This window comes from Rhinatrema bivittatum, chromosome 8, assembly GCF_901001135.1.
Source record: "Rhinatrema bivittatum chromosome 8, aRhiBiv1.1, whole genome shotgun sequence".
Taxonomy (NCBI): Eukaryota; Metazoa; Chordata; class Amphibia; order Gymnophiona; family Rhinatrematidae; genus Rhinatrema; species Rhinatrema bivittatum.
Genome location: NC_042622.1, coordinates 9,565,136 through 9,637,224, shown reverse-complemented (window position 1 = coordinate 9,637,224; position 72,089 = coordinate 9,565,136). Strand labels below are relative to the sequence as shown.

The window sequence follows — 72,089 nt, the reverse complement described above, 5'->3', positions numbered from 1 at the left end:
GTGCTTGGCCAGTGTGACAAGAGGGCAGGTGAAGGCTGAAAGGCACTAACATGCCTTGCTGGTGGTAAGGGTAAGGGTAAGGGTATCTAACCCAGAGGGCCTGGAGTCGTGGAGATGCGGCGTTGCACGGGAGGAGACAGAAGATTTTTTTCCTTTTTCTCCTGCCTTCTCTCTCGTCTTGTTTACTGTGCTCCTTTCTTGCCTGAAGAAAAGAAAAAAGGGGGATTTTTTTCAGGGAGCGCTGGAGGATGGCGGGGGAGTTTTTTCGGGGAGCGCTGGAGGATGGCGGGGGGAGGTTTTTCAGGGAGCGCTGGAGGATGGCGGGGGAGTTTTTTCAGGGAGCGCTGGAGGATGGCGGGGGAGTTTTTTCGGGGAGCGCTGGAGGATGGCGGGGGGAGGTTTTTCAGGGAGCGCTGGAGGATGGGGGGAGGTTTTTCAGGGAGCGCTGGAGGATGGCGGGGGAGGTTTTTCAGGGAGCGCTGGAGGATGGCGGGGGGAGGTTTTTCGGGGAGCGCTGGAGGATGGCGGGGGGAGGTTTTTCAGGGAGCGCTGGAGGATGGCGGGGGAGTTTTTTCAGGGAGCGCTGGAGGATGGCAGGGGAGGGAGCGCTGGAGGATGCGGTTTTCTGCACTGCCATAAGGTTTCACTGCTCTCTGCATAATTTGGGAGGGGGAGAGACTGGGCCTATAGGGAAAGCAGGAATCACAGCCCCAGTGCAGTAAAAAGGGGCAAAAGTGAAATAAGAGATCTCTAGAAAGCAGCACTCGCAGAGTCCCAGGAGTGTAGTGGTTGTGGCAGGGCTTTCCTCCTGTCTCTGGACTTTGCTTCTCTTCCCCTAGGTCAGTGCTTAGAGGAAAGACCGAGAAGCCCTGGGATCAAAGGTCCAGAAGTAAAAGCATGCGGTGCAGCCTATACCGGGGCGCGTGGGAGAGGATCGCAAGGCACAGAAAAATCCGCAGAACTGGACAAGTACTTTGGAAAGGGGACTTGGATGAAATAGTCGGGGAACGAAGTCCTTGAGTGAAAAGCTATTTGGGGGTTTTGGAAAAAGGAAAGGGGTGGGATGCTGGTCAGGAAACGCCTGAGCGTGAAGGACGGGGGAAGAGGAGTGCACTCAGTCACTACAGAGCTGATGTGTGCAGGAGCAGTGCCCGCCTGCTGTGAAGGGGGTGGAGTGGGGAATCTGAAGGAGGAAGGTCAGTGGGTGAAGGAGGGGAGAATGAGGAGGACGAGCAGCACTGCCCGAGCAACGCATGGTGCTGGAAAGCCAAGCTCGCAGGGGGTCCGAGTGTTTTTCCCTGTTAAAGCTGTGCAGGAGCCCCGTCCTCCTTCCATCCCACAGAGGGCGAGAGCTGTGTGGGGTCAGGAGGCCTGGGGTAGGGGGGTCCTGCCACTGCCTGCAAGCTCTGAGCACCAGAGGGAAACTGGAAAGGCTGAAGTCCGCCTGGTTTTAGGGGGATTTGCTGGGTCACCCTCCCAGGGGTGCAGTGGATCAGGTCGTTGCACGAGGCAGGAGCGTGGGGGTTCGGGGGAACGTCCGACCGAACCCGTTGGGGTGAAATTGTTGAGGTTTGTGGTAAGAGAGCCTTGTCCTCAGTGGAGTGGGGAATCAGACGTCGCTGAGGTATGGAAAGGAATCTGGGTCCCCGGGAGAAAACCGAGAAGGACCCGAGAGAATTAGGCCCCAACGTCACCGACTCTAGGGAGAGGTAGAAAGTGAAGAGAGCGGGGCAGAAACCGAAGTCAAGGCTTGCTGGAGGGAGAGAGGAAGAGAGAATGCCCTCAGTCGTACAGGACTCACCTACGGGAGGGTTTATGGGAAGAAGGGAAACAGTGGGGGCACTTAAAGCACTTTCTGGTGGGTTTCACTAACCAGTGAGAGGAGGAGAGTGGAAGGGAAGATGCTGGAGTTTTCAGGTAACCTCCAGGAGGGTGAGCGAGCCCGGCCACAGCTGGAAGAAAGGGCCAGTCAGCTGCCCAGAAGGAGGGAGCTCTTCCACAGCCACAGGACGGCAGAATTACAAGAAAGTCTGCAAGCAGAGACGGCTTCCTGCTGGAAGGAAAGGACACCAGCGAGGAACCCTGCCCTGTCACCTTATCCTCCATTGCTCAGCTACAGATGGGGGGTAGGAAGATACCTACAGTACCTGAGTGTAATCCACTTCAAAGTGGCAAAAAAGCAGAAATAAACTGGTAACAAGGACAGGGCAGAGTCCCAGGAAGCCTGGCATGAGCTGAAAGCAAGGTTTCCCTCAGCACATCGGTAAGCTCTGGAATTCATTGCCAGAGGATGTGGTCACAGCAGTTAGTGTGACTGGGTTTAAAAAAGGTTTGGATAAGTTCCTAGAGGATAAATCCATAAACTGCTATGAAGGTAATTAATGAGCAATAGTAGCTTGAGATCTATCTAATGTTTGGGTAATTGCCAGGTTCTTATGGCCTGGATTGGCCACTGTTGGAAACAGGATGCTGGGCTTGATGGACTCTTGGTCTGACCCGGTATAGCATGTTCTTATGTTCTTATGTTTGAAAAAAAGGAGCAGAATTATAAATCCAAAGTCCAGGAGCTGAAGGTTCAACGGTTATAAGAAAGGGAAGTAATAGAAGACGCCAAGCTATGCCTGGAGAGAAACAGGAGAAAAGTACGAGTCTTAGGATCTGCCAATTGGAAGCAGAGGTGGACAAAGGGGGGTGACTGCCCCAGGTGTCAATCGCAAGGGGGCGTCCTCAGTAAGGCTGCTTTTACCTTTGGGCATAAGCACCCAATGCTCTACCCCCAAATCTCAGCAACAGAGATCAGCCCTCTGCTTCCTGCTCCCACCTCCCAGGCAGCCTGCATGGAACTGGATGAGGTGGATGTGAGCCTGGTGCAGAGGGAGCAGTGCAAAGCAAAGAGGAGCCCTCCCTGATCCAGGCCCTTCTCCTCTCTTGTCCTATCTGCAGGGAACAGGAAGAAGGGAGGGGGGACTGAAGAGGAAAGCAGAATTCAGTTTTCATCTGCATATTGATATTTCCAGTCTGTGATCCCTTCTCCTGTCCGCGGTGCGGGTCTCTCTGTGTTCTCTATGGGGGACGCAGGTGAGGGATTCTGCCCGCGGGGAGGCAGGCTCTGGCTAGGGATCTGCAGAGGTCCAGCTTGTATTTGCAGCTCAGGGCTGGTGCTGTTTGAGTTCGGGGAGTTAATGCTGGGTTGCTATGGCAGGCTTGCTGTCCAGGTCCTGAGTGATGATTCGCAGGGTCTGTGCGTTACTTCACAGAGGGCCTGGTAATGGAGGGACTTTGTGTCACTTTAACTGAAGTGACAACATAATCTGAAAGGGGAAAACCTCCACTTCAGCCCAGCCTGACATTTCCGGGATTACCTTCAGCCAATGTTCTTACAGGTGCACCTGAAGTTATCGGCTCATGTCCAGCTAAATTCTAGCTGCATAACTATTTGTCTGGATAAGTGAGGTGCTGTTTGCTGGAAGATACGTGTGATTTCTGTTTTAAATTTCATGCTAGTGCTAGACATTTTTATTGCAAGATAAAACATTGAAGAGCAAGGGTTATCAGGGGGACGTGAGCTCCACATCCACAGATGAAAGTCTCAGCAATTTTTCATGAAAGTTCAGACCACAGAGCCTCAAGGGCTTAGGGCTAGAAAGTTTACTCACCCTTCCAACCCACAGACTTCAGTCATCCCCCTCCTAACCAAACCATTCACCTCCATGCATCTCAATGGCATGCAATGCAGTTACCTTCACACAAGGAGTGGTCAAGAACAAGCCGTGAGAGAGGCTTGTGCTCTTATAGTACTCAATAAGGTCGTCAAGTCTCTTAAACGTGGATTTGGTGTTCACATGGAATTCTTCTTGGCTGTTCTGAAAGACCTTGTAGTGTTTCACAGATTCTTCATGACGAACTAGAAATTCCAGGGTGTGAATGGAAATCAGAAAATCAATGCCTGTATACCCATTTCTATATCTAATCTCCCACAACACACACATTACAATTTGTCTTTTGTTTCATTTGCCATGTGCCTCCCTGACTAGGGGAAGACTGATCTCTGCCTCTTCCATTACGTAGCATGAAATGTAATCCTTCCAAGCACTGCTAGTACAGAGCATCTTCCCACCAAGGCGCACATCTATTGCACAATGAGAAGACTGATCTCTGCCTCTTCCATTACGTAGCATGAAATGTAATCCTTCCAAGCACTGCTAGTACAGAGCATCTTCCCACCAAGGCGCACATCTATTGCACAATGAGAAGACTGATCTCTGCCTCTTCCATTACGTAGCATGAAATGTAATCCTTCCAAGCACTGCTAGTACAGAGCATCTTCCCAACAAGGCGCACACCTATTGCACGGGGAGATACAAGGAGTGTGAGCTGTCCCTCCAGCTGACACTAGAGGGCGTGCTTTGCACATTACACACTAAAGGATTGCCAATAGCTTCAGACTTCTGTCATTCAATGACAGCTCCTTCTTGAATGGTTTCTCTCTCACCCAAGAGGCAGAAACGAAGGAAGTGATGTCTCATGCGTGTGAGTCAGTAATGTAAGAGATCACCTGGCCTCTTTCACTGTGCTCTCTACACCCATAAAACAAAAGCACGTTTAAACATTCCAGGTGTCAGGACTGGGAGTGAGGTTGAAGGTGGAAAAACTCTGAGGCAGTGGCATCACGTTTCCCTATTCAGTGGTGATTTCTGCCAGGCCACTGACCTGCAACCTTTCTGACCTTCCTTACTCTTCCCCATTGCAGCTGGAGTGGAAGGTGAAGCCCGCTGGTGGCCATGACCTGGTTCTGCCTTTTGTTTCAGAACATTACCACTGTCCCTATTTATCTATTACTGAGCCATGGTCATTGGTGTCCTCTACTGCAGCCACCATCTCAGCACGCTGCAGGGAGAACTCTGGTCTTAGATCCAGTTAAACTGCAGTTACTGCAGTCACTCAGAACAAGCCTACACGGAGAGGTAGCTGTTACTACCCTTAACAGAAGACTCGGGGGTAACCTGGACAGAGCGGCAGCTGTTTATACCCTTAACAGAAGACTCGGGGGTAACCTGGACAGAGTGGCAGCTGTTTATACCCTTAACAGAAGACTTGGGGGGTAACCTGGACAGAGTGGCAGCTGCTTATACCCTTAACAGAAGGTTTGAGGGAAACCTGCATGGAGCGGCAGCTGCTACTTCCATAATAAAAACTTTTAAACATTTTGATGGGTAGACTGGATGGAGCTTTTTGGTCTCTGTCTGCTGTCATTCGCTGTATTGCTATGTTAAGCTTTGGTTTGGTATCGGTAAAGTGCTCCTCATCCTGGCATCGCACCACAGTCCACCTGCTCAGTTCTTGGCTCTGAGTCCTGGATTTCCTAATACCTAAATAATTGTTTTCTCTTAACCCAATCAAATTCCTACTTTGCAGCAGAATTCAAACACTCGGTAGCAGTATCCCAAACCCTGCGGGACATGTTAGAGCTGATGTGGTCAGAAAGGGAACTGAGGCAAGGCTGGTGGCGTGAATAAGTTACCAGTAAGCCCCGTGGCAGGAGGGCCAGCTGACTGGCAGAGCTCAGAGGGATAGGCCTGGACCCCTGGCACACATCAGGCTCTGCTTCCTACCTGAGAGCACATATTTGAATCCCTGCTTCTCGCTGCCTCGCACCAGGAAGGCTCCAGTCCTGTTGGTGGGTGACAGGAGCTTGTTCACAGCTTCTGAGCGGGATAAATTTTCAAAGAACCATCTGGAAAGATATGAACGAGAGTTATAAGAGGACAGGTGCGTGCATAGTGCTCCCCTCCCCCACCCCTGCAGCTTCCAGCACCAAACCCCATCCCTTAGTAGCTTAAAATGCTGGACAGTTTGGCATATTCAACCAAGCAGTCAGCAATCACACGGTTCCTTTGCCGGCTAACTAAATCCAGCCTTGTGACGTGCTATTTCCATGTTGACAAATGAAAGTCACCACAGCAGCGCTGAGCCAGGGATGGCAGTGACACCATTGCCTGGCTAAGTGCCCGTCACCAGTAGCTCCTTGTATGCTGCAGCAGGGTAAGTATCTGAGGACAGCCACCGGCATCCAGATCCAGCCGGTGGAGATTTCTTACAGAACGGAATCAGGGACCTGCATTCGGCTTTAGAGGAATAATAAGAGACTTCTGTCTTCTGCTCTGGTTGTTAGCTCACCTGGATGTCAGGTAGGGAAGTTGTGCCAAGCAGAACTGGGTCTGGCACCCAGTGTACATGGTTACAAATAGATCAAGAGTAGGATAAATACTCTCCACCTTTACAGGTCACGTCGTTTCAGAAATGATCTAGACATGCTGTACAGTTTTAATATTTTGAATTCCGTCTCTCTCCAGAGAGTTGTGGGGAACCATGTGATTGACCGATTGCCCTGAGCCTGGATGCATGATAAATCAAATCAATGTTCCAATAATCCACATTAAAATAGATAATATAAAATGCAACGTAACAGGACTTCCGTGATGCTGCCAGCCTGGTAGGTGCCACAAGGCTGAGATCCCACCAAGTTTTTACTAATAAGTGTGTGGTAGCTCGAGTGGTCAGTGGCTTGGGCACAGCCAGAGGAAACCACCAGTGGACTCTGCCTGTGCTTCAGTGCTCTTTATTTACAGTGAAATTAAACAAACAAAATGGCACCAGCCTTCAGGACGAAATGCAAAGCAAACAATGCAGCAGTCACCTTAATCTCAGGAGCCTGTAGGCAATACACAGTCTTTTATAAGAGTGAAACCCACCTCCCAAGGGAGATGGAGGTTAAAGAGCATGCCGCCATTTAAATGAAGTACGTAACATGAGCCACCAGCCCAGGAAACCCAGAATGAGATTGGGAAGGTGCTTAAATGCCCATTGAATAGATGAAACCGTTTCAGGTACATAACACAGAGAGTATATTACACCCCCTAACACACAACATCCACATGTAGGGGCAACATTAGTCTAATACACTAAATTGTTCAATATTTCCCAGTCTCCAACAACCATATAGCTAGAAAAATCTAAGACTTTATTATTTCATTCTATATGCCAGCGTTTAAATATATAGAAATTACAAAAATGGTTTGAACAATATTCAAAAATACCATCATATATCCCATCATATTACATATATCAAAAAATACAGAGAAACATTTGTCTTATTTTCACAATATTTCCTCCACGCATCTCAATACTCATACATCATACACTCAACACACATTTAAAATCAACATCTAAAATTCCCACTAGACACAAGCACCCATTAACCATATCCCACCCTGTCACACCATATCCCGAATCAAAAAATCCCAACAAGGTCCCTTGTTTCGCCCCACACAGGCTTCTTCAGGGGATATGTTACTACGCCATTCACATAAAACCGCTGAAACAATGTCTTCCACAAGACCGGACCACACCAGTTCAGTCCGTACTTTACATATATAGTTCAACCACCATCTCGTACAATCTGAAAAACTGGAACATACAACGATCATTTAAAAATAATCTCAAAATATTCCTATTAAGCACTGCAATTACCAAATGTATTACAATTTACAACACTGCCCACCACCAGCCCAGTTGCAACTTTTCACATGGGTGAGACTTGGGGAAAAAAGGGGGAGGATAGGATAATAACAACACTTGATTAAGTGAGAACTCAGGAGGTCTCTTCTATCCTATATGGTGATATGTGGGTGCCAACAACCCCAAAATTGCCAAATACTAAATGTTCTGGCTATCTTGTAGAAATGTATATAGTTGTGTGGCCTGAGACTATGAACCTCGAGTAGATGTGTGTGTGCTGTTTGACATCCCATTAGCCATGTAGAAATGTATATAGTTGTGTGGCCTGAGACTATGAACCTCGAGTAGATGTGGGTACTGTTTGACATCCCATTAGCCATGTAGAAATGTATATAGTTGTGTGGCCTGAGACTATGAACCACGAGTAGATGTGTGTGTGCTGTTTGACATCCCATTAGCCATGTAGAAATGTATATAGTTGTGTGGCCTGAGACTATGAACCTCGAGTAGATGTGGGTACTGTTTGACATCCCATTAGCCATGTAGAAATGTATATAGTTGTGTGGCCTGAGACTATGAACCTCGAGTAGATGTGTGTGTGCTGTTTGACATCCCATTAGCCATGTAGAAATGTATATAGTTGTGTGGCCTGAGACTATGAACCTCGAGTAGATGTGTGTGTGCTGTTTGACATCCCATTAGCCATGTAGAAATGTATATAGTTGTGTGGCCTGAGACTATGAACCTCGAGTAGATGTGTGTGTGCTGTTTGACATCCCATTAGCCATGTAGAAATGTATATAGTTGTGTGGCCTGAGACTATGAACCTCGAGTAGATGTGGGTACTGTTTGACATCCCATTAGCCATGTAGAAATGTATATAGTTGTGTGGCCTGAGACTATGAACCTCGAGTAGATGTGTGTGTGCTGTTTGACATCCCATTAGCCATGTAGAAATGTATATAGTTGTGTGGCCTGAGACTATGAACCTCGAGTAGATGTGTGTGTGCTGTTTGACATCCCATTAGCCATGTAGAAATGTATATAGTTGTGTGGCCTGAGACTATGAACCTCGAGTAGATGTGGGTACTGTTTGACATCCCATTAGCCATGTAGAAATGTATATAGTTGTGTGGCCTGAGACTATGAACCTCGAGTAGATGTGTGTGTGCTGTTTGACATCCCATTAGCCATGTAGAAATGTATATAGTTGTGTGGCCTGAGACTATGAACCTCGAGTAGATGTGTGTGTGCTGTTTGACATCCCATTAGCCATGTAGAAATGTATATAGTTGTGTGGCCTGAGACTATGAACCTCGAGTAGATGTGTGTGTGCTGTTTGACATCCCATTAGCCATGTAGAAATGTATATAGTTGTGTGGCCTGAGACTATGAACCTCGAGTAGATGTGTGTGTACTGTTTGACATCCCATTAGCCATGTAGAAATGTATATAGTTGTGTGGCCTGAGACTATGAACCTCGAGTAGATGTGTGTGTACTGTTTGACATCCCATTAGCCATGTAGAAATGTATATACTTGTGTGGCCTGAGACTATGAACCACGAGTAGATGTGTGTGTGCTGTTTGACATCCCATTAGCCATGTAGAAATGTATATAGTTGTGTGGCCTGAGACTATGAACCTCGAGTAGATGTGTGTGTACTGTTTGACATCCCATTAGCCATGTAGAAATGTATATACTTGTGTGGCCTGAGACTATGAACCACGAGTAGATATGTGTGTGCTGTTTGACATCCCATTAGCCATGTAGAAATGTATATACTTGTGTGGCCTGAGACTATGAACCACGAGTAGATATGTGTGTGCTGTTTGACATCCCATTAGCCATGTAGAAATGTATATAGTTGTGTGGCCTGAGACTATGAACCACGAGTAGATGTGTGTGTGCTGTTTGACATCCCATTAGCCATGTAGAAATGTATAGAATTATATAGTCTAATGAACCTGTATATATTGGTACATACCTCCAGCCTTGTTCACAGTCCCATTGTTTCCTGGGGTGAAGGGCGGGAGATCTCACCCACTAACTCCTTCTTCCCCAGGTGGAGGTACCAGGCGCCAAGAACGCGAGGAAGGATGGAGTCTGCCCTAGCGGGGCTCCCAGGAGGTCAGTCCCGGACTCAGGAACGCCCGCAAGGCAAGCGGTCAGGGGAGTGTTACAATAGCAGGGACCAGACTGTCTTCTCTCCATGATCCCTAAGCCTTCTAGGTCCTGAGGTCTTATGCTCTGGTGATTCCCTGCGGTTTCCCCCTTAAGGAGGACCAGGCGGGATAGTTGTGCTTTGTCCTTTAAGGTAGTCTGAGAGAGATGTCTGAAAACTCCCTCAAGCACATGGACGCATGCATGATTTAAAGGTATTTAGTAAGGTATGGTAAATACAAATAAATTGATTTGAATACAGTTGCTTAAGGTTACTGTTATTTTAGCATTATTATAAGACATTTGGGTAGGATCTATCAATTACTACATCATAAATAGAATGGGATCTATAATTCACTTTTTTTCTGGATTACACTTATCTGAGTCCCCTGGACCTAGAGGTAGAACCATTCTCTGAATGTTTATTTTTATATGAAGATGGGTATTGTATACACTCTTGTTACATGAGTGCTCAACAGATGCTCTTCTTTCCCTGTCAGTAGAATGAGTTTTCGGATTATTGTACTGACACTGAATGTGGAAACCATTTCCTCGCCTGCACTATGCTAGGAACACTACAGTCCATATGTCCTCCAGCATAAAACTGAACACAAGAAATCACAATATGGATGGATTGGGCAATTATGACACACTTCCTTCAATGTACATAGCTGGGATACGTATGTTAATAGATAAACAATTTCCCCTAGTGGTCACTCACTTCCTTCAATGTACATAGCCGGGATACGTATGTTAATAGATAAACAATTTCCCCTTGTGGTCACTCACTCTATAGCTGTTATTTCATGTTGTACTTATGATACCTTTTTATTTTGCTTTGGTGAATATTTATGACCCTGATTCCAGCAGTGAGGTATTCTTTACTATTCTTAGAGACAATCTATCAGTCTTGGGCTCTATGAAGTTGATTATAGAGGGGACTGGAACGTCTGGACAGGTCATCTCCTTCCTGGGAAATCTTCCCTCCTACCCTTGAGTATAAAAAACTGGTAAATACTTTTATGTTAAGACATTTGCAGGGATCATAACCATTTGGATCGGGCCTTCACTCATTGTTCCCACAGGCTGCATGGATTATTTTTTCTGTACAGCCACTGTGAGCTCCATATCTTCCAGGATGGACATCCTGTCCTGTAGCCAATCTGATCACCATCCAATATGGCTCTCAGACTTAGCATGATGTCTGAACACTTCACTATTGGGAAATAACCGATTTAAAGGGATGGTAGTTGAAGCTATTTCTGAATATACTGAATTTCATCCGGAAACAGAGTGTAACTCAGCATTGCGATGGGAATCTTTTCCCAGAGGGTGAATTATTGCATACACCAGCCACTTGCATACATATAATTTAATCAATCAGGCTGCTCTGGATTTTAAACAGAAGGTGACTTGTTCTCCTAAGACACTACAAGCCCCGGAAAGAGTCCGAGCTGAATTAAAATCACAAGAAGTTGACAGAAAAGAAAGAGCCCTAAGGTTTACCAGAGTAAAATTATATGAACATGGTCACAAGGCAGATGCATTTTTGTCCACTGCTGTCAACAAAAGGGCTGGTGGTACTATAATTGCTTCTATCAAAGACGGGGTGGGTTGTCTCAAATGCACTTTTTCTGAAACTGAAATGGCTTTTGTGCAGCATTTTGCCACTTTATATGCTGCCTCTGAGGAAGGTGACCACATCGCTATTAGAACCCTCTCCACTTACCACAAACTTCCTTTGTTGACACAGAGAAACTTTCTGTGCCCATTACACTATCTGAAATGCAGGCTGCAGTATCTGCTCTTCCCATTGGTAAATGTCCAGGACCTGATGGTTACCACCTTGACTTTTATAAAACATTTCTGGCAGAGGTTTCCCCTTTTATGATTATTTAATTGAACAGGAAATGTTTACTTCTCTCCTTGCTGATGCAACTATCTCTCTTCTCTACAAAAAAAGGCAAACACCGAGCTGAATGTGCCATTTCTTTGATAAACTCTGAAACGAATATTATTGACAAGATTTTACAACTTTGCATGGTTAAAAGGCAAAGTGAAAGAGGCTATTTTAGATAAAAGAACTTCCTTCAAAAATTAGAAGAAGGATCCATCTGAAGAAAACAGGAAAAACAATAGGTATTGGCATGTTAAATGTAAAACATTAATAAGAGAGGCTAAGACAGGATATGACAAGAAGCTGGCTTTAGAGACAAAAACTCATAAAAATATATCTGAAATAGTAAGCCTGTGAGGGAGTCGGTTGAACCGTTAGATGATCAAGGGGTTAAAGGGGCACTTAACATAATATTGACAACAGAAAAAGACAAAATGGTCCATCCAGTCTGCCTAGCAAGTTTCTTACTGTAGTACAGGTTACCCCCACGTTTCTGTTAAGGGTAGTAACTTCCGCACCATGCAGGTTCCCCCCATGTTACCATTAAGGGTAGTAACTGCCGCTCCGTGCAGGTTACCCCCATGTTTCTGTTAAGGGTAGTAACTGCCTCTCCGTGCAGGTTACCCCCATGTTTCTGTTAAGGGTAGTAACTGCCGCTCCGTGCAGGTTACCCCCATGTTTCTGTTAAGGGTAGTAACTGCCGCTCCGTGCAGGTTACCCCCATGCCTTCTGTTAAGGGCAGTAACTGCTGCTCCGTACAGGTTACCCCCTTTATTTCCATCCACTAGTCTTTAGGGATCCACAGTGTTTATCCCATGTCCTTTTGAATTTATTCATTGTTTTTGCTCTCACCAACTCCTCCGGAAGGGAATTCCAGGCATCCATCACCCTGTCTGCCATGGTCTTATCTTAGGCAAGATAAGGCTTTCAGGGAAAAACTAAATAAATTCTTTGCTTTGGTATTTACTGATGAGGATGTTGGGGGATATCCATTCAGAAACTGTTTACAAGGGTGATGATTCAGATGAACTGAGCCAAATCATAGTAAATCTACAAGAGGTAGTAGGCTAGATTGACAAAATGAAGAGTAGAAAAATGCCCGGATCAGATGGTATACCCTCCAGGGTTCTGAAAGAACTTAACAATGAAATTTCAGATCTATTACTAATAATTTGTAACTTGTCATTAAATCATCCATTGTACCTGAAGACTGGAGGGTGGCCAATGTAACCCCAATATTTAAAAAGGGCTCCAGGGGCGATCCGGGAAACTAGAGACCGGTTAGCCTGACTTCAGTGCCAGGAAAAATCATGGAAACTATTCTAAAGAACAAGATCACAGAACATATAGAAAGACATGGTTTAATGGAACACAACCAGTATGGATTAACCCAAAGTAAGTCTTGCCTCACCAATCTGCTATATTTTTTGAATGAGTTAATAAACCTGTGGATAAAAGTGAGCTAGTAGATTTAGTCTATTTGGATTTTCAGAAGGCGTTTGACAAAGACCCCCATGAGAGGCTTCTAAGAAAACTAAAAACTCATGGTGTAGAAGCAGATGTCTTTTTTGTGAATTGCAAACTGGTTAAAAGACAGGAAACAGAGAGTAGGATTAAATGGTCAATTTTCTCAGTGGAAAAGGGTAAACAGTGGAGTGTCTCAGGGATTTGTACTTGGATTGATGCTTTATTGCTTTTTAATATATGTATACATTTTCTGGAAAGTGGAACAACAAGTGAGGTGATCACATTTGCAGATGATACAAAATTATTCAGAGTAGTTAAATCACAAGGGGATTGTGATAAATTGCAGGAGGACCTTGCAAGACTGGAAGATTGGGAATCCAAATGGCAGATGAAATTTAACATGGACAAGTGCAAGGTGATGCACATAGGGAAAAGTAATCCACATTGTAGTTACATAAAGTTAGGTTCCATATTATGAGTTATCACCCAGGAAAAAGGTCTGGGCATCATAGTAAACAATACATTGAAATCATTGGCTCAGTGTACTACAGCAGTCAAAAAAAATTAGGAAGGGAATGGTGAATAAAACGGAAAATGTCATAATGCCTCTGTATCGCTCCATGGTGAGACCGCACCTTGAATACTGTGTACAATTCTGGTCGCTGCATCTCAAAAAAGATATAATTGTGATGGAGAAGGTACAGAGAAGGGCAACCAAAATGATAAAGGGGAATGGAACAGCTCCCCTATGAGGAAAGACTAAAGAGGTTAGGACTTTTCAGCTTGGAGAAGAGACGACTGAGGGGGGATATGATAGAGGTGTTTAAAATCATGAGAGGTCTAGAACGGGTAGATGTGAATCGGTTATTTATTCTTTCAGTTACCACAATTACTAGGGGACATGCAATTAAGTTAGCAAGTAGCTCATTTAAAACAAATCAGAGAACATTCTTTTTCAGTCAATGCACAATTAAGCTCTGAAATTCATTGCCAGAAGATGTGGTTAAGGAAGTTAGTGTAGCTGCCTTTAGAAAAGGCTTGTACAGGTTCCTGGAAGAGAAGTCCATACACTGCTATCAATCAAGCTGCTTTACAGAATAGCCACTGCTTATTACTGGCATTAGTAGCAAGGGATTTATTTACTGTTTGGGTACTTGCCAGGTACTTGTAGCCTGGATTAGCCACTGTTGGTTCAATTACAGAAAAAATGGGATCATACACTGTATAACTGAAGTAGCATCCCCTGAGAAAAAACTTTCGTTTGAAAAACAGCCAATTTGGGAGGGCAGTAAGACAATATGTTAAACTGTATGCCATGGACTTGTGATTGTTAGATTTTCAGCTACTTAACTAGAGTTTGTAACCATTCCCTTTCTAATAATTCCCAACATTGTTTGCTTTTTTGACTGCCGCAGCACACTGAGCTGATGATTTCAATGTATTATCCACTATGATGCCTAGATCTTTTTCCTGGGTGGTAGCACCTAATATGGAACCTAACATTGTGTAATTATAGCATGGGTTATTTTTCCCTATATGCATCACCTTGCACTTGTCCACATTAAATTTCATCTGCCATTTAGATGCCCAATATTCCAGCCTCACAAGGTCTTCCTGCAATTTATCACAATCCGCTTGTGATTTAACTACTCTGAACAAATTTGAATCATCTGCAAATTTGATTATCGCACTCGTCGTATTTCTTTCCAGATCATTTATAAATATATTGAACAGTAAGGGTCCCAATACAGAACCCTGAGGCACTCCACTGTCCACTCCCTTCCACTGAGAAAATTGCCCATTTAATCCTACTCTGTTTCCTGTCTTTTAACCAGTTTGCAATCCACGAAAGGACATCGCCTCCTATCCCATGACTTTTTACTTTTCCTAGAAGCCTCTCATGAGGAACTTTGTCAAACGCCTTCTGAAAATCCAAGTACACTACATCTATCGGTTCACCTTTATCCACATGTTTATTAACTCCTTCAAAAAAGTGAAGCAGATTTGTGAGGCAAGACTTGCCCTGGGTAAAGCCATGCTGACTTGGTTCCATTAAACCATGTCTTTCTATATGTTCTGTGATTTTGATGTTTAGAACACTTTCCACTATTTTTCCTGGCACTGAAGTCAGGCTAACCGGTCTGTAGTTTCCCGGATCGCCCCTGGAGCCCTTTTTAAATATTGGGGTTACACTGGCCACCCTCCAGTCTCCAGGTACAATGGATGATTTTAATGATAAGTTACAAATTGATGATACGGGCTTAAGTCCTTCGAGGAACTAAGGAAGTAGTCGACCTGGAAGGCTGGTCAATGGCACAATACTTTCACTTGCACAATAGTTTCGTTCATCCAGTTAATATTTCTAATCCTTTGTGGCCCCCTAACAAATGTGTTTTATTGATTTAGATGCCACGGCCTGAGGTACGTCTATCATTTATGGGGGATATTGCTTACTAAATTTGGGTGAAACACTGACGAACATTTAATCAATTAATGGAATGAAGATCTAGACCTTGCACTTACTGAGAGGGACTGGAAATGTTTCTGGATCACTGAGCACTTAGGGCTGGATTTTAAGAGGCCTGTGCGTGTAAATCCCGGGGTTTATGCGCGTGGCCGGGCCTGGCACGTGCCGCACGAATTTTCAAAGGGGCCCGGCCATGCGCGTAAACCCCGGTAAGCGCCCAAGTCCTGGGCTTCTTCAAAGGGGCGGGCTCCCGAGGAGCAGCGAGTAATAGAACAAAAAAATTGAGCCAGGGTGGGCGAGTTGTAGAGGGTGGGGAGGAGAGGGGGAGGGGAAGGGAGGTTAGGCAGGGGTTTCGGGAAGTTCCCTCCCAGTCCGCTCCTCAATTGGAACGGACTGGCAGGAAACTGGGGAAGGCGCAATGCTTCACCGGGCGGACTTTGCATAAATTCACCCCGTCTTGTGCGCGCCTCCCGCACACGTGCGCGGCCACCCAGTTTTATAACATGCGCGTGCTATAAGATCAGCACATGCACGTGCACACGTCGGGAACCGCGCACACATGGACGCGCTGGTGCATGGTAGAACATCTACCCCAACGTCTCCGTTTGATGATGAAGTTGCTGCACAGGACTTACAGTAGTTCCTGTTATTTTGCTGATATCTACGCGGAAGGGAACCCCAGTTTTTGGGGAGGGTCTGGGCACATATATACACATGTGCTGGGACTCTCCAAGGGTTAATCAATATTAGACAGTTGTAACTCAGGAAAGAGCTCTTGGCCAGCCGGGTAGATTGGTAGGTTCAGGGGTCTTGGTCAAACACAGGGCTCTGGTGTCCCCACTGTTATCAGTGGCCCAGTTTACGATAGGCACCGTGTGGAAAGGCAACCCCAGCATGGTTTATTGGAGGAGGACTCACACAAGGGACATTGCGGATATTGAAAAATTGCTATTTAGTTTGGTAGGTCAGAAATCTAAATTCAGTATTTTCTGGGGCTGTTTTTTTTGAAGTTCTACAAAGTTTTGCGTTTCTATGTGCATTATGTTTTCCGTTATGTCAATCTTGACTTTTGTACGTTTTTTTTTATCATAACACGCTCTCATTTGTCTAGTTCTTATCTGCAATTGTTTATTTGTACTGCTGCGCCTGTAGGCTGCTGGTTAAACCAAAAGTTTAAAGAACACATTAAAGTCAGGCATACAATAACGTACGTAAAATCAATAAATAATACAACTGCAATTAAAATATACCTCACTCCTTACTAATAAGTCTGAAATATAATAGCAAAGGGCAGCCTCAGACAGACTTTGCAGTATTTTCAAAAACCAAATGCAGGAGCCCGCACCACTTTTAAAGATGGCGCCGGCCGTCCATTACTCCTACCATGTGACAGGGGCCAGCCAATGGCACAGATACCCAGTCACATGGTAAGGGCAAAGGGCCATCGGCGCCATTTTGATTAGTGGCAGCTGACAGCCTGAGAGTGGGGGAGATTGCTCCCGGGACCCCCACTGGACCACCAGGTACTTTTAAAAAGTTTTGGGGGCGGGGTCGGGAGGGTGGGGGAAGCTAAAGGATGTGTTTTAAAGGGTCGGGGTGGGTTTAGGGGTTGTTTGTGTGCCGTTTTTCTCGCCCTCCCCCAAAACGATAAGAGAACCCCACAAACAATTTCATGGGGTTTTCCTATCGGTTTCGGGGAGTCCCCGATTTCTGACGAGTCTGAAAATATCGTAGGATATTTTCAATCGTCAGAAAAACGATTCACATCCCTAGATAATATTAATCTCCCTGATGTATGGAAAGCTGTTACAAAGATGGAGAGGAATTTCTCTCTGTCTATGGCCCAATCCACAAATTTCTTTGATGAGACCAAGGAAATGCTGAAGGATCATGGCAGGCGTATTGAACGTGTGGAACAAGCAGGTGCAGCCTCGGCAGCACAGATTACATCACTGCAGTCAAGTGGAGCCACTTTTATTAAAGATACAAGCAAACAGAGGGACTGGAAAACAGCTTAAGAAGTAAAAATCGACGGTTTCTGAATTTCCCTTTTACAAGGTTATTATCGGCACAGGAACTGTTTAAGAAATACGCAAAAGAAATTTTGGGCATATCTAATGATCTGTTAATTTCTAAGATATATTGTATATCAAATATGAAAAGAGTGGGGGAGGCACCTGAAGGGGGTATGGATGTATAATCTGTTGAAAGTCCAAACCTAACATCTTTCTTGGAGGCGTCAGTAGACGACAACCAAACAAGAGCCACGCTGATTGTGGCTTTTGATTTGGAGCAAGAAAGAAAATGTGGTAATGCAGAGATACTTTAAAAATGAAGGTTTCAGCTTCTGTGGCCAATGAGTTCAAGCATTTCCAGACGTCTCCTGGGCCGCGCAATCAAGAAGAAAACAATTCCTTACAACGAGACAGAGGGTGGTCTCCTCAGGAGCCACCTTCTTTCTCAAATTTCCCTGTAAATGCCTTGTTGTATTTCAAAAGAATAAGTTTGTCTGATGAGGGTGGACGAGGCTCGTATAGCAGCTTTCATTGGATAACGTAACTGGTTAAACAGAAATATGGCTCTAAGTGTTCAAACTGAATATTCCCTAAATGTATTTTTGGAATGGCTTCTGAGATGGAGGTAATACAGAAAGGTAATTTCCTTGTTCTTTTTATGTATGTTTAAAACTTTGGTAATGTTATTCCAAAATGCACTTGTTTTTCTCTCTCATAAATGTATTAAGAAATTTAATAAAGTATAAATTGGGGGAAAAAAAAAACTTAGATTGTAAGCCCTTTGGGGATAGGGAAATCCCTACAGTACCTGAATGCAATCCACTTTAAAGAGCAAAAAGTGGAATATAAAAAAAATCTAAAAAAAAAAAGTCATTGCTGGTGCACAGAAATGTAAAACTGCAGCCTCCACCCAGCCAGGCGCCCCCGTATCCCACCTCCGGGTCTGCAGCGCTCCCCAGCCACCTCTGCCCTGCTGGGCTGGTATTTAACCTTGGGGTTGCCTGGCATTAGTAAGAGAGGAGGTGGATCTGGGATTGCCCCTGGAGCGCTACGGATCCTCAGACTGAGTGAGGGGAGCGCTACAGATCCTCAGACTGAGTGAGGGGAGTCTGGGGGGGACTTCGGTTCTTACGCCCCCGATCGCTGTGTCTCTTTGGCAGGAGATGAATTTTGACAATGAAACTAAGGAAAACGAATACAATTTAATGCATTTTTCTTTCACTTCATTTTGAAAAGGAAAGCACATCCCTTCTATGTGGGTGAGCAGCACTTGAGCTGCAGCAGGTGGAATAATTTTACTCAGAAATACTGAACCTGGTGCAGGAGAAGAATTATATCAGCTAGGGACAGACGAAGACAAAGTATTTTTTCTAATTGCACCTTTCAGTGATGCTGGAGAAAGTCTCTCTCTCAGTAACCCTGCCTCCCCTCGTTTACCATGGATCTAACAGGCTGAGTGCGGGCTCCATTTCCCTAACAGATTCTCAGTCTCAGCCAGTGACAATGGATCACAAGACTTAGGGGACCATTTACGAAAGGATTTTTCCCGTTCTGTGTCTGTGAGAAAGGTGCAACTCCCTTGGGTCTGGAAGACACCTCCCTCCTGCATCCTGCACTTTAAAAATGTAGAAAGACAAGAAGCTGCAGGCAGGCCCAGTACTCCCGGACCCTGTCCAGCCCAGGAGACCAAGTCCTTCGCTGTATGGAATGCAGATTTCCAGGGTCACCTGCAGGATCTCACCGGGCAGGAGGTAGCACAGTGCACACTGCAGGTGACAGCAGCTGGAGCCCCACCCCAGGTCAGGTGGCCCCGTGGGAAGAAAACGGGCAAACCTAACACACCCTGTTAGATGAAAGAAACTGAGAAATAACTGCATAGAGGAGCGAACCCCACCGAACCAGCAGCAAACAATTCCCAGCACAGGCGGAGCTCTGCATCACTCCTAGGGCCCCGGCAGCTCCTCTTCCACCAACTTAGCTCCTCCCTCCTCTCAGCTCTTGAAATCTTTGGGACTTTTTATGCTTTCAAATGAATTATTGCAGGGGTGGCCACACACAGGCCTGGTTTTCCGGATATTATCCACGGCGACTATGCACGACATAGATTTGCATGCACTGCCTCCAGTCTGCGGAAATGCACCTCTTGCATATTCATTGTGGGTGTCCTGAAAAGCAGGCCCATTTGTGGCTCTCCAGGACCGGAGTTGGCCACCCCCTGAACCCAACCATGGCCGGACTTCAGTTGTGAGGAGAAAGGGACGACCCCTCTCCTGCCCCATCACCCCCAAGTTACGGCGCCATTTTGCCCTCTCTAAGGCGCCGGCCCCATAGTAGCCACCAGATATAGAGAATTCAGCAGGGGCCCTCCTGCAGCCCTCGCTCCCTGCAGGTCCTGCGGGGCACTGCCCCTCCCGTGGGTTCCCATGCAGGAGGAAGCTGAATTTCCTACCTCCTACCTCCAGTTCTATTCATTCACTTATTTACTTTCTCCTTCTGTAGCCACCCAGGGCGACTTAAAATAACAGAAAACCCAATCATTAAAATGATTATAAAATGACGCACACAATAAAGAGGATCACTTTGAAACCCGCACACATATGCCCACATGTTAGTATAGTATTGTATGACCTGCTCATTTCACATACGTGCACATTAGAAAATCTGCGTGCTTGCCTCGCAGTCCGCACACACCTGTAGGCCTGTGCACGAGTGCATGTGCGGAATTGTAACCGCGTATTTCAATGCGCCGAATGCACATACTTCAGCCACCTATTTTAAACATCTACGCACATATAATATACGCATGAAAGTAAGCAGGGACTTCCTTGCGCGAGTCCTGATCCGCACACATAACTTGCCCACGCTGAGGAAATGACCAGTTTTATCAATTAATGCACCAGGTTGCCCATTCTGCAGGCCATCAAGCCCGTCCTGGCTCTTCAGCCTGAAATCACCCCCAGTTTACCCCGAACTGCTCCCCAGTCAGTACTACACAATACAGATGTTTATATTCATTTATGCCAGATAATTAGCTGGAGAAGGTGCACGTGTATGTGTCTTTGAAAATAGCAAGGTAGGTGTGCACATATCGGCCTCGCCCCGGAACAGTGCTAGACTGCCTCTTTTTTGGATGCGTGTATTTGCCAGCGAAAGTGAATACACGTAGGTACTTGTGGCTTTTATAAAATGCAGAATATGGCTACTTACATAAGCATATGATAGTTTTTGCTCAAATAATGCTTTTAAAATTTGCATTTAAAACTCTAATTCCTGTGGCAGGGCCAGCGCCGCTAGAGAAGCCACACGGTGCCACGGCAGCGGTGGCCATGCTCTGGCATCCGTCTATTAAAATGTGGCACCAGAGGTGCCAACATGTGGGCCTGAACGCACCCAGTCTACCTGACGCGGAAGAGCCCTGCCACGCAGTGGTGCAGATTCAGCAAGGAACTTACTGAGCCAACCCTCAATGGTCCAAAAAGTCAAAGCTGCAAAAATAAAATCTGAGAAACTTGATTTCAAACTTTAAAAAAAACCCCACAATATGAGGGGGGGGTGAGCAGCAGCAGCAGGGAAAGAGCCCGGCCTGTGGCAGCCTTTTCTGGGAGGCAGGAGCTGGGCTCTTCCTCAAGGCTCTGCACTTCTTAAGAGGGTGACATCGAGTGTCAGTGATTTTGTTGTGAACTTCCCTTCTTACCCAGTCCATACAGTGGAGGTCAGGCAGGGTCTCCTACAACCTCTGCATTAGACACAGCCTGGAGCCCTCAGGAAATGCTGGCCAGTGGCCATGCTTATTACTGCCGGGCGACCCTGGGCCAGCTTTGCACAAAGCCCACGCTCCTAGTCCTGCGGTCCTGGAGGCTCGGCTGGGAGGGGGATCTCCCTTCTGTACAGGGAAACACATTGCTTTGCTTTTCATTTCATTGCCGGTGGGTTCCTTTTGGCTTTATTTTTTCTGTTCATTTGTTTAACGCGTGCTAAATGATTTAGCACGCAATGAAATGTCAGTCCCTCCCTCGAGACGTGCCCGGTGACAGAGTAGCCGGCCCCGGCCCCAGAAAGGTGCGAGGGGCTCGTTCACACTGCCTGAAGGGTGGTCCGATGCAGCAGCCCTGAGCCCCTGTGCCGAGGATTCAGCCGTGCCTGGGCTGAACAGGACATCTCCCTGCGCGGGGCCTCCGCACCCGCGGATCCGGGGCCCCGCCAGCTGTGCCTGCTTCCGCGCGGAATGCGAAGTACTTACGATTCGGCCTCCACCGCCTCCTTCTGGGCCACGTAGTTGAAAGGGACGTAACCTTCCCCGGTAACCCTTCCAGCCGAGTCCAGTCTGCGCGCCTTCAGCCAGTCCCCACTGGCTGCGGACACCTGGAACAGGTCTCCCTTGGCAAAGCTCATTTCCTCTGCCGTCCGGGCCCTGAAGTCCCAGAGGCCGACGTAGTACAGGCTGACCCTCCTGGGGCCCCGGGGCTCGGCGTGCATGGCCGGCTCGGCAGGCTCGGCCTCTTTGCCCTTAAAGCACTTCTTCCAGCAGCTGGCCGGGCAGGGGCAGGGGCAGGGTTTCCGCCGTCTCTCCGCCATCCAGCATTGCTGAGCCCTGCTGGGATTGCAGTCTCCGCATCACATGCCAGACAGAGCCTGGCCAGCTGGGCAAGGAGCCGGGGGCCAGCTCTTCCTTAATGCACCTGTTTGCTTGGCAAGCCCTGCCCCCCTGCCACACCTCTTCAGGAAGTGCAGAACTATTCACCGTACAAAGAACCGCTTCAGGAGCAGCGCCGCCATCCACCCTGGCCCCGGATCGCAGGAAGGGGCAACCGCGGGGCGAAGGGCAGACAGCTCCCCGAGCCCGGTGGCACTCGTCGGCCTGAAAGAAACCCGGAGGGGGGCAGCGCTCCGCCCCCCGCCCGCCCGGATTCCAGATGTTTGCAGCCCTGGTCGCGCGAGGAGGACTCGGTTTCGGCCCGGTCTCCTTTAAAGCACCGGCAGAAACGAGGAAAAGGGACAAGATCCTGCCCTATGAGAAGATGAAATCCTGACATGGGCATGAAGACGATCCGAGTCTTCTCATCCCGTGCAAAACGAAGAAAACATTTCCGTACGAAGACTTTACTAAGTCTGCAGACGCAATTTGTTCCAGTGAAGACAGTGATTTCATTCTGCTGAGCAAGAGTTAATTTATAATACAAAATAGAAAAAAGCTGTCACATACCACAAGGTTATGGAAACCATTATTTTGTAATACTTTACAAGAATAAGCAAAGCGTAAGGAAGGCGACACCGAATGACCCTATACAAAACCCTATAAATAAATACATGCATACATACATACATGCATGCATGCATGGATACATACATACATGCATGCATACATACATACATACATACATGCATGGATACATACATACATGCATGCATACATACATACATACATACATGCATGGATACATACATGCATACATACATACATGCATGCATACATACATACATACATACATGCATGGATACATACATGCATACATACATACATGCATGGATACATGCTCAGAGATGCAGATGTTTTACATTTTATTTGCAGTTTTCCTGGCTCCTTCAGGTTGCTTTCCATCCCCTAGGCTCAAGGACCCTCCCCAGCTCTGTCCCCTTCCCCATGCTTCATCTCTTCTTCCCCTTGTGTTAATCCCCCAATTTGCTCTCTGGCTCCCTCTCTCTCTCTCCTCCCCCCCCCCCCCAGCTCTCTCTCTCTGCCCCACCAGGATTAACCCCTCTCCCTTACTCTCTCTCTTCCCCTGCCCCCCCCGAGGCTCGATTCCCTCCCCAGCTCTCTCTCTCTCTCTGCGCCCCATTCTCTCCACTCACCCCTTCTTTAAGAAGACCTCCCCCCAGCTCTCTCCTCCCTTCCCCCCCAGCTCTCTCCTCCCTTCCCCCACACGCTCTGTCCTCCCTTCCCCCACACACTCTCTCCTCCCTTCCCCCACACGCTCTCTCCTCCCTTCCCCCACACGCTCTGTCCTCCCTTCCCCCCCAGCTCTGTCTTCCCTTCCCCCACACACTCTCTCCTCTCTTCCCCCCCACGCTCTGTCCTCCCTTCCCCCCCCAGCTCTGTCCTCCCTTCCCCCACACGCTCTCTCCTCCCTTCCCCCACACGCTCTGTCCTCCCTTCCCCCACACGCTCTCTCCTCCCTTCCCCCACACACTCTCTCCTCCCTTCCCCCACACGCTCTGTCCTCCCTTCCCCCACACACTCTGTCCTCCCTTCCCCCCAGCTCTGTCCTCCCTTCCCCCACACACTCTCTCCTCCCTTCCCCCACACGCTCTGTCCTCCCTTCCCCCCAGCTCTGTCCTCCCTTCCCCCACACACTCTCTCCTTCCTTCCCCCACACGCTCTGTCCTCCCTTCCCCCACACACTCTCTCCTCCCTTCCCCCACACGCTCTGTCCTCCCTTCCCCCACACACTCTGTCCTCCCTTCCCCCCCAGCTCTGTCCTCCCTTCCCCCACACACTCTCTCCTCCCTTCCCCCACACGCTCTGTCCTCCCTTCCCCCCAGCTCTGTCCTCCCTTCCCCCACACACTCTCTCCTCCCTTCCCCCACACGCTCTGTCCTCCCTTCCCCCACACACTCTGTCCTCCCTTCCCCCCCAGCTCTGTCCTCCCTTCCCCCACACACTCTCTCCTCCCTTCCCCCACACGCTCTGTCCTCCCTTCCCCCCAGCTCTGTCCTCCCTTCCCCCACACACTCTCTCCTCCCTTCCCCCACACGCTCTGTCCTCCCTTCCCCCCAGCTCTGTCCTCCCTTCCCCCCACACACTCTCTCCTTCCTTCCCCCACACGCTCTGTCCTCCCTTCCCCCACACGCTCTGTCCTCCCTTCCCCCACAGCTCTGTCCTCCCTTCCCCCACACGCTCTCTCCTCCCTTCCCCCCAGCTCTGTCCTCCCTTCCCCCACAGCTCTCTCCTCCCTTCCCCCACACGCTCTCTCTTCCCTTCCCCCACAGCTCTGTCCTCCCTTCCCCCACACGCTCTGTCCTCCTTGCTCACTCAGGCTCTATCAGACCCTCACTGCAGGTTCCTCTCTTCCACCCTGCGACTCTCCCAACCCTCTGCCTGCCACTTGCCCCTTCTCACTTCCAGGTGGCCACGGTGCTGTTCCCGCCCACGCAGGGCTCCTCTACTGCTGCTGCTGCTGCTTCCTGCTCTAGGTGCCTAAGTCTGTGGGGCAGAACTGTGCAAAGCCCAATTCCCTCCAGAGTGCATTATTATGATCCAGATACTGAATAAGGGGAGGAGGTGAGAAGGCAAAGGGGGCTGGGTCACACCCTGCAAATGTTGGTTGGCAAGGACTCCCTCGTCTCTCGGGGACTAATATGTGAGCCTCCTTCTGGTTGCATGAGGTCAGTGAGATACGGGCCTGATTCACCCCTTCTGCCTCTAAGGGGAAAATGCTTTGTACATCAGGTGCACTGGACTCCTGCCTGCTGGACCAAGAATTTGATTTTGCAATGGCCTCCTGGACTGTGGGGCTGAAGCACAGAGCAGCCAGAAAATGCAGGTGAGCAGCGCTGTGATGAGGTGAGACCCTGGCATTTCACGGGGATGTGAATGGAGCAATCTGTAGGGATGCATGGCCCCGATGTCTGTTCTGAAGGTCAGCACAAAGCCTTGACAATTGGAGAATAATGGCAGCCGGGAGTGGAAGGCAGCTCACTTCTCCTGTCTGCTGTCCAGGACAGAGATCTGCACTGCTTTTTCCTCTCTCTGCCTACTGACGTTGTGTTTTACAACACAGCTTCAGGCCATGAAGGGCTGACGGAACCTGTTCTGTTTTAATAAGTCCTTGTAGTAAAAAAAAAAATAAAAAAAAAATAATCAAGACTACAAATCCCATAATGCAATGGGCAGGAGTTAAGTCTATGCCTGATGATGATTGATTGCAGCAGAGCACTGCACTTACAGGAGAATGAACCTGGAAGTCTGCCCAGCAATGTCCTGTGCCTCATGAGCTTCTCCCAGGCAGTGGTCCTTTGTGTTCAGGCACGTTTGTCCTGCCAGGGCCGATGGTGTGGGGGTCACCTGTCCTTCAGCAGCCTTCCACCTCTGTTCATGTGCCCATAGAAATGGGCAGAGACACTCCCTGCTGGATTCCTGCCAAGGCTCCTTCCGCAGAGACATCTCTGTGCTGCTGGCAGCAAGCTTACACTTACAGTCTGCAGGCCCCTTCTGGCTTATCTGAGGTTTGTCCCGCACATTGACCTTCAGTGATCTTTTACTGCCCTTCCTGCTCTGTTAGGCCAATCAGCCAGGCTGATGCAGTAACCTGGGTGCTAAATAAAACGTGGGCCGGTTTTCAGCTCACAGCTTTAATGCCCGGATCAGGAGGTAAGCTAATGCTTTGCTAATGCAGTGGGACTTAGGGAACATGTGTAACCTTTAAAATGTGCGTTTGGCACAGGCCAAATGTACATTCTTAGTCAGGCAGGGAGGAGGCATCCCTGGCAGGCTGCCACCACCACCAGCACTTACCCAGATAAATACTGATTTATTCATCTCTCTGGCAGCAGGAAGCAGCCAGCAGATACTCACATAATTCTGGTGGCTGCTTGTATGGCTATTTGCCACAGGTCACTGCTGCGTAGCCGGATAAGTCAGTAATTATCCACCCCCACTTACCCCGAGAATTTCCAACTATTTTTTTTTTAACTTTTTAACTATTTTTTTCATAGTGTTGGAAACTTAACTCCAGCTGTGACCAGGGGTTAAGTTTGCAGCGCTAAGACAGTTGCTCTGGGCAGATGCACTCTCTCTGCGTCCGGGAGTACTGCTTATTAATGGCCTCATTTGCATGGGATTTGCATGCGAGGGTGCATTTTCCGCTTCGGCGGTATGTTTTGCACACAGAAAACGTGCACTGAAGTGCAGGCAGGAAGGCGCGCTCGGCCTGAAGGCGTGGAAGTTCTTGCTTGGCAGCGAGTGCTCTGTACGATGGCTCTCAGTTTAAATACACGAGAAGAACAAGACCGGTCAGTTATGCAGAAATGAGTCAGGGCGCAGGAATGGTTGTGAATCAACTATTTTAGAAATGTATTCTAAGCACGCACAAAGTCACAAAACATTTTCGTGACTTCCGCCTCCCTTGTGCCCTGGGCACTGCTCTGCTGGCACAAACCAGCTGAACATCTACGATCGGGTCTCAGCCTTTTGGGGTGTGTGAACCCCTTATTCATTTCTCAAAGCTTTGTGGACCCCCAGTGCATACCCACCCACCCCTCCTTCCCTCATCACCACCCCTCTGTTTCTCTCCTCCTCTGTTTCATCCCCACCAGGCTCTTCTCTCCTTCCCTACTGCAGTGCCTAACCCTTTCCCCTCCTGCTTCAGCCTATTCCCTCCCTCCCAAGCCTAACCCCAATCTCCCTTTCCTTACTAACCTCTCCCAGCAGTCTCTCCCTCACTCTTTCCTCTAGGTCAGGAATAGCCAGTTGCGGTCCTCAAGAGTCACAAATAGGTCTGTTTTTTTTCAGGATATCCACAATGAATATGCATACAATGGAGAAGTGCATGCAAATCAATCTCATGCATATTCATTGGGAATATTTTGAAAACCAGGCCTGCTTGCGGCTCCTGAGAACTGCACCTAGATATTCTTTACCACCCCTACCCTCCAATGCCTGTCCCAGCCAGGCTCTCTCTCCCCTCCTTACCTCCAGGTCCCCATCGGTTCTCGCTCTCTCCTCTCCCTTACAGCTCATCCCCTCTTCCATACCCGGGAACTCTCCAGCAGACTCCTGTATCAAGCACTGGAAACCTCTGGGCCTATCTGACAACTGCTCCAGCCTCCAGGGAACATGAGGAGAGCAATTGCTTTGTGCTTTACAGGGCCAGCTCCTGAGTAAGCTTACAGGGAGCAGGAGGAGAAGGGTGAGCCTGGAGCACACCCTGCAGGCAGGAGCCGGAAGAGACGCAGCTCAGCCTGCAGCTGTGATCCCAGGACTCGGGATTCAGCTGAGGGAAAACACAGGATGGAGGGTAAGCCTGTGAATTACTAGAGGGAGGGAAGGGGGTGAAGGGGAAGAGAGAAAGGTAATATTCATTCTCCCTGCCCTGACCACAACTCACAGGTTCCCAGGTACGTCCCGCTCCCCCCTCACCTTATTGCTATGACTTCTCGGCCGTGCAGGCAGCTACTGCTGCTCCTTCTGCCACCACCGGTCCTCCACCCTGCACAAGGAGGAGAGTGGGACCCCCTGATTCAGGAGAGTGAGTGGTGGGGGATTCCCCGGGGACGCTTCCACTGTTAAACTCTTCATGAAGGAACTCACTTCTGATTGAAGAAAGGTTCAGCGCTGTTTATTCACAGAGAGGAGGTCACACTCACTAAGGCAAGTGAGAAAAAGGCTCACGTCTGTGACTCCTGACGTTCCTGCAGGCAGCCACTACCCCCTCCCCACCTCCAACCTCCCCATCCCTCTCATTTTAGATGAACTGCTCCTCCCTCCCCCATTGCACCTCCAAATGATTACAAGTGTGGTCATTACCTCTACCCACTGTAGACCCAAATCTGTCACCCCTCCCCCATTACTCCCCCATTCTTATTACAGGCGCGCTGTCACCCCTCCCCCGTTACCCCCCCCGCTCTTATTACAGGCTCGCTGTCACCCCTCCCCGTTACACCCCCACTCTTATCACAGGCGCGCTGTCACCCCTCCCCCGTTACACCCCACTCTTATCACAGGCGCGCTGTCACCCCTCCCCGTTACACCCCCACTCTTATCACAGGCGCGCTGTCACCCCTCCCCGTTACACCCCCACTCTTATCACAGGCTCGCTGTCACCCCTCCCCGTTACACCCCCACTCTTATCACAGGCGCGCTGTCACCCCTCCCCGTTACACCCCCCACTCTTATCACAGGCGCGCTGTCACCCCTCCCCGTTACATCCCCACTCTTATCACAGGCGCGCTGTCACCCCTCCCCCGTTACATCCTGCTCTTATACAGGCGCGCGTTCTTCCCTCCCCCCGTTACACCCCCCGCTCTTATTACAGGTGCACTGTCACCCCTCCCCCGTTACACATCCCTGCTCTTATTACAGGCGCGCTTTCTTCCCTCCCCCGTTACACCCCCGCTCTTATTACAGGCGCGATGTCACCCCTCCCCCGTTACATCCCTGCTCTTATTACAGGCGTGCTTTCTTCCCTCCCCCGTTACACCCCCAGCTCTTATTACAGGTGCACTGTCACCCCTTCCCCATTACTCCCCCATTCTTATTACAGGTGCGCTGTCACCCCTCCCCGTTACACCCCCGCTCTTATTACAGTCGCGCTGTCACCCCTCCCCGTTACACCTCCACTCTTATCACAGTCGCGCTGTCACCCCTCCCCCGTTACACCCTCGCTCTTATTACAGTCGCGCTGTCACCCCTCCCCCGTTACACCCCCGCTCTTATTACAGGTGCGCTGTCACCCCTCCCCCGTTACATCCGCACTCTTATCACAGGCACGCTGTCACCCCTCCCCGTTACACCCCCACTCTTATCACAGGCGCGCTGTCACCCCTCCCCGTTACATCCCCACTCTTATCACAGGCGCGCTGTCACCCCTCCCCCGTTACATCCCCACTCTTATCACAGGCGCGCTGTCACCCCTCCCCCGTTACATCCCCACTCTTATTACAGGCGCGCTGTCACCCCTCCTCCGTTACACCCCCCACTCTTATTACAGGCACTCTGTTCACCCCTCCCTGTTACACCCCCACTCTTTATTACTGGCGCGCTGTCACCCTCCCTATTACACCCCCGCTCTTATTACAGGCGCGCTGTCACCCCTCCCTCGTTACACCCCCACTCTTATTACAGGCACGCTATCACCCCTCCCCCGTTACACCCCCGTTCTTATTACAGGCGCGCTGTCACCCCTCCCCCGTTACACCCCCGCTCTTATTACAGGCGCGATGTCACCCCTCCCCCGTTACATCCCTGCTCTTATTACAGGCGCGCTTTCTTCCCTCCCCGTTACACCCCGCTCTTATTACAGGTGCACTGTCACCCCTCCCCCGTTACATCCCTGCTCTATTACAGGCGCGCTTTCTTCCCTCCCCCGTTACACCCCCGCTCTTATTACAGGCGCGATGTCACCCCTCCCCGTTACATCCCTGCCTCTATTACAGGCGCGCTTTCTTCCCTCCCCCGTTACACCCCCGCTCTTATTACAGGTGCACTGTCACCCCTCCCCCGTTACACCCCCGCTTTTATTACAGGCGCGCTTTCTTCCTTCCCCCGTTACACCCCCGCTCTTATTACAGGCGCGATGTCACCCCTCCCCCGTTACATCCCTGCTCTTATTACAGGCGCGCTTTCTTCCCTCCCCCGTTACACCCCCGCTCTTATTACAGGTGCACTGTCACCCCTTCCCCATTACTCCCCCATTCTTATTACAGGTGCGCTGTCACCCCTCCCTGTTACACCCCCACTCTTATTATAGGTCCGCTGTCACTCCTTCCCACTACTCTCCCTGTTCTTTTTAGAAGTGCACCATTAGCCCTCCCCACTACCCTCCTCGCTCTTTTTAGAGCTGCACTGTCATCTCTCCCCATTTCCCTCTCTTCTCTTTTTAGAGGTGCATTGTCAGCCCTCCCCACTACCCTCTCTGCTCTTATTAGAGGTGCACTGTCATCTCTCCCCACTACCCTTCCTGCTCTTATTAGATGTGCACTGTCAACCCTTCCCATTATCCTCCTGGTGAAAATTATTTAGGGAGGTTGTTGAAACAGATCAGATGATTTTTTACATGAAGGTGGGGTTTATAGTGGACCAAAGCAACAACCAATAAATTGATAAATGGGGATCTCTCTCTCTCTTTATATATTGCACATAGCTTAAGTATAAAGATCATAAAGGCATGAACATGTAGCATACTGTCTTTGTTTTTCTTTGTAGTCCTCCTGTTACTAAAGAGGTGAGATAAGAGCAAGGAAGACATCTGTTCTCTGTCAGAAAAGGTCAGTGATTAGAGATAGGCAGTATCAGGATCTCTTAACAGTGAATAAGTGCCAGATAGTGACAGACAAATATATATTGATTTCCCACTGTGTATAGAAAAATTACTGTTTTTAAGCAACCTTCATAAGGCACAAGGTTAAGAACATAAGAACATGCCATACTGGGTCAGACCAAAAGTCCATCAAGCCCAGCATCTTGTTTCCAACAGTGGCCAATCCAGGCCATAAGAACCTGGCAAGTACCCAAAAACTAAGTCTATTCCATGTTACCATTGCTAGTAATAGCGGTGGTTATTATCTAAGTCAACTTAATTAATAGCAGGTAATGGACTTCTCCTCCAAGAACTTATCCAATCCTTTTTTAAACCCAGCTATACTAACTGCACTAACCACATCCTCTGGCAACAAATTCCAGAGTTTAATTGTGTGTTGAGTGAAAAAGAACTTTCTCCGATTAGTTTTAAATGTGCCCCATGCTAACTTCATGGAGTGCCCCCTAGTCTTTCTACTATCCGAAAGAGTAAATAACCGATTCACATCTACCCGTTCTAGACCTCTCATGATTTTAAACACCTCTATCATATCCCCCCTCAGCCGTCTCTTCTCCAAGCTGAAAAGTCCTAACCTCTTCAGCCTTTCCTCATAGGGGAGCTGTTCCATTCCCCTTTATCATTTTGGTAGCCCTTCTCTGTACCTTCTCCATCGCAATTATATCTTTTTTGAGATGCGGTGACCAGAATTGTACACAGTATTCAAGGTGCGGTCTCACCATGGAGCGATACAGAGGCATTATGACATTTTCCGTTTTATTCACCATTCCTTTTCTAATAATTCCCACGGGTAACCTGTCAGGTAACCTGTCAGAGCCAAATAAGCTTAAAAACAGCAATTGTTCTATACACAGTGGGAAATCAATATATATTTGTTGTTGGTAGTTTTTCCCGCCAAAAGAGGTTTTGGTTATATAGATAGTGACAGAAGCAATATGTGTCCAACATGTGTAAATCTAGCAATATTCCCGCTGAGCAGGTTTCTGATAGCGTGTCTGACTGGACCAGTCAGAAACACTTTAATCCTCTAGCAGAATTATTGACTGAAATAGAGACTACTGATTTTAAGGAATTTATAGCGCTGGTACAGGGCTCAGACTTGTTTACTGAAATATTTACCTGCCTCTTCCAGCAGAAGTTGGAAACTGCCCAGGAACTGTTTGCAATCAGATCTTATTATTTTGTCTTTCTGCCATCACAGTTCTGTCTGTCAGTGTACACTTCAGAAGGCTGTAACTGATTTATCACATCAAATCCCAGAGCAGGAATCAGCTCTGAATCCCAGAATCAAAGCTCAGGCTCAGTCTGCATTTGCAGTAGACATGCATTTCACTGTCAGTCTCACCATCTTGTCCAGGTGGACGGTAGTATACTCCTATCACTATACTCTTCTCCAACACACAAGGGATGTCTACCCATAAAGATTCGATTGTGCATTTATTTATTTAAAAAATTTTCTATACCGTCGTGCAGTTGTATCCCATCACAGCGGTTTACAGTGAGGCACATACATACATCTTTGGTTGATTGTATAGATTAGAGTGTGCCATTAAATTTCGGTAACAAAGTTTCATAATAAATACTATTTGTAAAGTGTTGTAAATCTTGTCCTTTTTCTACGTTTCTCAGTCTTAATTACATGTATAACTCTACCGTAATGTATATTTTGTTTTTAAAAAGACACACATAATGCACAAAACAAGGTGCTGCGTGCTGATGGTCTGCTGCCAGATTTCATATTCCACTATTTTCCGTTCTCTTTGTAGAAGGCTTGTTTGAAAAGCCAGGTTTTTAAACTCTTTTTGAAAAGTTTGAAATCTCTCTGAAGTCTAGTTTCTAAGGGCATGGTGTTCCATAATATTGGTCCAGCTAATGATAAAGCCCTATCTCTTAGGGATGTGAATCGTTTTAGGACGATTAAAATTATCGTCCGATAATTTTAATATCGTCTTAAACCGTTATGGAACACAATACAATACAGATTCTAACGATTTATCGTTATAAATCGTTAGAATCGTGAGCCGGCACACTAAAACCCCCTAAAACCCACCCCCGACCCTTTAAATTAAATCCCCCACCCTCCCGAACCCCCCCCAAATAACTTAAATAACCTGCGGGTCCAGCGGCGGTCCGGAACGGCAGCGGTCCGGAACGGGCTCCTGCTCTGAATCTTGTCGTCTTCAGCCGGCGCCATTTTCCAAAATGGCGCCGAAAAATGGCGGCGGCCATAGACGAAAAAGATTGGATGGCAGGAGGTCCTTCCGGACCCCCGCTGGACTTTTGGCAAGTCTCGTGGGGGTCAGGAGGCCCCCCACAAGCTGGCCAAAAGTTCCTGGAGGTCCAGCGGGGGTCAGGGAGCGCTTTCCCGCCGCGAATCGTTTTCGTACGGAAAATGGCGCCGGCCATACGCGTATGGCCGGCGCCATTTTCCGTACGGAAAATGGCGCCGGCAGGAGATCGACTGCAGGAGGTCGTTCAGCGAGGGTTCCGGCGCCTCGCTGAACGACCTCCTGCAGTCGATCTCCTGCCGGCGCCATTTTCCGTACGAAAACGATTCGCGGCGGGAAATCGCTCCCTGACCCCCGCTGGACCTCCAGGAACTTTTGGCCAGCTTGTGGGGGGCCTCCTAACCCCCACGAGACTTGCCAAAAGTCCAGCGGGGGTCCGGAAGGACCTCCTGCCGTCCAATCTTTTTCGTCTATGGCCGCCGCCATTTTTCGGCGCCATTTTGGAAAATGGCGCCGGCTGAAGACGACAAGATTCAGAGCAGGAGCCCGTTCCGGACCGCTGCCGTTCCGGGACCGCCGCTGGACCCGCAGGTTATTTAAGTTATTTGGGGGGGGTTCGGGAGGGTGGGGGATTTAATTTAAAGGGTCGGGGGTGGGTTTTAGGGGGTTTTAATGTGCCGGTTTTTCGATTTTTCGATTTTTCACGAATTTTTAACGATTTTTTTCACGATATTTTACCCCCCCAAACGGCAACAATACGATTCCCTCCCCCTCCCAGCCGAAATCGATCGTTAAGACGATCGAGGACACGATTCACATCCCTACTATCTCTAGCTGTTTTAACGGACGAGATGGTTAGGAGTGCTTTGTTGGCAGATCTCAGGTTTCTATGTGGGACATGAACACGTAGGGCTTTGTATAGCTATTCCTCTTTTTGTCATGAATCAATTTGTGAATTGTGCAAAGTGTTTTGTATTGAACTCTTATTTTATTTATTTATTTAGAAATTTTTATATACCGGTATTAGTGGGGACATCACACTGGTTTACGTTTGAACAAAAGGCTTGAAAATACATGTTAACAGGGAGAGTGAACCGGGAGGGGGATAACAAGGAGCAGCGTGGAAAGAAAGATTAACATAACAGGAACAAGCATAAGTTAACAGTATAATTAGCTCCTTAATATAAGGAAATTGCGGTCCACCGTGAGGCGGTGCAGGGATGGGGTGGGGGAATCTATTCTGGATAAGCTTGTTGAATAGTAGCGTTTTTAGTTTCTTTTTAAATTTGAATAAACATGGTTTCAAGGCGCATGTGTACAGGGAGGGAATTCCAGAGAGTGGGGCCTGCAATAGAGAGGGCACGATCGCAAGCGGAGGAGAGGTGGGCTGTTTTCAGAGAGGGAACATGTAGTGTGCCCATGTTGGTGGATCTGGTGGGACGAGTGGACTGTGGGAAATGGAAGGGGATGTCAAGCCAATTGGAGTTGTGGGCGTGGATGGATTTGTGTAATTTATGGTCAGGGTTTTTGTAGTGAATGCGAGAGAGAATGGGGAGCCAGTGTAGGTCTTTGAGGATGGGGGGTAATGTTTTTGTATTTACGTGTGTTCGTGATAAGTCTTGCTGATGCGTTTTGCAACATTTGTAGAGGTTTTATAGTAGAAAGGGGGAGCCCTAGGAGGAGTGCGTTGCAGTAATCTAATTTGGAGGTTATGGTGGCTTGTATTACTGTGCGGAAATCCTGGGTGTACAGTAGGGGTCTGAGTTTTTTAAGTACGTTGAGCTTGAAAAATCCTGTTTTAAGAATGGAGTTGATGTATGGTTTCATACTTAGTTGGTGGTCGAGGAAGACTCCGAGGTCCCTGACAAAGGGTTGTGCTGTGATGAGGTTAAGTTTGGGGTTGTTAGACTGAGGGGGGTGGGGGAGGATTGCGAGGAGATGAGGAGGAGTTTCGGTTTTGTTAGTATTAAGGGCAAGGTGTAGGTTAGTGAGCAGGGAGTTAATGACTGCAAGACAATTTTGCCAGTGCTCTAGGGCATCAGCAATTGATCTTTGATCCATTGAAGATGTCAAAAAAAATTTAAAACTGCTTTCAAGGAATACTTACTGAATCGTGTGTATAATTGTTAAAGGTAATACTTGAACAAGTTAATGCATATGGTAATGAATATCAGATAATATTTTCTCAGTTAGTTTCTATGAAACTATTTTTTTTGTATATGTATTCGTTTGTGTTGCTTTTTATTATGTGTGTGTATTGTGTATATCGCCTAGGCCTAACAGTGTTAGACGATTAATAAATTTTATAAATGAAAAAAAAAAAAAAGGTGTGGATGGGGATAATGATCTGAACATCATCCGCGTAAAGGTAGAACTTGAGCTTGAGTTCAGAGAGTAAATGGCATAGAGGGGTAAGGTAAATATTGAAAAGGGTTGAGGAGAGAGATGAGCCTTGCGGCACTCCTTGTTGTAGAGGGTATGAGGTGGAAAGGTTGTTTCCTATTTTAACAGAGAACTTTCTGTTAGAGAGATATGATTTGAACCAAGCAAGGGCTAGTCTAGAAATGCCAACACTTTCTAGTCATGTTATTTTCAATTGGAAGCCAGTGTAATTCTGCTAAGGTATCTGTAATGTGATCATTTTTTCTTTTACCAGTTAGTAACCTTGCGGCAGAGTTTTGCAGTATTTGTAGTGGTCTTATTGTTGTGTATGGTAGTCCTAGGAAAAGGGCATTACAATAGTCGGTGCTAGCAAATATTAGTGCTTGTAAGACTGTTCTGAAGTTTGTCATTGTTAGTAAAGGTTTTAATTTCCTGAGTACCATAAGTTTGGCGTATCCTTCTTTGACTTTTAAAGATATGTGTGGTTTGAGACTGAGTTCCGTATCTATTATTACATCGAGGTTCTGTACTTTTTCGGCTAATTCTATCTTCTGATTATTTAGTAGTATTGGGATTTGGATGATTAAGTTTTTACATTCTAAATGTAGAAATTCAGTTTTCTCTATGTTGATGACTAGTTCCATTTGGTTTAGTAACTGTTTGATGATGTCTAGGTACATGTTTGCTAGTTTTAGTGTTTTTTCCATTGTGTCTTCAATGGACAGTAGTAGTTGAATGTCATCTGCATAAAGGTAGTGTATGATTCCCAGGCCCGCTAGGAGGTGGCATAGTGGCAGCAGATAAATATTAAAGAGGGTTGCAGATAGAGCTGATCCCTGTGGTACTCCTGTTTTTAGATTTACTTTCTCTGATAATAAGTTATTTATGCAGACTTGGTAAAATCTGTTACTTAGGTATGATCTGAACCAGGTTAAAGTTTTTTCCTGTAGGCCTATTTCTTCCAGTCTCTTTAAAGTATGTCATGATTTACTGTGTCAAATGCTGCTGAAAGGTCTAGCATCATTAGGATGTGGTGTTTTCCACTTACAAATCCTCTTAGAATGTTGTCAGTCAGTGAGAGCAGCAGGGTCTCTGTGATGTAGTATTTGTGAAATCCATGCTGTGAGGGGGAATTTAGTCTCGTGCAGGATGTTTATCTTGTTGGACTCTATTCCATCGTGGACATAAAGCACCACACCGCCTCCCGGGTGCTCCTCTCTGTCATTGCGATATAATTTGTACCCCGGTTTATAGCACTGTCCCATTGGTTGTCCTCCTTCTACCATGTCTTATTCTTACCCTGTTTTATTGTAACTGCATTTCCTTAGCCTCCTCTGTTTAATGTTTTTATTACTACTATTATTATCATTATTCTATTATTACTAAGATCAATGTTATTTGTTTGCCTCTTGTTCCTTATCCACTTGTTAATTGTAAACCGACATGATTGCATATTATTGTGAATGCCGGTATAGAAAAACTTAAAATAAATAAATAAATAAATGTCTCTGAGATGCCAATTAAGTCTCGTCATCATTCACTGCTATACCTTCTAATTCTCCCATCTTACTTCTTAGACTTCTGGCATTAGCATACAGACATTTCAAAGTGTGTTTTTTGTTTGTATTTTCATTCTTGCTTTTTAATTGATAGGGATAAGTTAGAATTTTTTAGCTCAGGTGAATTTTTAGTTACAAGCACCTGGGCTACTTTTCTTTTAATGAGAACCTCTCTGTTGGGATACCCTAACTCTAATGCTTTATTAATATCCTTTGAAGATACCTGTCTCCGACCATGCGCTGCTGAGCGACTGTCTGCTTTCCCTTTGTTCTAGTTTAAAAGCTGCTCTATCTCCTTTTTTAAAGGTTAGCGGCCAGCAGTCTGGTTCCACCCTGGTTAAGGTGGAGCCCATCCCTTCAGAAAAGATTCCCCCTTCCCCAAAAGGTTCCCCAGTTCCTCACAAAACTGAATCCCTCTTCCTTGCACCATCGTCTCATCCACGCATTGAGACTCCGGAGCTCTGCCTGCCTCTGGGGACCTGCGCGTGGAACAGGGAGCATTTCAGAGAATGTTACCCTGGAGGTTCTGGATTTCAGCTTTCTACCTAAGAGCCTAAATTTGTCTTCCAGAACCTCCCTCCCACATTTTCCTATGTCGTTGGTGCCCACATGTACCATGACAGCTGGTTCCTCCCCAGCACTGTCTAAAATCCTATGTAGGTGACGCGTGAGGTCCGCCACCTTCGCACCAGGTAGGCAAGTTACCAGGCGATCCTCACGCCCACCAGCCACCCAGCTATCTACATTCCTAATAATCGAATCACCAACTATGATGGCCAACCTAACCCTTCCCTCCTGAGCAGTAGGCCTTGGGGAGATATCCTCAGTGTGAAAGGATAATGCATCACCTGGAGAGCAGGTCCTTGCTACAGGATCCTTTCCTGCTACATCTGGTTGGTGCTCTCCCATTATGAGACCTTCTTCTCCAAGGCAGCACCAGGCTGCCAGTCTGAAGTTGGGACTTGACTACTATGTCCCTGAAGGTCTCATCTATATACCTCTCTGTCTGCCTCAGCTCCTCCAGGTCTGCCACTCTAGCCTCCAGAGATCGGACTCGTTCTCTGAGAGCCAGGAGCTCTTTGCATCGCATGCACATGTACAACTTCTCACCGGTGGGTAAAAAATCATACATGTGACACTCGATGCAAAAGACTGGGAGGGCCCCCCTCTTGTTGCTGAACTACTGCCGTCATCTTAAATTGGTTCACTTCCTAGTAAGTTTTAAGTTGCTATGTGAGTAGGAATGCATTCAATTAGTGTCCTTTAATTAATGTATTCACTATATATCTGGTAGTAACCTACAAGAGAATGACTTAAACTCTTGGTATGGTGTAGGGACATTTCTGAGTTTAAGTTAAAAAGCTGAATTTGTTTTTTTTTTTTTACTGTGAAAAGTGTCAATTGCCCTTAAATTAAAGGATGAGCTGAGGTGGGTGGGAGAGAGGTGGGAGGGATGGGGAATACAAACACACAAACTTCTGTTTTTTTGCCTGCCTTTCTGACTACCTATTTAATACAAAACACACAGACTTCTGTTTTTTTGCCTGTCTTTCTGACTACCTATTGTAATACAAACACACGGACTTCTGTTTTTTTGCCTGCCTTTCTGACTACCTATTTAATACAAACACACTGCCTGACTACGTATTTAATATAAAACACACAAACTTCTGTTTTTTTGCCTGCTTTTCTAACTACCTACTTGATTACAAACACACAAACATCTGTTTTTTACCTGCCCTCTGACTAGCTTTCAGTACAAACACAGAAACAACCTAAATAATATACCCTAATAGTTTACTTCTTCCCAATAAATTACAATTTTGAAAATGACCCCAAACCCCTTCAAGCTCTGCCTTTCTGTAGTCTATAAAAAAAATATTATTGAGGAGGATCTGAGATATTACAGAACGAGACCCGGGGCTGAAGAGAAGCACTGTGCACTCTGTGTGCTCCTCCAGCCTCATTACTGTACCTCCTGAGACGTTGGCATCAGTCCAGAATGTGGCCATACAACCCTTGCTTCACATCATACTTTTATTGGGTACAGATTTGTCAGGACTGTTTCATTAGAAAGGGCAAAAGGCAGTAAGCAGCATTTTATGAAGCAGAGGAGACCCCAGGAAATGATTTCAGGAATGATAGTAAAATTTAGGAAAATATTTCTCAAATCAGAGTGAAAAGACTAAAATAAAATCCTGCTGCTCCGTATGCAGGCATCATGGCGGCACCATGCCAGAGCTTCCTGCTGCTCCATCTACAGGGGGCAGAGCCATGCCAGAGCTTCCTGCTTGCTCCATCTACAGGGGGCAGAGCCATGCCAGAGTTTCCTGCTGCTCCATCTACAGGGGGCAGTGCCATGCCAGAGCTTCCTGCTGATCCATCTACAGGGGGCAGAGCCATGCCAGAGCTTCCTGCTGCTCCATCTACAGGGGCAGTGCCATGCCAGAGCTTCCTGCTGATCCATCTACAGGTGGCAGAGCCATGCCAGAGCTTCCTGCTGCTCCATCTACAGGGGGCAGAGCCATGCCAGAGCTTTCCTGCTGCTCCATCTACAGGGGGCAGTGCCATGCCAGAGCTTCCTGCTGATCCATCTACAGGGGGCAGAGCCATGCCAGAGCTTCCTGCTGCTCCATCTACAGGGGGCAGTGCCATGCCAGAGCTTCCTGCTGCCTCCATCTTCAAGCATCACGGCAGTGCCATGGCAAGTGCATCCTGCTGCTCTGTCTGTTGGTGCCATAGCCATGTTTTACTTATGTTCTTCATGAATAATTATTTCTTCTACAATGCTAAGGCAAGCAGTGGGTTTGCATTAAGGTCTTGAGTCTGCCATGAATTCCTGTGCTAGGGTCCTTGGTCTGAGTGAGCAGCTGAGCTACAGACATTTGGTAAATGTTTTCTCTGAGCCTTTCCTGCTTGGATTCTGCCATGGTGCTGCGTCTGGACAGAGGTTAATTGGCTCATTATAAGCAGTGCTTCCAGAAGATGGCGTTGTGGGTTTCCCCTGGCGCACAGGAGCTCAATGGGCTGAGCTTTCTCTGGCAGCTCAGTGGCGGCCTCCTGATGGCACCTTTGGGTGATGCTCCCTTATCTTTCCTTCACCTCTTCATCTGATTCAGTTTTCTATTGATGGAGCTGAGCTTGTCCCTCAGATTCTGGAAGGGAGGCCGCATCTCCTCCTGGTCTCTCCAGCAGCTCAACATGATCTGGTAAACGTCTGCAGGACACATCCTGGGGCGTGGCAAACGGTAGCCATGACTGAGCTGCTCCAGGACTTCTCGGTTGGTCATCCCTGCCATGACAGAGAACAGGAACATGGATTAAAGAAGTCCCCAAGTTATCTGCATGGGCTTTCCCTTTCTTTCATTCTGAGAACAAAACAAAAGAAAAATGAATGAAACTGTGTTTGTTTTTCTTTTGTTTCATTTCCAATAGTGAACCCCCTCTCCCTGCCTATTAAAATATGCCCCTCCCAGCTTGCTACCATCTCCCTCCACCCACACAAATGGGGGCAGGCGTGATCGCCCGTCGCTGCCGCTCCATCAGCTGCCAGCCTCAGGTCAACAGGCGCCATTTTGAAATCTGCCTTGACAGGGACAGGAGCGACGGGGGATCGCTGCTTTCCCCTTCAGACAGTACAGTTGAGGTAAAGTGGAGGAGGAGGGTGTGGGAGATGGAACCATGCCCAGGGGAGGGTCTGCTTTGAAGTTTAATAGGTGTAGAAGGTGGAACTGGCAGCCAGCGTTTACTGTGAGCTGTCAAGAGCACCCAAGAAAAATCAACAAACACACGCGCACCAATGAAACAAAAGGGGAAAAAAACCCCCTAAAAACCCTAAATCTGTCTTGGTTCTGTTGCTATACCTTTTAATCTTACTCCTCAGTGCCCTTCCTTTCGTGTCCTAACATTTCATTTCTTATATTTTTCATGGGAATATCAGTAATACAGCAGAGTTCATACATGGTCGGTTTCTTATGTAAATCATTTCCATACTTGCAAACCTTAGCACAGACACAGAGTGAGGTGCCCAGCCTAATTTTAACTTAAGACATCATCCCAGGGCTGTCCCCGAATGGTGCGGCAGCAGCTGAGAATGGAGCGCACGTTAGTGAACGATCCGGCCCCAGCTTTCCGGGGCCAAGGAGAGGAGGCCTGAAGACTCACGGCTGTAGGGCTGTTCTCCGTACGTGAAGACCTCGTAGAGCACGATGCCGTAGGACCAGACATCCGACTTCAAGGAGTATCGCTGATGGGTGGCTGCTTCCGGGGCGTCCACTTCACTGGATTTTTGTGTTGGAGCTCGGAGAGTAAATCTCGTCCTGGAAAGTGACGAAGCATCGAGGGAGTAAAATGTGAAAATCGTGAAAAAGAGGGCTGAAGAAATAAGCAGACCTCACAGGAGGGGTGGGGGGTTATAAACACCCAAAAGTGCCGAGGGGAGGAAAAAATCCTAAATCCATCCCTGCCCCAAGCAGCATTAAAATGACAGGGATTTCCTGCATCGTCTTATTTTTCATGCTAGATGGAAGAAGAGTGGGAGCAGAAAGGCTGAAATGTGGGCTCTGTGTTTCCCAGATAGGAGAAGCTCACTCGTCCTCAGACCTCTGGTTAGGGCAGAGCCGGGTTTAAGACCTTGCTGACCCCGCAGATCCCTCTCGAGTGCTATGGCAGTGAACGGAGGGAGAAGGCTCCCCCCTTGGCACGGTTTGCAATGCTTTTTGATCTGGATATTTGATGCTTTTAAATTTGCCACCCTAAGCAATTGCCTGTGTTGCTGGTGCCCAAAATCTGTGCCTAGGTAATGGCAGAGAGAAGAGGAGAAAAAGCAGACATCAGACAGACAGATTTGGAAGAGTTGGGACTGGGGCAGTGATAGGAGAGGAATGAGAGAAAAAAAAACTGGAGTGACCTTAAGGAGTCTTGCTAAGCCGAAGTCAGCTATTTTGCACATAAGGTTGTCCCCCACTAAGATGTTCCTTGCTGCCAAGTCACGGTGGACCACGTGCTTCTCTGCCAGATACGCCATGCCCTCTGCCACCTGGCAGGCAATGTGCATGAGGTGGAGCGTGGAGAGCATTTTCCCCTTCAGTACCTAGAATGCAAATCAGAATAGACTGAAATTAAAAGACCGAGACCTCGTGGGTTCAGAGTGCAAGTTGTTAGGCTATCGTGGCCAGTCGTGGTAATATCCCATCTAGAACTCATGTGAGGAACGTAGGTGTAGACCTAGATTTAGGATTATTTAACAGTAGGATCATCAGGTGGCGAATGTGGTTAACTTGGGGTTTTCAGCAGTTCTTCAGTGCACGGGATTTTGCATGCCACCCTGATATCCTGGCTTGATTACTGCAGGTTCCCCTGGGTGTGAAAAGGGCAGCAGTGAGAGATTCGGGCTGGGCGAGGAGATCCTGTCTCCCCTGCTCTGAAGAACTTGCACTGCTTACCTGGGCAGCTTCCAAGGCTTTACGCATGACCTTCAGGGCTGTAAATGGAACGGGACCAGATTATCAGCCTGGTCACTTATTACAGTCCCAGTTGGCTGGGCAGCTAGAGATTGTAGCAATGGGGCTCAATCGGACAGGTTAGGACCCGAGCCCATGCAATATTCTGTGATCTGTCCTGGAGGAGGAATGTCTGGAGCGATCTTTAGAGTAAAACTGATTGGTCTGCCGATGCGGATTTATGCAATTTGGGGCGTTTTACTTATGTATTTAATTTTGCCACTGGGAAGTGGATTACATTCAGGCACTGCAGGGTATTGCCCTGCCCCTCATGTACTAAGCAGTTTTCCCATGGACGCGGAAAAGCCTTTAGATCAGAGCCTAAGTTTGTACTTGAGGCAATGGAGGCTGAAGAGAACTTGCCTAAGGTCATGAGGAGGGGCAGTGGGCTCTAAGCCCTGGTGTGCCTCCTGCTCTAACCCCTAGATTACTTGCCATCTGCTCTGAATGCTGTATTATCACCTGCTCTGGCTTGTTGTCTGTAAGACGGGAACAGCGTTCCTTGCGTTGTCAGAAACTTAGTTTAACTCGACTTGGGGTACAGCCCTTCCAATTAATCAGAGTGGCACACCAGGTCACATCTATCTATCTGGAGTCTTCTAGAGGACACGCCGGGTTAGGGACGGAGAGTTTGTCCTGGACTCAGTTTTCCTTCTGTATTAAGGTAGGGTCACCCCCATTCTCCTTCCAGATTAGGAAATAATGTTATAGTTCCTTTCATCTGCGTCCTTGCACTGTGCTCAGGATTGCTTTGGGCTGCACGTTTTGGGGGGTTTGGGGAAGGTGGGAATGAAGGGAGTCTGTGGATTATTGCCTATGGGCTCATATTTCTCTCTCATTTATCTTTCACCTTCGCTTAACGACTGCTTGGGCTGCTAAAATCTCAATTCTGGTAGAAGGTTGTTGAGCCACCTTAATTATATTACTTGGAATGGGGCAGGTGTATTAATCTCTGCAAGAAACTCCTGTTCCAGGCATTGACAAAATAAGATGAAGCACTAGTGGGTTTCCCAAGGTTTTTCCTCTGATGCTACAGGAAAGTGTGCCGCTGCGATATTAATACGGTACATAAGAGTGGGCTTTCCAATCAGATAGAAGTACTTCAGACTTCGAGGGGAGGTTCGTAATAGTCCCTGGGAGAGAACATAAGAACCTGCCATACTGGGTCAGACCAAGGGTCCATCAAGCCCAGCATCCTGTTTCCAACAGAGGCCAATCCAGGCCATAAGAACCTGGCAATTACCCAAACACTAAGTCTATTCCATGGTATCATTGCTAATGGCAGTGGCTATTCTCTAAGTGAACTTAATAGCAGGTAATGGACTTCTCCTCCAAGAACTTATCAATCCTTTTTTAAACACAGCTATACTAACTGCACTAACCACATCCTCTGGCAACAAATTTCCAGAGTTTAATTGTGCGTTGAGTAAAAAAGAACTTTCTCCGATAGTTTTTAAATGTGCCCCATGCTAACTTCATGGAGTGCCCCCTAGTCTTTCTATTATCCGAAAGAGTAAATAACCAATCATATTTACCCGTTCTAGACCTCTCATAATTTTAAACACCTCTATCATAGCCCCCCTCAGCCGTCTCTTCTCCAAGCTGAACAGCCCTAACCTCTTTAGTCTTTCCTCATAGGGGAGCTGTTCCATCCCCTTTATCATTTTTGGTTGCCCTTCTCTGTACCTTCTCCGTCGCAAACTATATCTTTTTTGAGATGCGGCGACCAGAATTGTACAACAATATACAATAAACTTGCTATTAACAGCGATGCTCATTCTTTAATGACTGATTTTATAACTGCACTCTCCAACCCTTTATTTTTGCTGGTGACTTTAAATGTGGAGCAGACCCAAATTTCGATGCTTCTGACAATCTAACGCAGAGAACTGCTGGGGGTTGTGCATGTCTGGAGGCATCTGAATCCTACCCATAAGGATTTTACCCATTTTTCAAGGGCACATGGATCCAGATCTCAAACTGACTATTTTGATTTCTGAAATCTTGTTGCCAAAAGTCAGTAAGGTCAAGACTGAAGCCTTTGGTGGTATCTGATTCTGCTTGGTTAGCTGCAGTGTAGAAATGGGTAGAGCTGCAGATGGGGATACGTTCTGGAGAATTCCCTTGTGCTTGCATAATAATATTGATTTTGAAAACTTTCTGAAAGAAAAGTGGAAGGGATACAAAGCATTGCACCCAGCCGGTCCTTTCTTGGAGGGGGAGATTTCCTTCATTCAGAGAATGAAATCCTCCTCTTTCTGCTCAGGACGTTTTGCATGAGACATACATTTAACGATGAGAATGTAAGAAACTCAATCCAACGTATGACATTTGTTAAATTATGTTACTTTATGTCCTAGATCTTTAGTTAATATGTGTTGGAAATCTGATTTGATAGATATCAATGCCTGTTTGTGAATACGACCTCTGTAACCCGTCATTATTATTTGTTGATTAGAGCTATGAATGTTACATTTGTAAGCCGTTTTCATCTTTACATGAAATGATGGTATATAAAATGTCTAAATAAATAAATTAAATAAAATAAATATTCTCTTTTGCTTCCTATACTTTTACGATCTAAGGTTATCATCTCACTTAACAGGTTGTATTCTTGTTTCCTTGGAAGAGGAAGAAATCCAGGTTGAGCCTTAAAAGACTAATGCTTCCTAATTTGGATGGTGGATTACATTTTCCTAATTTTAATTTTTATTAAGTCTTGTGACTCATTGGTTGGTTGGCTCTCAGCATTTTGTTGATATAGATCTCTCATTGCTAAGCTGCATTGATCCAAAGTCATCATTTCTGTACTCTATAATTCATTAATTCTGTACCATGTAATTTCATTTTAGTTATTTTGTAACTAATAGGTAACCTTCGCTTTAGTTATTGGTAATTAATATATATAGTTCTGCATATATCCCTTGTTCTAGGTTTAGTATATTTATTTTTCACGTTCTCTGTCAAGCGCTACCCAAGCGTAGTTTCACGTTTAATGTAAACCGATGTGATATCCCCAATGAACGTCGCTATATAAAACGATCAAATAAATAAGTAAGTAAATAAATAAATAAATAACGTGTCCATAGATTTAAAGTATGTTTTGCATGTATATCAAACCCAGTTATTTTATAGTATTGGTTATTTCTGCTCGGCTAGCCTGGAAATTCATGCAACAGAATGCAGCTTCTCCAAGTCTTTTCTCAACTGGATTTTCTTCATGTTTCTGCTAAATGTAATTCTTTTTAGAATTGGTTGAGCACCAGAAGATCCCTATTTCACAATTATATAAATTGCTTATACGTATATTGACAATTCTTGCTCATGTTTGGAAACAGGATTGTAATGTGAATTTTACTACTGATGATTTGGTTGTGTGTACTCTCTCACTTAAGAAAATGTCTCTTAGTGTTGATCTCCAGGACCTGCCACTACCAGATTTTGCAAACAATTATTGCTTCACCTACAAAGATTAACAGAAGGGTTTAATTACATCAGATGTTTGCCTCAAATGTACTCTTTTACATTGTTTGTGGGATTGCCCCAAAATACACATTTTTTGGAAAAGTATTATTTAGTATTTGGGTTTTAGAAGAGTTAAAGGGGTGGTTTTCTTTTTTGAGTTTTGCATTTTAGATAATTTGGACAAACGTATATTAATTGGGAAATTTCATAGGTTTCTCTTGGCTATGAAATGTATCTTGTTCAATTGGTTAAAACATTTGGCCACTATGTTCTCAGATTGGAAAGCCCGGATGGTTGATAGGGTCCATATTGAATATCACAAGGCTCTTCCAAGATCTTCTATGGATTATCCTATCTTTCATCAGATTTGGACCCTTTTATAATTCCCTTGCCCGAGGAATATCGGAAACTATTGCAATGATGAGACGGCTTGGCTTCCCTGAATCCTCTTGGTTTAGTATATTCATTTTTCACGTTCTCTGTCAAGCGCTACCCAAGCGTAGTTTCACGTTTAATTAAACCGATGTGATATCCCCAATGAACGCTGCTATATAAAACGATTAAATAAATAAATAAATAAATAATGTGTCCATAGATTTAAAGTATGTTCTGCATGTATATCAAACCCAGTTATTTTATAGTATTGGTTATTTCTGCTCAGCAAATTGGTAGTGCAGTAATAATGGGAGACTTCAATTACCCCAATATTGACTGGGTAAATGTATCATCGGGACACGCTAGAGAGATAACGTTCCTGGATGGAATAAATGATAGCTTTATGGAGCAATTGGTTCAGGAACCGACGAGAGAGGGAGCAATTTTTAGATCTAATTCTCAGTGGAGCACAGGACTGGTGAGAGAGGTAACGGTGGTGGGGCCGCTTGGCAATAGTGATCATAATATGATCAAATTTGATTTAATGACTGGAAGAGGAACAGTGTGCAAATCCAGGGCTCTCGTGCTAAACTTTCAAAAGGGAAACTTTGATAAAATGAGAAAAATTGTTAGAAAAAAACTGAAAGGAGCAGCTACAAAAGCAAAAAATGTCAAAGAGGCATGGTCATTGTTAAAAAATACCATTCTAGAAGCACAGTCCAGATGTATTCCACACATTAAGAAAGGTGGAAAGAAGGCAAAACGATTTACAGCATGGTTAAAAGGGGAGGTGAAAGAAGCTATTTTAGCCAAAAGATTTTCATTCAAAAATTGGAAGAAGGATCCAACAGAAGAAAATAGGATAAAGCATAAACGTTGGCAAGTTTAAATGTAAGACATTGATAAGACAGGCTAAGAGAGAATTTTGAAAAGAAGTTGGCTGTAGAGTCAAAAACTCACAGTAAAAACATTTTAAATATATCCAAAGCAGAAAACCTGTGAGGGAGTCAGTTTGGACCGTTAGATGATCGAGGGGTTAAAGGGGCACTTAGAGAAGATAAGGCCATCGCGGAAAGATTAAATGATTTCTTTGCTTCGGTGTTTACTGAAGAGGATGTTACGGAGGTACCCGTAATGGAGAAGGTTTTCATGGGTAATGATTCAGATGGACTGAATCAAATCACGGTGAACCTAGAAGATGTGGTAGGCCTGATTGACAAACTGAAGAGTAGTAAATCACCTGGACCAGATGGTATACACCCCAGAGTTCTGAAGGAACTAAAAAATGAAATTTCAGACCTATTAGTAAAAATTTGTAACCTATCATTAAAATCATCCATTGTACCTGAATACTGGAGGATAGAAAATGTAACCCCAATATTTAAAAAGGGCTCCAGGGGCGATCCGAGAAACTACAGACCGGTTAGCCTGACTTCAGTGCCAGGAAAAATAGTGGAAAGTGTTCTAAACATCAAAATCACAGAACATATAGAAAGACATGGTTTAATGGAACAAAGTCAGCATGCTTTACCCAAGGCAAGTCTTGCCTCACAAATCTGCTTCACTTTTTTGAAGGAGTTAATAAACATGTGGATAAAGGTGAACTGGTAGATGTAGTATACTTGGATTTTTCAGAAGGCGTTTGACAAAGTTCCTCATGAGAGGCTTCTAGGAAAAGTAAAAAGTCATGGGATAGGTGGCGATGTCCTTTCGTGGATTGCAAACTGGCTAAAAGACAGGAAACAGAGAGTAGGATTAATGGACAATTTTCTCAGTGGAAGGGAGTGGACTAGTGGAGTGTCCTCAGGGATCTGTATTGGGACCCTTACTGTTCAATATATTTATAAATGATCTGGAAAGAAATACGACGAGTGAGATAATCAAATTTGCAGATGACACAAAATTGTTCAGAGTAGTTAAATCACAAGCAGATTGTGATAAATTGCAGGAAGACCTTGTGAGACTGGAAAATTGGGCATCCAAATGGCAGATGAAATTTAATGTGGGATAAGTGCAAGGTGATGCATATAGGGAAAAATAACCCATGCTATAATTACACAATGTTGTGTTCCATTATTAGGTGCTACAACCCAAGAAAGAGATCTAGGTGTCATAGTGGATAACACATTGAAATCATCGGTTTCAGTGTGCTGCGGCAGTCAAAAAAGCAAACAGAATGTTGGGAATTATTAGAAAGGGAATGGTAAATAAAACGGAAAATATCATAATGCCTCTGTATCACTCCATGGTGAGACCGCACCTTGAATACCTGTGTACAATTCTGGTCGCCGCATCTCAAAAAAGATATAATTGCGATGGAGAAGGTACAGAGAAGGGCTACCAAAATGATAAGGGGAATGGAACAACTTCCCTACGAGGAAAGACTAAAGAGGTTAGGACTTTTCAGCTTGGAGAAGAGACGACTGAAGGGGGATATGATAGAGATGTTTAAAATCATGAGAGGTCTAGAACGGGTAGATGTGAATCGGTTATTTACTCTTTCGGATAGTAGAAAGACCTAGGGGGCACTCCATGAAGTTAGCATGGGCACATTTAAAACTAATCGGAGAAAGTTCTTTTTTACGCAACGCACAATTAAACTCTGGAATTTGTTGCCAGAGGATGTGGTTAGTGCAGTTAGTATAGCTGTGTTTAAAAAGGGATTGGATAAGTTCTTGGAGGAGAAGCCCATTACCTGCCTATTAAGTTCACTTAGAGAATAGCCACCTCCATTAGCAATGGTAACATGGAATAGACTTAGTTTTTGGGTACTTGCCAGGTTCTATGGCCTTAATTGGCCACTGTTGGAAACAGGATGCTGGGCTTGATGGACCTTGGTCTGACCCAGTATGGCATTTTCTTATGTTCTTATGTTCTTATGTAATTTATGTCGTTGAGGACAGTTCCATTTCTGCCTTCACATAATGCTCTCTCATGTGTTACTTTCTTCTTCCTTCCTTTTTGGTTGGAAGTGTTGGGTGATAATGTTATAAATGCCTGACGAATTTCATGTTGTTGTAACTGTATAATCTTAAAGTGCATTTTGCCAATAAAAAGTTAAATCTCATTGCTATGGAATTCCCTACAGCCAAATGGGCAATCATCCAGAACAACCTTTCTAAATTTTCCTCAAGAAAGACAAGGATGCCACAGGTCAGTAATTAGCCAAGGACATGAGGTCAAGATGGGTTTTTTCATCAACTGACAGAGTATATCCTTCTTAAAGGAATCAAGGAAAAGACTGGATTCTAATGAAGTATTGATCACTCTTAATAATCTATCAAAAGGCCATCAGTTCCCTTCAAGAAAGAAATCGGCAGAAGACCAACCATGACTGAGTAAATCTTAAACACTAAAGGTAGATTTTAAAAGGGCCATGTGTGCACCCATAAATGCACAGATCTCACCATGCACAAAAATACCCTAAGCACCCAGGTTACAAAATACTCTGCGTGTGTGCAGCTCTACACATGGCAGTTTGCTACAGCTCCCTGCTGGGCAGGAGTCTGATGAACGAGAGAAACCCTCTTTATAGGGCTCAGTCTGATACTCTACATATAGACCGTTGTAAGGGGGAGCTTTGATTCGGGGTTAGTTTTCAGGAATGGGGTTGGGGTTTGGGGGGGTGTGTTACAGACATGTTCAGAGGTATCCATTGTAAAATTGACATTCTTAAAGAGTTTTAGACTTTATAAGTGATGAAAAGGAGTTGATGTGTACAATTGCAGCTAGCAGAGGCTGCAGTGAGGGTACAAATCAGCTTCTCTCTCTCTCTCATTCATGTTCACCAGACTCCTGTGCCTAACAAGGAGCTGCAGAAAAGTGCTGCATGCAACATGTGTGTGCTGGCTGAGGAAAATTTGGAGTTACATCTGTCACTTCCAGCATGCCCTTTTCCGTCTACTTTTTCTGGTCATGCGTACTTCGATGTACATGCGCCCTTCCCGACTGTTTACAATTCGCGTAGCTCCCACTCAGGCCACTTACGCATGTATGTGGCCATTTTTGTGCGTGCAAGGCTTTACATAATCAGATTCACAGCAGATACATCCTAAGTATGGTTAACAATTACATGGTTTTAAATCTTGATGGCGCACGCCTGTCCCACTGCAGTCACTTTTGCAAATGATGCCGGAAGATAGTGGTTGATTGCATTTTGTATAGAAGAAATATAAAATGGTTCCAGCTTCATCTACAGGAGACATCTGCAATGATGGCTGCAGCAGGGCAGCAGCGACTGGAGATTGCTCCTGTCCTGTGAAGATTTACAACAACATGAAGACATCATTGCAGTAAGAGGGCTTGGGGCCAGCTGGGAAGGATTAGGAGAATTATTTTTTTTTTTGTGATGCCTGACAAATTTTTTATTTTTTTAATTCATTTTTTAAATTTAGTTTTCTAATTGTTTTGTCATTTCAAACAAAACTTGAAATGTGAAAAATGAAACAAAAAACAAAATGAAAAAAGTCTAATAGTAAAGGGGTACTGTAAAAGTAACTGAGTGATTCTCCTATAGTAAGGAGATAATAGGACAGGGTCTTGGTGACTACAATGAAGTTAGCAAGTAGCACATTTAAGACTAATCGGAGAAAATTCTTTTTCACTTGACATACAGTTACACTCTGGAATTTGTTGCCAGAGGATGTGGTTAGTGCAGTTAGTGTAGCTGGGTTTAAAAAAGGTTTGGATAAGTTCTTGAAGGAGAAGTCCATTAACTGCTACTAATCAAATTTACTTAGGGAATGGCCTCTGCTATTACTGGCATCAGTAGCACAGGATCTTCTAGTGTTTGAGTACTTGCCAGGTTCTTGTGGCCTGGTTTGGCCTCTGTTGGAAACAGGATGCTGGGCTTGATGGACCCTTGGTCTGACCCAGTATGGCAATTTCTTATGTTCTAATGATACATCTATAGTAATGGGGTGTTGGCACAGTGTCTTGGTGACTGCAGAGATACTGCTTTCATAAGAAGGTTCATGGACAGGGGCTTGGTGAATGCAATAATACTCCTATATTAAGGAGGATCTGGGTCAGGATCTTGGTGACTGCAGTGATACTCCTCTAGTAAGGAGATACTGGGACAGGGTCTTGATGACTGCAGTGACAGTCGTACAGTAAAGAGGTATTGAGACAGGGCCTTGAAGACTGCAGTAATACTCCTCTAGTAATGGGAAGTTAGGACAGGGTCTTGATGACTTCAGTGATACTCCTATAGTATGGAGGTACTGGGACAGGGTCTTGCTGACTGCAGTTATACTTCTATAGTATGGAGGTACTGGGACAGGGTCTTGGTGACTGCAGTGACAGTCCTATAGTAAAGAGGTGTTGAGATAGGGTCTTGCTGACTATAGTGATATTCCTATAGTAATGAGGTGTTGGTACTAGGTCTTGTTGACGGTAGTGTTACTCCTCTTGAAAGGAGGTATTGGGCCAGGGTCTTGGTGAGTGCAGTGATACTCCTATAGTAATGGGGTGTTTGGACAGGGTCTTGGTGACTGTAGTGATATTCTTATAGTAAGAAGGTACTGGGACAACGTCTTGCTGACTGCAGTGATACTCCTGTAGTAGGAAGGTATTGGGACAGGGTCTTGCTGACTGCAGTGACACTCCTATAGTAAAGAGGTGTTGAGAAAGGGTCTTGTGACTATAGTGATACTCCTGTAGTAAGGAGGTAGTAGGACAAGGTCTTGGTGATTGCAGTGATACGCCTATAGTAAGTTGCTGACTGCAATGTTTCTGGGACAGGGTTTTTATGACTGCAGTGATAATCCTCTAGTACTGGGAAGTTGGGACAGGGTCTTGGTGACTGTAATGATACTCCTATAGAAGGCGGTATTGGGAGAATATCTTGATGACTGCAGTGATACTCATAGTAAGTTGGTACTGGGACAGGATCATGGTGACTGCAGTGATACTCCTATAGTAAGGAGGTGATGGGAGAAGGTCTTGGGGACTGCAGTGATGCTCCTACAGTAATGGGGTTGTCATACTAAGTCTTGATGACTCTACTGATACTCTTATATTAAGGAGGTGTTGGGACAGGATCTTGGTGACTTAAGTGATACTTCTATAATAAGGAGTTATTCAGACAGTTTCTTTGTGACTACAGTGATACTCCTCTAGTAATGGAGTGGTGACTCTACTGATACTCCTATATTAAGGAGGTGTTGGGGTAGGGTCTTGGTGACTGTAGTGATACTTCTATAATAAGAAGGTATTCAGACAGTTTCTTTGTGACGACAGTGATACTTCTATAGTAATTGGGTGTTGGTACAGGATCTTGGTGACTGCAGAGATACTCCTATTGTAAGTATATACTGGGGAAGGGTCTTGATGACGCAGGATAGTAAGGAGGTGTTGGGACCAGGGTCTTGGTGACTGAACTTTTCTTTATAGTAACAGAACAGTATAATAAGTGCAGCTATCAGAGTACTAACTGTTGAGGTAGTTGAGGAGATTGCCTTTCTTCATAAGTTCAGTAACAATGTAGATGGGTTCTCCAATCGTGCATATAGCAAACAGCTGGATAAGGTTAGGATGCCGCAGGCTCTTTAGTGCTTGAATCTCTTTCTGAAAGTCACTTTTGTTCACATCAGCTGTTAGAAAAGAAAGAAAGCAGATGAAAAAGTGAATAACTCTCACAATAAGCAAGTCCTCCCTGCCTGAGCAGTATCAGGCCCTATGGGACAAAATGACCACAGGAACCAAGTCCCACAGGAGCCAACGAGAGCAGAAACCTCAGTGGCCATGTCCTGTGGCATCCAGAACTCCCAGGCATGCATGCAGTGAACCGAACCCAGGAACCATATCCCCTGGCAGCTAGAGATACTCCTGTAGTAGGAAAGTATTGGGACAGGGTCTTGGTGACTGCAGTGACACTCCTATAGTAAAGAAGTGTTGAGATAGGGTCTTGGTGACTATAGTGATACTCCTATAGTAAGGAGGTAGTAGGACAAGGTCTTGGTGATTGCAGCGATACGCCTATAGTAAGTTGCTGACTGCAATGATTCTCCTATAATAAGGAGGTACCTTGTCCCAGGGCATGCATTGACTCCAAAGATCATATCCCTTGAAAACCAAGTGACCATCTCTTACGGCACCCAACTATCCCAGGCACCACATCTTAATGCAGCCAGAGATCATTCGGGGGTGATTATATATTTCTATAAATTGCTGTGAGCTTACTGAAGATGCAATTAACAAATACAGATTTATGTTCTGCAGCACACAGAGATCCCAAATATTACCCAGACCTGATGCTGTTTAGATTTGAGTGGACAACGCAAGCTTTATGACTGTTTATAATTAGAGCCTTGAACATTGCTCTGATCTGATGCATAAACTGGGTTACTCGAGAAGTATTTTCTAGCAGATTTGGGATCTGCAGTCAGGACATGCCTCCTAATTTCAAAAACTATGTCCCATGCAGGAACAAAATTCTCCACTTTCTACAGGACTGATTTGATACATCGCTGTACAAACCTTGTTTCATTGTCTTTATGGCCACAGGGTATGTTCCCTTCCATAAACCTTCCCACACCTCTCCAAAGTAACCTTCTCCCAGCTTTCTTCTGGGCTGGAAATCCGATCGGGGCCGTTCCCATGCATCCGTGTCCAGGAGTTCCTGCAGTAATACATGCCCACATTAGAACAGGGGCACCCACATGCCAGTCTGTGTATCACGAGGTCCCACAGCTCCCAGGCTCCTGCTTCTGCGAGGAGGGCAATGGGATAGAGTGAAGGAGGGCGGGGAGCTAGGGCACTGTGGCCCCTTCCTGCACACGAAAGACGCCTGCCTTTCAGCACTGTAGCTCCTCACTGCATGGCATGCCCAAGGCTCATGTATCTTAGGAACTATGACCTCTTACCTCATGCCCAGGGCTCCTGCCTCTCAGCGCTATGGCCTCTTGCTGTACGGCCAACCATGGCTTCTGGCTCTCAGCACTGCCCCTCGCTGCATACCCATGGCTCCTGTTTCTCAGCGCTGTGGCCCCTCGCTGCATACCCATGGCTCCTGTTTCTCAGCGCTGTGGCCCCTCACTGTACACCCGTGGCTCCTGTTTCTCAGCGCTGTGGCCCCTCACTGTACACCCGTGGCTCCTGTCTCTCAGCGCTGTGGCCCCTCACTGTACACCCGTGGCTCCTGTCTCTCAGCGCTGTGGCCCCTCACTGTACACCCGTGGCTCCTGTCTCTCAGCGCTGTGGCCCCTCACTGTACACCCGTGGCTCTCGTCTCTCAGCGCTGTGGCCCCTCACTGTACACCCATGGCTCCTGTTTCTCAGCGCTGTGGCCCCTCGCTGTACACCTGTGGCTCCTGTCTCTCAGCGCTGTGACACCCCCCACCCCCCTCCTGCACACCTGTGCCTCTTGCCTATCAGTACCACAACCTCTTGGTGCACACCTGTACCTCTTGCCTATCAGAACCACAACCTCTTGGTGCACACCTGGGGCTCTTGCCTATCAGTACCACAACCTCTTGGTGCACACCTGTGCCTCTTGCCTATCAGTACCACAACCTCTTGGTGCACACCTGGGGCTCTTGCCTATCAGTACCACAACCTCTTGGTGCACATCTGTGCCTCTTGCCTATCAGTACCACAACCTCTTGGTGCACACCTGGGGCTCTTGCCTATCAGTACCCACAACCTCTTGGTGCACACCTGGGGCTCTTGCCTATCAGTACCACAACCTCTTGGTGCACACCTGTACCTCTTGCCTATCAGTACCACAACCTCTTGGTGCACACCTGTACCTCTTGCCTATCAGTACCACAACCTCTTGGTGCACACCTGGGGCTCTTGCCTATCAGTACCACAACCTCTTGGTGCACACCTGTACCTCTTGCCTATCAGTACCACAACCTCTTGGTGCACACCTGGGGCTCTTGCCTATCAGTACCACAACCTCTTGGTGCACACCTGTACCTCTTGCCTATCAGTACCACAACCTCTTGGTGCACACCTGGGGCTCTTGCCTATCAGTACCACAACCTCTTGGTGCACACCTGGGGCTCTTGCCTATCAGTACCACAACCTCTTGGTGCACACCTGTACCTCTTGCCTATCAGTACCACAACCTCTTGGTGCACACCTGGGGCTCTTGCCTATCAGTACCACAACCTCTTGGTGCACACCTGTGCCTCTTGCCTATCAGTACCACAACCTCTTGGTGCACACCTGTGCCTCTTGCCTATCAGTACCACAACCTCTTGGTGCACACCTGTACCTCTTGCCTATCAGTACCACAACCTCTTGGTGCACACCTGGGGCTCTTGCCTATCAGTACCACAACCTCTTGGTGCACACCTGTACCTCTTGCCTATCAGTACCACAACCTCTTGGTGCACACCTGGGGCTCTTGCCTATCAGTACCACAACCTCTTGGTGCACATCTGTGCCTCTTGCCTATCAGTACCACAACCTCTTGGTGCACACCTGGGGCTCCAGCCTCTCAGTATTGCAATCCATCTTTCTGGCATGTGAATGTCTCTCAGGAACATGATCTTCAGAACTACACCCACTTTGTCCGGCTGCATTAGACGTGTTGTCCTTCAAACCAGAACAAAAACATTAGGAAATAAAGAAAATCATTTAGTTCTGATTTTAAATCAATTAATTTGTTCCATGCACTTTTACTATATACAAGAGAATGGAGCATAATGCAGGAGGGTGGGGAGCTGTGAGGAGGGGGATGGGGCACTGCAGTGCAGGGCGGGGAGCTGTGAGGAGGGCGATGGGGCACTGTGGTGCAGGATGGGAGCTGTAAGGAGGGCAATGGGGCACTGCAGTGCAGGGCGGGGAGCTGTGAGGAGGGCAATGGGGCACTGCAGTGCAGGGTGGGGAGCTGTGAGGAGGGCAATGGGGCACTGCAGTGCAGGGCAGGATGCTGTGAGGAGAGAGATGGGGCACTGCAGTGCAGGGAGGGACATTTGAGGAGGGAGATGGGGCACTGCAGTGCAGGGTGGGGAGCTGTGAGGAGGGCAATGGAGCACTGCAGTGCAGGGCGAGGAGCTGTGAGGAGGACAATGGGGCACTGCAGTGCAAGGCGGGATGCTGTGAGGAGGGAGATGGGGCACTGCAGTGCAGGAGGGGGAGCTGTGAGGAGGGGGATGGGGCACTGCAGTGCAGGGCAGGATGCTGTGAGGAGGGAGATGGGGCACTGCAGTGCAGGGAGGGACATTTGAGGAGGGAGATGGGACACTTCAGTGCAGGGCGGGACGCTGTGAGGAGGGGGATGGGGCACTGCAGTGCAGGGCGGGGAGCTGTGAGGAGGGCGATGGGGCACTGCAGTGCAGGGCAGGATGCTGTGAGGAGAGAGATGGGGCACTGCAGTGCAGGGAGGGACATTTGAGGAGGGAGATGGGGCACTGCACTGCAGTGCTCCCCACCCTGCAGTGCAGGGTGGGGAGCTGTGAGGAGGGCAATGAGGCACTGCAGTGCAGGGTGGGGAGCTGTGAGGAGGGCAATGTGGCACTGCAGTGCAGGGTGGGGAGCTGTGAGGAGGGAGATGGGGCACTGCAGTGCAGGGTGGGGAGCTGTGAGGAGGGAGATGGGGCACTGCAGTGCAGGATGGGGAGCTGTGAGGAGGGCACTGCGGGGTGGGGAGCTGTGAGGAGGGAGATGGGGCACTGCAGTGCAGGGTGGGGAGCTGTGAGGAGGGCAATGGGGCACTGCAGTGCAGAGAGGAACACTGTGAGGAGGGCAATGGGGCACTGCAGTGCAGGGCGGGACGCTGTGAGGAGGGCAATTGAGCACTGCAGTGCAGGGAGGGACATTTGAGGAGGGAGATGGGGCACTTCAGTGCAGGGAGGAACACTGTGAGGAGGGAGATGGGGCACTGCAGTGCAGGGAGGAACATTTGAGGAGGGAGATGGGGCACTTCAGTGCAGGGTGGGGAACTGTGAGGAGGGCAATGGGGCACTGCAGTGCAGGGCGGGACGCTGTGAGGAGGGCAATGGAGCACTGCAGTGCAGGGTGGGGAGCTGTGAGGAGGGCAATGCAGCACTGCAGTGCAGGGTGGGGAGCTGTGAGGAGGGAGATGGGGCACTGCAGTGCAGGGAGGAACACTGTGAGGAGGGAGATGGGGCACTGCAGTGCAGGGTGGGGAGCTGTGAGGAGGGCACTGCGGGGTGGGGAGCTGTGAGGAGGGAGATGAGGCACTGCAGTGCAGGGTGGGGAGCTGTGAGGAGGGCAATGGGGCACTGCAGTGCAGAGAAGAACACTGTGAGGAGGGCAATGGGGCACTGCAGTGCAGGGCGGGACGCTGTGAGGAGGGCAATGGAGCACTGCAGTGCAGGGAGGGACATTTGAGGAGGGAGATGGGGCACTTCAGTGCAGGGAGGAACACTGTGAGGAGGGAGATGGGGCACTGCAGTGCAGGGAGGAACATTTGAGGAGGGAGATGGGGCACTTCAGTGCAGGGTGGGGAACTGTGAGGAGGGCAATGGGGCACTGCAGTGCAGGGCGGGACGCTGTGAGGAGGGCAATGGAGCACTGCAGTGCAGGGTGGGGAGCTGTGAGGAGGGCAATGCAGCACTGCAGTGCAGGGTGGGGAGCTGTGAGGAGGGAGATGGGGCACTGCAGTGCAGGGAGGAACACTGTGAGGAGGGAGATGGGGCACTGCAGTGCAGGGTGGGGAGCTGTGAGGAGGGCACTGCGGGGTGGGGAGCTGTGAGGAGGGAGATGAGGCACTGCAGTGCAGGGTGGGGAGCTGTGAGGAGGGCAATGGGGCACTGCAGTGCAGAGAGGAACACTGTGAGGAGGGCAATGGGGCACTGCAGTGCAGGGCGGGGATGCTGTGAGGAGGGAGATGGGCAGGAAGCCAGGAGGCGTGTGATATTAGCTAATACACTGAGAAGTCCTGCGTGCAGGAAGAGTCGCCTATAATAACATTACATGTGTTGGACTCTCTCAGACCTGCAGCCTGTCTCTGACAGTGGCGAGTCCGGGTCACCTTCCCTCCTGCTCCTTCCCTAATCATTAGTGGAGTTTGAACTCAGCTGTGCCATTAGCTCTGACCACATCCTCCGGTAAATTCTAGGCATGGGCAGAGGCAAGATTTTCATTTCAGGAGGGGTGAAGGGGTTGTGATTCCGATTCTTTACTGTTTTACTTTAGTTTGGTTTGTTTGCCAAAGCAAACATTAGAAGGAAAAAACAAAAGAAAACACCCCCCCTCCCTCTCCCATCATTCCCCAGCACCCCGTTACCCCTTCTATAGTGCTACATCACGGCTGGATGGGCAGGAGCGATGCCCCATCATTCCCCAGCACCCCGTTACCCCTTCTATAGTGCTACATCATGGCTGGATGGGCAGGAGCGATGCCCCATCATTCCCCAGCACCCTGTTACCTCCTGCCCCTTCTATAGTGCTACATCACGGCTGGACAGGCAGGAGTGATGCCCCATCATTCCCCAGCACCCCGTTACCCCCTTGCCCCTTCTATAGTGCTACATCATGGCTGGATGGGCAGGAGCGATGCCCCATCATCCCGTTACCCCCTTGCCCCTTCTATAGTGCTACATCATGGCTGGACAGGCAGGAGTGATGCCCCATCATTCCCCAGCATCCCGTTACCCCCTTGCCCCTTCTATAGTGCTACATCACGGCTGGATGGGCAGGAGCGATGCCCCATCATCCCGTTACCCCCTTGCCCCTTCTATAGTGCTACATCATGGCTGGATGGGCAGGAGCGATGCCCCATCATTCCCCAGCACCCCGTTACCCCCCTTGCCCCTTCTATAGTGCTACATCATGGCTGGACAGGCAGGAGTGATGCCCCATCATTCCCCAGCACCCCGTTACCCCCCTTGCCCCTTCTATAGTGCTACATCATGGCTGGATGGGCAGGAGCGATGCCCCATCATCCCGTTACCCCCTTGCCCCTTCTATAGTGCTACATCATGGCTGGACAGGCAGGAGTGATGCCCCATCATTCCCCAGCATCCCGTTACCCCCCTTGCCCCTTCTATAGTGCTACATCACGGCTGGATGGGCAGGAGCGATGCCCCATCATCCCGTTACCCCCTTGCCCCTTCTATAGTGCTACATCATGGCTGGACAGGCAGGAGTGATGCCCCATCATTCCCCAGCATCCCGTTACCCCCTTGCCCCTTCTATAGTGCTACATCATGGCTGGATGGGCAGGAGCGATGCCCCATCATTCCCCAGCACCCTGTTACCTCCTGCTCCTTCTATAGTGCTACATCACGGCTGGATGGGCAGGAGCGATGCCCCATCATTCCCCAGCACCCTATTACCTCCTGCCCCTTCTATAGTGCTACATCATGGCTGGACGGGCAGGAGCGATGCCCCATCATTCCCCAGCACCCCGTTACCCCCTTGCCCCTTCTATAGTGCTACATCACGGCTGGACGGGTAGGAGCGATGCCCCATCATTCCCCAGCACCCCGTTACCCCCTTGCCCCTTCTATAGTGCTACATCATGGCTGGACGGGCAGGAGCGATGCCCCATCATTCCCCAGCACCCCGTTACCCCCTTGCCCCTTCTATAGTGCTACATCACGGCTGGACGGGCAGGAGTGATGCCCCATCATTCCCCAGCACCCCGTTACCCCCTTGCCCCTTCTAAAGTGCTACATCACGGCTGGACGGGTAGGAGCGATGCCCCATCATTCCCCAGCACCCCCGTTACCCCCTTGCCCCTTCTATAGTGCTACATCATGGCTGGATGGGCAGGAGCGATGCCCCATCATCCCGTTACCCCCTTGCCCCTTCTAAAGTGCTACATCACGGCTGGACGGGTAGGAGCGATGCCCCATCATTCCCCAGCACCCCGTTACCCCCTTGCCCCTTCTATAGTGCTACATCATGGCTGGATGGGCAGGAGCGATGCCCCATCATCCCGTTACCCCCTTGCCCCTTCTATAGTGCTACATCACGGCTGGACGGGCAGGAGCGATGCCCCATCATTCCCCAGCACCCCGTTACCCCCTTGCCCCTTCTAAAGTGCTACATCACGGCTGGACGGGTAGGAGCGATGCCCCATCATCCCGTTACCCCCTTGCCCCTTCTAAAGTACTACATCACGGCTGGACGGGTAGCAGCGATGCCCCATCATTCCTACCCTGCCGGGTCCTTTTTAAAGGTGGCACTGTCGGCACATATTCTTTTACCACCATAAAGCACAAAGAAGCTCCTGCCCCTTTCAGCTTTGATGGAGGGTGAGGTAGGGGTGGAGGGAACAGTGGCGTTTTGTTTTTTTTAAACTCCTCTGCAAATACTGCACACTGTTTGCTAATAGCATGCACTATTTAGTGAACCAAAAGCCCCCATTTTCAGATTTTTCAGAAAGGTAGCGATTCGGTTTATTTGAAATGACCATTTTCAATTTGCTTCAAACCAATGCACATCCCTATCAAATTCCACAACTTAACTATTGACTGAAAAAAAATACTTCCTTATTTTTTTGTTTTTTTATTTGTAACCTGTTAGGTTTATGGGGATTTCCCATCTGATAGAGTAAATAACGATTTCCTAGTTACCTGTTCAAGCTTACTGGTGATTTTATAAAGCTCGCAGTCGTCTCTAATGCAAGCTGATGAGCCCGTTCTTCATAGGAGAGCCGTTCCATCCCCTTTATCATTTTTGTTACCCTCCTCTGCAGATTTTCCAGTTGTTTGAGAGGGGGCATCCAGAACTGCACACAGTACTTAGGGTGCGGTCACTCTGTGGACCTGTGCAGAGGCACCGTGATAGTCTCACTTCTATTATATATACAAAGCTTATCATTAGCTTATCAGCTGTTCCCAGAAGCCACCACCTTCTCATTCTGTATTCCCTTCCTCTTTCACAGTTTATTATGGTCTTATTTTTACATTTGTACTTCCTCAGTTTCCTACTTTCCTAGGCAATGAGGAGTGTTTTGAAGGTTCACAGTCCACAAATATGAGAGTGTGAGTTCTTGTATGAGATAATGTGAAAAGCCACCAGCTCCTGCACTACTGAGGGTGAGGCTCATTGAGCTTTAACGTCACAGCCTGGACAAACCTAACCAGGGCATCATTCTGAGCCCTCTGTGGGGCAGGGGAAGGGTCCCAGGACTCATAGGCAGTAGCTCATTCCACAACCCAGTACTGGTGGCATCCTGCGACTGGCCAAGGGGCTACTAGTCTGTGGCCTCTGGCGAAATTTGTTGCTGCAATGGCTGAGCTAGGCAGGCGATAGGGAATGGCCCTCCTTCCAGCATGGAGAAAAGGCCCATGTGCTTGTGAAGGAAGCCACAGAGGCATTCAAACACTGCACGGAGCGGCAGTAGCCACAGAGGCATTCACAGAGCGGGATGCCAGTGGCCAGCAGTTGGTGTTCCACCTTCACGGAGCGGAAGGATGGAGGGCTGCTATCTCCAAAAAACCAAAAACCAAAAACCAAAAAACAAACAAAAAAATAAAAACAGGGGTAAGAGTATGGGGTAAGGGTGTGGCCTGCTTGTTACAGCAGTTGCTACCCCCTAATTGAGCTGGACGTTCACTTGGATGCAGATACGGCGCTGCTCTCTAAATTGGTGGTGGGGTGGAGGGGAATTAGGGCTGGAGGGTACTGGAAGCCAATAGTAACAGGTGGGAGAGAGAAAAAGGGGAAAAAAATGGATAAAGTGCGTAGCTTGCTGGGCAGACTGGATGGGCCGTTTGGTCTTCTTCTGCCGTCATTTCTATGTTTCTATGGCTCATGGTGCTAGTGTTCAACAGAGACTTGTTCCAATTGCGTTAGAAGCCCAGAGGAACCAGAAGGAATTGCCAGGACAAAATCCCTGAAGGTGCAGGTAGAGTTGGTGAAAAGGGAATTGTGAAACTGATGGTATTCATCGACACCGCACATGTGGCGGTGACATTTTCATTTTCTATTGAGTTATGACTTCTAAAAGATGACACCAGCATCCACCTCTGGATCCATGGAATATTTTTGATGTTCAGCAATTTAAGATGTTGCAGGGTCCTCCAGGACTCCCAACGGCACAGGCTGGTAGGGAGAGTGAGGCCACGGGGTCACAGCATGTGCACAGAGATCGCTCCCCCTCCCCTCCCCTCCCCTCCATACACACCTGCCTGACACAGGGATACTGCAGCGGGCTCTTGAGATAATTCCAGTTCTTCTTGTAGAAGGCAAGCAGATCCTGCAGACTAGGAAAGGACCTCTCCTTCTGGATATAAAAGTTACCTTTGACTGTCCTCTGGATACAGAAATGTGTAACTCTGTTCAGAGTGCGAACTGCAGAAGGGATCACAAGAAACCCAAAATCATTCATGATCAAACTCCGCATCGTAGGCCGGAAGGTCTAACCCAGCCTTAAAACTGCTTCAGATTTATGAATGAAATGAACTCACTATTATTAATGGGAAACTGAGGAAAATCAGAGCTGTTTGTAGCAGGATAAATCCTCTAAACATTAGCAGAGCAAGTGGAGGTTCTAGAAGCAGCTGTTCAGAGGGTCACAGATTGCAAAGTCTGGAAGCAACGTCCCAGTCTGCAATTTAGAAGCGGCTTAAGGACAGGAGGGGGATCAGCTTTCTGCTCTTTCTGGAAGCAGTTTTTAGTAATGGTTGGCAGCTGAAAGGATACTATTGCTTCCTAGTACAGGAAAACAGATGTAAGTCCCTAAGAAGGAGAATTGAGGAGAGAGAGAAGAGGTACTGGAGTCAGCAAATGTCTAGAAGTGAGGGTAGGGCAAAAAAAAAATAAAAAAAAAATCAAAGTGCCCTTCGCTGCTGCTGGGTTCTCCTCAGCACTGGGATTCTGACCCACTTTTTCTAAAGACAAGTCAAGAGCGTGTTTTTATCTCTCCATTGTGAGAGCAATGTTCACAGCCACTTACACACAGCAGCCATAGAGAGGGTCGGCCTGGCTGAAAGCAGGTTAAAGAGAGGCATTCTGAGCTGCGGGAGGGGAAGCGTTTTCAGAAGTCTGGGTGCTGCTTTATCCCTCTCGGCTGCCGCAGGCGAAAAAGTCTGGGGCAGGCACTTTTAGTGCACATGTGCCGTACGAGCTGGTACTGGAAGAGAAACCACGCAGATCATTTCTCTTGGTGGGTCATTTTCAAAGGTGCAGGTGTGCTATCTTGTCATTATGCAGGTGTTTTAAAACGTGCCCCTTGCATGCAGAGATAGATAAAAGCATAATCAAGCAGGGGAGACAGGCAGGCCTGAGATATCCACAGTCTGGGTTACCTGAGAGAGAGTACTGGCCCACGTAGGTCTGGCTGGGACGGATGAGATAAGAGCCAGGCTGGTTCAACGAAGACAATAAAAGTGTCTCGGCCTCAATGCGACTGACTTCATCAAAATACCAGCTGAAAGGGAAGCAGCCCAAGTCATCAAGAAAGAGTACAAAGCACAACAATGCAGCACAAGATGGCACTGCTAAAATCTCTCGCGAAACGGTATTCAGCGCACTGCTGGACAGTGGACACAGGTGAGCAGACAATTTCTGAATCAAATCTCTTCTAGAAATAGGAAATTCAGAGGCAGAAATTGGTGCAAATTGTGTCAGCTCTCCTGCCTTTGCAGAAACATCTCCTTGTGCCATTTTGCACTGGAGTTGGGAATTCGCTGAAGGATCACCAGGCACCATAAGATCAGGTCACTAAGCCAGCTTGGAGTAAGCAGTGCAGGAAGGGGGCTTCGCTATCCCTATGGAGGCACCTTTGTGGGCCCAGACAAATCTGAATCAGTGCTACAACTTGGAAGATAAACCTGGGGTGTGAATTGACTCTTTGCAGAGAAGTGTCTCCGGCACACACAGATTCAGCCTTCACCTGGAACTGCCACCGCCAAGGCACTAACCCTACGGCAGCAACTTCAGTAAGAAAGCTCAGGATGGGGCCCTGCAGTGTCTCTGCCCCTCACGTGGCTTGCCATGGTATCGGGAAGATGGGACGGGGGGCTGCGGGGCCTCATTACACCTCTGATTACCGAGGAGAACTGCAGAAAACGCCCTCCAGCTGCACAGTGCCACCCGCATCTTAAATCTGGGCCTGTCTGCAGCTGCATGTGGAAGTCGGCACAAAGCACTATAATTTGAGAACACAAGTGCAGCAGACTGCAGCACAAGCTCAGGGGAAGCCCCATTCCCGGTATGGGGATTGGGGGGAGGGCATATGTCACAGCACATTGACTCTCTTGTCTTTCCTAAATACACACAGACACCCGAGCACAATGATACAGCTCCCCACCCACCACAATGTATCTACACCACAAAGAGCCCTACAGTGAGGGCCACACATCCAGAAATGCAGAATGAAATGCTGGGAGTGAGGGGGGGGAAAGAGTTTATACAGTCAAACACTTACGGTTCATTGAAGAAGAGCTGCTGCCAGGCCTCCGCTACATAGCTGGTGGGGACCAGCCCCACTTCTGAGCTCTGGGAGCTCTTGGAAGCCAAGACATAATCCCCCTCCTCTCTGATGATGCATAGCCTCTCTCCCTGCCTCACATTCAGCTCCTCCTTGGTCCTAGCCCTGAAGTCATACAGGGCGATGAGGGTTTTAGAGGCCAAGGGGATGTTGCCTTCTTTTGGGCTCAAGTCCTGGTTCTGGCTCGGGCTCATTCCGGCCTCTTGCTGCCCGTGTGGCCAGAGCCGGTCCCAGAGGCGGTCCAGGAAGGACATGTGTTTCCTGACAAACACCTCCATCTCCAGCGCAGGAAGGGTCACAGCCCGGAGCTGCCATGAACACCGAAGAGGGGCAGCAGGGCCCAGCTGGCGCTCTCGCAGGGCCCTGCAGACATTTCTCGCCCGTGAAGGAAAGGAAGATTTTTCCCTCAGCAACTTCCTGGTTTGGAAGGAGAAACCAGCAGATCAGGTTAGACTTCTTTGCTGTGCAGAAGTCAGAGGAAAGCTCCCAGGAGCCAGGGCAGGGGCTCTCTCTCTCTCTGCTCTGAGAAAGCTGTGCCACAGAGAGTTAATGAGAGCAAGTGCTGCCTCTCACAGCTTCTTACCACACAAATATTTACCACTAGCACTAAAAAAGGAAAATAGTCCCAGGAATGAAACCAGGCCACGGGGATGGCACTCGTGTGCAAGTTTTTCCAAAAGAACAGGGGCTAGGATCCCGCATACAGAAAAATGCTCTGCATGCAGGCCCCTGGGCTTGGACATTAGTTCCCTGCATATTTCTTGTGGATAAGAAGGGAGATACTGGGTCAGACCAAAAGGTTCATCGATCCCAACTTCCCTTCGCCAGCAGTGGCTAATCTGGGTGACGAGGAAGGAGGTGGAGGATCCTATAGAGTAGACCCATTCGTTATTGTTCACTCCCAGAGATCAGTGGTGACTTTACTTTTCCCCAAACCCCTTTTAAAACCCATCTATGCTTGAAGCCTTGAACACAATCTCCTACAACTAATTCCACAGCTTAAGAGTGTGCTGAGTGGAAGAAAAAAAAACAACAACTCCCCCCCACTTTGATTTAAACCAGCGATCTGCCAGTTTCCTGCCTCATGATCCGAGTGAGGATCCCCACCTATGGGAGGGTGCACATAAATAATACGGTACCACCTCGCAGCTGTAAGGCGTAGAATGGGCAGGGGCAGGTGCTCCCAGGGAGCACTGCAAAAACATGAAATAAAACATTATTTCTAGTACATTTATTTAACACTCTGAAGCAGACAGAAACCGGAACATTATAACAAAAGGAACATTCATTAGCATTGAAAAAGATAGAAAAAGGAAAACTGGTTCTTACCTGCTGGGAATACCACCGATCATCAGTTCAAATGGATGGGTTTTGCCTCCCAACCAGCAGATACAGACAGACAAAGTGTAACTGACCCTGCCACTTGACCTAACATGCCACCTGCAGTCCCTCACTATGACCTGTACCCAAGCCAAGATGAGATTAACTGTGAACACTAACTTCAACCCCTCTCTTAAACTGAGCAGGAGAAAGCTTGTCCTGTGAGGTTAGTCCTCACGAAACCTGCCCGCCACCCCGTGGAGTTGGGTCTGCTTGCGATGTTATTTTATATTTTGCAAGTACTTTTACTATACACATGACTGAAGGGGGCCCCCTGCTGGTTGCAGAGTTAGTGCCATGCTGGGCGTGCCCAGTAGGTGAGAACACCTGTTACAGGTAAGCAACTCTGCTTTCTCACAGGACAAGCAGGATGGTAGTCCTCACACACGGGTGAATAGCGAGCTGAGGATGCCCGAGCAAAGCACCAAATGCACCCAAAGACATGCAACGGGCACAATAACAGGGTGGATTTGGGAAGAGGGCATCCTGAAAACCCAGAACTGGTTGCCGGTAGGACGTTGGGTATTAAGCTGAGAATAGGTTGCGCAGGACAGACTGGCCAAAAATGGAATCTTGCCTGCCAGCCTTATCCAAGCAATAATGAGCTGCGAAGGTATGGAGAGAACTCTAGGTCGCAGCTTGACAAATATCAATAAGTGGAACCAAACGAAAGTTGCCACCGAGGTTGCAACGGCCCTAACAGAGTGTGCTTTCACACAGTCATGTAGGGGAATGCCTGCTTGCTGGTAGCAGAAGGAGACACAGTCCGCCAGCCAGGAGAAAAGGGTCTGTTTTCCCACTGGATTTCGCAATTTGATGTTATCAAAGGAAACAAATAATTGGGTGGATTTCCTGTGGGCTGACATGCGGTCTAAATAAAATGCCAGGGCACGTTTGCAGTCCAGAGTATGAAGAGCCCTTTCTCCAGGGTTTGAATGGGGCCTTGGAAAGAAAGTAGGTAAAATGATAGATTGATTAAGATGAAATTCCGATTCTACATTTGGTAAAAACTTAGGGTGTGTACGGAGGAGTACTCTGTCATGCAGAAATTTAGTGTAAGGCGGGTAGGTGACTAATGCCTGTAACTCACTAACGCTGCGAGCGGATGTTATAGCGAGAAGAAAAAGTACTTTCCAGGTGAGATAGCGGAGATCGCAGGATTGGAGAGGCTCAAATGGAGGTTTCATGAGCTGTCCCAAGATCACATTAAGGTCCCAAACAGGGGCCGGAGGACGCAAGGGAGGTTTCAGGTGGAGCAAACCTCTCATGAAGCGTGTGACTAAGGGATGTGTGGAAATAGAGACATCTCCTACTCCGTTGTGGAAAGCAGCTACCACACTGACATGTACTCTTATAGAGGAAGTTTTCAGGCCTGACTCTGACAGATGCCAGAGATAGTCTAGAAACTTCGTGGTGGAACAAGCGAAGGGGGTCGATGGACAAAGATGTGCACCAGACTGTAAACCTTTTCCACTTAGAGCAATAACAGCGTCTCATGGAAGGCTTTCGTGAAGCTACCAAGACTCGAGATACCGACTCCGAAAGGTTAAGAGGTCAGAGTATCAGCCTTTCAACATCCAGGCCGTCAGAGACAGGGCCGGGAGGTTGGGGTGGCGCAGGCGCTCGTTGTTCTGAGTTATCAGTAGCGGGTCTGACCCCAGGTGAATGCACTGGCATACTGAGAGGTCCTGGATGATTGGAAACCAGGCTTGGCGTGGCCAGTGAGGAGCTATCAGAATCATTGAGTCCTTGTCCCGTCGTAACTTCACAAGAGTCTTGGAGATGAGTGGAAGTGGAGGGTATGCGTAGAGGAGACCTGTGGACCACGAGAGGGCGAACGCATCCCTTGGCTGTGAGTGGCGGCTGCAAGTGAGCGAGAAGAAGTTCTGAACCTTGCGGTTGTGGATGGACGCAAAGAGGTCCAGTCGTGGATAACCCCAGCGTTGAGAGCGTGTCCGCCACCGTGGGGTTGAGGGACCACTTGTGCGGATGAAAGGTTTGACTCAACTCATCCACCAGAACATTGTCCATGCCTGCCAAGTAGGTCACCTTGAGGTACATCGCGTGGGAAAGAGCCCATGCCCATATCTGCGCAGCTTCCTGACACAGAATGTAAAAGCCCGTTCCTCCTTGCTTGTAGATGTACCACATCGCCACCTGGTTAACGGTCTGAATCAGGATGACTTTGCCTGAAAGGCAATCCTGAAAAACCAGGGTGGCATATCTGATCGCCCGAAGCTCCAAGAAATTTATCTGATGTTTGGCTTCCTGTAGAGACCAGGTTCCCTGAGTCTGCAGGTCGTTGACATGAGCACCCCACCCTAGGTTGGAGGCGTCTGTTGTTAAGATAATCTGAGGTTCTGGAGCCTGAAAAGGAAGGCCTTGAAGAAGATTGGAGTGTTGCATCCACCAGGTCAGCGACAGGCGGAGCTGCTTGGCAACGTGGACAATGCTGGACATTGGATGATAAGCTTGAGACAACTGGGATCTCAAGGTCCACTGTGTCACTCTCATGGTAAGACATTGATAAGACAGGCTAAGAGAGAATTTGAAAAGAAGTTGGTCATAGAGGCAAAAACTCACAGTAAAAACTTTTTAAAATATATCTGCAGCAGAAAGCCTTGAGAGAGTCAGTTGGACCATTAGATGATCGACGGGTTAAGGGGGAAATTAGAGAAGATAAGGCCATCGCAGAAAGATTAAATGATTTCTTTTCTTCGGTGTTTACTGAAGAGGATGTTGGGGAAGTACCCGTACTGGAGAAGGTTTTCATGGGTAATGATTCAGATGGACTGAACCAAATCACGGTGAACCTAGAAGATGTGGTAGACCTGATTGATAAACTGAAGAGTAGTAAATCACCTGGACTGGATGGTATACACCCCAGAGTTCTGAAGGAACTAAAAAATGAAATTTCAGACCTATTAGTAAAAATTTGTAACCTATCATTAAAATCATCCATTGTACCTGAATGATTGGAGGATAGCTAATGTAACCCCCATATTTAAAAAGGGCTCCAGGGGAGATCCAGGAAATTACAGACCGGTTAGCCTGACTTCAGTGCCAGAAAAAATAGTGGAAAGTGTTCTAAACATCAAAAGAGACGAGGTCCCTTTAAATCTCAGAAGCCGGCGCGGCCTCGCGCCTAAGATGGCGGCAGACATCTTGGATTGTGCCACGGCGGAGAGCTGCCTGATGCTGTATGGGAGGAGCAGGGACGGCTCCTGACCCGGCAGCCAACTCGGAGGCCCGCACAGGTGCGCGGGGAAAACGGGGACCAACAGCAGGCGCCTCCCTGATGCTGCTGTGGCGGGTTGCTGTTGTGGTGAGGTAGGGGGACGCGGCCGCGGGCACCTGCGGCCGCGGAACACAACATTGGTCGTCAAGATTATTTGAGGTTCTGAAGCTTGAAAAGGCAGACCTTGAAGTAGATGGAACTCCAGGATCCACCATGCCAGTGAGAGACGAAGTCGCCTGGTGATGTGAACAATGTTGGACATTGGATGATGTGCCTGTGACCACTGGGACTTTATTGTCCATTGAGTTACTCGCATGGCTAGATGAGCCATTGGGGTTACATGGACCGAGGATGCCATATGCCCCAGCAAGACTAGTAGATGACGAGCTGTCGTTGTATGATGAGATCGTTATGTTCTGCGATAACGACGTCAGTGTGTGAGCTCGGTCTCTGGGAAGAAAAGCTCTTGCTTGGATCTTGTCGTGATCCGCTCCGATAAAGGAGAGGAACTGAGACAGAGTCAGGTGAGATTTCTGATAATTGATTAGAAATCCCAGTGAGAGTAGTAGTTGCACTGTAAGGTGAAGAGAGTGAAGAACTCCTTCCGATGACTGAGCTCTCAGCAACCAGTCGTCCAGGGAAGGATAGACATGAATGCCCAGTCTTCTTAAGTATGTGGCTACTACTGCTAAGCACTTCGTGAACACCTGAGGGGCTGACACTAGGCCAAATGGGAGGACCTTGTATTGGACATGTTGGTTCCCGACAAGGAAGCGGAGGTATTTTCGGTGAAATGGGGTTAATTGCGATGTGCATGTATGCATCTTTTAGGTCTAGAGAGCAAATCCAATCCCCCTGCTGAAGAAGTGGAAGCAAAGTGCCCAAGGTTACCATTTGAAATTTCTCTTGCCGAAGATGTTTTGTTTAAGGCCCTTAGGTCTAATATTGGGTGAATTCCTCCCGTTGTTTTGGGAATAAAAAGTATCGGGAGTAGAATCCGTGTCCTCTTTGGGCAAGAGGAACCGGTTCTATGGCATTTGTTTGCAGCAGGGAGGATATCTCTTGCTGCAGTTGAAGACAGTGGTCGGAAGAGGTCCACCCCGACCGCGGTGCAGTATTCGATGGAATGGAGAGGAAATTTAGATGGTAGCCTTGAGCGACTACTGCTTGCACCCAGCAGTTGGTGGTGATGGATAGCCACTTGGTGGAGAAGTGGCATAAGCGGCCGCCCACAGGCAGATTGGGCAATGGAGTATGGTCTTTGCTCTGAAGTTGGGTGTCAAAATCCCGTTGCAGGAGCAGGTTGGGAAGGAGCTTGAGCTTTCTGAGCTCGAGGCTGGTGCGTTGTGGACTTCTGGAAATGCCGGTGGATAATATTTACGGGTCCTGTAAGTCGTCCGTTTAGTGTCGCGCCAGAAGGAGCGTTTGGATGGAGTGGAACGATCCGCCAGGGCTGCTGAGAGCTGACGAAGCGTTTCGCTATGGTCCTTCAGCTGGGCCACCATCTCTTGGATTTTGTTGTCGAACAGGTTATCCCCTGTGCAGGGGAGATCGGCCAAACGATCCTGCACTTCAGGACAGAAATCAGAGGATTTTAACCAAGCGCAGCGGCGGGCGCTGATACCAGCCGCTGATAAACGGGAGGCCGTGTCGAAGACATTGTATGCCGAGCGGACCTCATGGTTTCCCGCATCGAATCCCTTCTTTGATGGAATTCAGCTGGTCTGGAAGGGACTCTCCAAACTCCTGTAGCTGTTTAAACAGGTTACGGGTGTACTGGGTCATATATAATTGATATTTTTTATTTATTTTTTATTTATTTAAGGTTTTTATATACCAGCATTCATGATAAAATCACATCATGCTGGTTTACATTAAAACAATGGTGCGTAGAAAGAAAAAACAAACTAACTGTAGTGCGGAAGAAAGCAGTTACAAAAAACAGGGATGCTTAAACTGGGAGAGGAAGGAAAAAGAAAAGGTTAATAGCATTTTAAATATTTACAACGAACAGTTAAATGAGCTGGCTGTGTTATAGAACTTGAAGTTGAAGGACATTAGCTGGAGTCCGGGAAAGCTTGTTTGAAGAGCCAAGTCTTAAGTCTCTTCCTGAAGGTTGGGAGGCAGGGTTCCTGTCTTAGGTCTGGGGGGATGGAATTCCATAAAGGGGGACCGGCGGTAGAGAGGGCCCGATCTCTCAAGGTAATAGGTCTAGTGGCTTTGGTTGGAGGAACCTGGAGTGAACCTCTATATGCGTCTCTGGTAGGTCTTGAAGAATTGTGTAAGAGGAGAGGAATTTGCAGGTCGATAGAAGTATGTTGATGAATGATTTTGTAGATAACGTAGATGGATTTGTAGAGAATTCTGAAGTGCACTGGCAGCCAATGAAGGATTTTTAGGATAGGGGAGATGTGATCTCTTCTTCTGGTGTTTGTTAATATTCGTGCTGCCGCATTTTGTACCATCTGAAGAGGTTTGGTATAGGAGGAAGGGAGACCTAGTAGGATAGAACTGCAATAGTCTAACTTTGAGAAAACTAATGCCTGAAGGATTGTTCTAAAGTCCTGCAAGTGAAAGAGTGGTCTTATCCTTTTCAAGACTTGGAGTTTGTGAAAACAGTGTTTGGTAGTTTTGTTGATAGAAGCTTTCAAATTCATCCGATTGTCAATTAAAACTCCAAGATCTCTCAGTTGCGTGGATTGTGGGATGCCAGGGTGAGTGGAAGTGAAGTTACTGTTCTCGGGAGAGATGAGCAGGAGTTCGGTTTTGGAGGAATTTAATACTAAGTTTAGACTAGTGAGGAGGAGTTTGATTTGTTGGTGGCAGTTTTCCCAGTGATCTAGTTTTTCAAGTATGTGTCTTTAACAGGGATTATTATCTGAATATCGTCCGCATATAGAAAATGTTTTAGATTGAGGCTGGAGAGGAGCTGGCATAGCGGTAAGAGATAGATGTTAAAGAGCATAGGGGACAGAGAGGAACCCTGTGGGACTCCTACGGTTGAATTGTAACGTGATGATTCTTTGTTTTGGATTTTAAC

The 72,089-nt window shown here is 47.6% G+C and overlaps 2 protein-coding genes across 2 annotated transcripts in view; both read right to left on the bottom strand.

Moving 5' to 3' along the window:
* Positions 1–22,416, bottom strand: part of LOC115097768 (protein-tyrosine kinase 6-like) — a 32,213-nt gene extending 9,797 nt beyond the window's left edge. The window contains exons 1-3 of the mRNA XM_029613796.1: positions 21,767–22,416; positions 5,613–5,734; positions 3,741–3,904 (exon numbers count right to left, since the gene is read on the bottom strand). Of these exons, the coding sequence (XP_029469656.1) occupies positions 3,741–3,904; positions 5,613–5,734; positions 21,767–22,101 (621 nt within the window). The 5' untranslated portion in view covers positions 22,102–22,416. The remainder of the gene's footprint in view (positions 1–3,740; positions 3,905–5,612; positions 5,735–21,766) is intronic.
* A 17,372-nt stretch (positions 22,417–39,788) lies between these two features.
* On the bottom strand, positions 39,789–64,853 carry LOC115097771 (tyrosine-protein kinase Srms-like). The gene is given in 11 exon segments (XM_029613800.1): positions 39,789–40,018; positions 40,891–41,006; positions 41,008–41,045; positions 41,636–41,809; positions 43,373–43,380; positions 52,502–52,660; positions 53,547–53,688; positions 55,500–55,613; positions 62,125–62,291; positions 63,248–63,369; positions 64,369–64,853. Coding segments are annotated over 11 exon segments (1,575 nt in total). The 5' UTR covers positions 64,710–64,853; the 3' UTR covers positions 39,789–39,824.
* Positions 64,854–72,089: the final 7,236 nt, after the last annotated feature.